The sequence below is a fragment of the Rutidosis leptorrhynchoides genome, chromosome 2 (genome assembly GCF_046630445.1).
Source record: "Rutidosis leptorrhynchoides isolate AG116_Rl617_1_P2 chromosome 2, CSIRO_AGI_Rlap_v1, whole genome shotgun sequence".
NCBI classification, from domain to species: domain Eukaryota; kingdom Viridiplantae; phylum Streptophyta; class Magnoliopsida; order Asterales; family Asteraceae; genus Rutidosis; species Rutidosis leptorrhynchoides.
In genome coordinates this window covers 447,697,166-447,769,254 of record NC_092334.1, presented here as the reverse complement: position 1 = coordinate 447,769,254, position 72,089 = coordinate 447,697,166, and the positions used below count along the sequence as shown (strand labels likewise).

Below are 72,089 nucleotides of genomic sequence, written 5' to 3'. Positions count from 1 at the left end.
TGTTTTAGAAATAAATTCACTAGCCGTTAGTGATTTTGGGAGTTTTTGGGACTTATGTCAAAATGGGTTGACTTTGATTGGGTCAAAATTGATGATGACACTAATTTGGATTAAATGGGTGTTAAATGCTTTTGTTAAATTATGTTTTTGGATGTAATTACTCGCGAGAAGTAATTTTGGGTTAAAATGATATTTTAACATAAGTCAAACGTGGTCAAAAGCAATATGGATCAATGTTGCACGTATTGGAGTTTTGGTGTACATGACGTTTGAAATGATTGCTACCTAAATAGTAACTTAGTGTTAAGACCTAGGTTGGTCTAATTGGTGTCAAGTATAATTTGGTTAAATTGTACTTTGTTGAGTGGGTTTAAATTACCACCCGAAGTGGTAGTTGGTTTGTGTCCATTAGGTGTTAAATGGGCGGGTTTTGGTGAGCAAGGTGTAATCCCTCGATTAAGGGATGTTTGTGTCGGGTCCTCTTTTAGAGAATGGCTATTTATGTGTATATTGTACCTATGTGTGATATAGGTGGTTACTTGCTCGGATTTGAGGACGGAGATCATGTTGTACATGACTTGTGCGGGCATTCCAAGGTGAGTGGAATAATTATACATGTGCGTATGTAATGTATTTACTTGTGCGAAATGCGATGTGGGTTTTAAGTTCGGGTATGCGATACCATAACGTATTGGCATGGGATGAGGGTTTAAAGTTCATGCGTTCGATACCTCATCTTCATGTGTGGCATGTGATATGGGTTAAAGTTCGGGCGTTCGATACCATATCATATGTATGTGTGCGGGCGTGAAGTGTGGGTTTAAAGTTTGGGCGTCGATACCACATTTCACGTGACGGGTGGGTTTAAAGTTCGGGCGTCGATACCACCCAAGGGACTAGTGATGTATACTAGTGGCATCTGCGTGGCTAACGGTTCATTCGCGAGAATCGTTCCCTTTGTGTTTTGGTTAACCATGGTTATGTGTTGTAGTGTAGCATATTATATTGTTCGAGTTATATGCTATTGTTTGTACTAGCTTGCGTATTGGAGATTTAGCGTTATACCTTGCGATGGTATGCTAATTATATTGCTAGCGTATATGCGATAATTGTGTAAGTGATTGCAAGTAAGTAGATTATATATGTATATGTGTAATTATTGCATTCACTAAGCTGTATGCTTACCCCTCTCGTTGTTTACCTTTTTACAGGTATTGTGTTATGAAGCTAGCTAGTTGTTAGACTAGACACGTAGGAGTGCTTGGGCTCGATGGGGTAGCTTTTGGATATTTGGACGCGGATGGGGGATTTGGTAGTCCCCGGGATTATGCTCTTGGTATTGGGTTGGGTTATTGAGTCTTAACCCGTATTTGTGGTGTAAACACTTTTATTTAACGTTTTGTCGATGTAAAACTTGATTGGGTTGTTACAAATCGTTTTGGTATTGATTCGAAGTGTTTAATGTATTTTGAAATGAAATGGGGGTGATCAGGTCTGCTGGACGCCGTCCAGATTTGGTTGGACGCCGTCCAGTATAACGTAGGTTGGGTAAGTTCAGTCACAGAACATTTTAGTGTTACTGGACACCGTCCTGAGTGTTGGACGCTGTCCTGTCCTTTGTTACTGGACGCCGTCCAGAGGTCTGGACGGCGTCCAGATGGTCTGTTTAAAAAAAAAAAAAAATCTAAGTCGGGTTTTTGGTAAAACGAAGTTGGGTCGTTACACTTTCCAACAAAAAATAAACCCGCCGGTAGATCAAACATGTGGATAACACCATCAAGGCATCCGTGTGAGAGTGCAATCACACCCTTGATCTTCCACATAACCGCCTTTTCTTACACCATTGGAACACCGACCACATACGTGCGCACGTCTTTTGACAAACCCGATTTTCCTTCCCGAGCCAACTCCCATTGTACGGATGTATCATCAACCATGACTCTTAAGAAAACCTCTTGTTCATCTTCCTCGGTCGACCACAACAAAGTTGCCATTGGAGAAGATCTATCCGAAGTACCGAAAGCTCTAGTGTACCCAATTCGACCCGAATTTTCACTAGCTTCAACTTCCTTTGAGCTCCCACTCAAACAAGTTCCCTCAATAATTTCGAAAAGCATTAGCATGCTAGGACTTTTAACATCCACAAAATCACCTAGTCATTCCTCCTTAGGAACTTCAACCATATACATGGTTCCCCTTTTAAACCCACGAGCAACCACATAATCTCCCTTAAACACTACCCACTTTTGATCTCCAAATAGGACATGACAATTATCGTCATCCAATTGCCCAACCGAAATCAACCGACTCTTGAGCTTTGGAACGAACCACACATTCCTCAAGATCCAAGCATAATTCAAGTGTCTAACCACGAGATCACCAATACCCTTAATTTCAAGTGTACTCCCATTCGCAACTCGAACCTTACCGGAGTATTCCTTGAAGTTCACCATCTCGTTCATGAATGGGGTAACATGATACGAGGCACCCGAATCTAAAACCCAAGATTCGTCAAGAACCACTTTTTGGCACATCAACGCATCTTCAATCACCACAGTCGATACGCTCCCACCCGACTTAAGACTCGGGTACTTTGACTTGTGACCAACTTGTTGACAATTTCAACACACCACGTTCTTGCTCCTTGACGGACTTCTTGACCTAGCTCTTCCCCGACCAACACTTAGAACCGAACCCGAACTTCCATTTGAATCTTTTCTACGAATACCTTCGCTAAGAATCAAATCCCGAATTCCTTCAAAAGTTAACTTAGTAGTTCCGGATGAACCATAACCACCGTAACCGTACCGGCCCAACTCTCGGGCAATGAAGATAGCAAAAACAACGCCTCAAGCTCATCATCGAATTTAATATTCACCGACTTCAAACGAGTTAAAATCGAATTAAATTCGTTAACATGATCCACCGCTGAGGAACCCTCCATCATCCTAGCGTTCACCAATTGCCGAATCAAGAAAACTTTATTCAAACCCTCCATCATACATGTTAGATAAAGCCACAAGTACACCCGCCATTGTGGATTCACCCACGATGTTGTAAGCAACGTTCTTGGCCATAGAAAGTCGAACAACCCCTAGGGCTTGCCTATCCAACAACTCCCACTCGCCATGAGTCATCTCTTTCTGTTTAACACCCTTCAACGGTTGGTAAAGCTTCTTTTAATAGAGCATATCTTCGATTTGCATCTTTCAAAAGCTAAAATCATTCCCATCAAACTTATCAATCTTCACATCACTCTTTTCCGCCATTGTTCTCGTGAAACCGAACTGAAGCTCTGATACCACTTGTTAGGAATGAAGTACGTGAGCCCTAACAAGACTTGATAACCCTAGGTTACCAAACCCACTTACAATAAACGAAAATAATTGATATATATGAAGAAACTAGCAAAAACGATAAAGACAAGAGAATTTAACGAGGTTATATGTAATCACGAATGATTACTTTAATCCCCGGCCACCAAAGAGAGTTCTTTTATTGATAGATTTCGTGGATACATGTATGGGTTACAATAAGATGCTTAAATAGGCAAAACTCAACAAGGAAATAGCTTTGGGCACAAGAAAACACGCTTTTGGAAACTTCCTCGTCGGGTCGAAGCCGCGCCGCGCCCAGAATGGGCCGCGCCGCGCCTCCGAGGCAAAATCGAAAACAACCTTTTTCTTCAACCTTGAACCTCGTCCATGTACTAGGCCGCGTCGCGCCAAGGCTAGACGTGGCGCACCTTATAGCTACAACGAATTCTTCATTTTCTTGTTTAACTCGATTCGCACTCCAACAAATTTTGGCTTCGTCTCTGCTTGGTAGACCGAATATTTTTTAACTTTGATGTATGCGGCTTATTCGGACATGGTGCGTCACCGTTTCCTAAACTTTTCCTCACTACCACAAGATTTGAACATGTGACTTCTCGCAATAAACTTTGACCCCAAGTATTGGACTATCTTGAGATTGTTATTTGACTTATAATATATTATATATTATATATTATACTTATTATAACTTATAAAGGGGTTAAACATGTTAAATTAAAGAAAGCTAACTTTTTTTTTTTTTTTTTTTTTTTTTTTTTTTTTGAAAGGCTAAAGAAAGCTAACTTAAGAAATAGGTTACTCGCTTGACCTTTATAAAGTTTAATCATTGCGTTTGCATCCTGATTATGGAGTATTTACTTTTAGAGATGATAAAGTTGGTCTATGAAGACTTCTATATTCAGCTACTAAACAACACCTATTATTATGATCCACCACCAAACTTGTGAAGTACTTCTTTGACAATTTATTAAAAGGCACAATTCTTGTTCAAATGAGGTTCTAATTACCAAGAATTTGTATTATTTTGGAAAGAAGATTCAGAAACATGTTTATTGCAATTATGGGCTACTCAGTGGTATTACTAGCTATGGGAATTGCTCCTTTTGTACTAATTCATGTATGTATAATTGGGAGGACATTTGGAATCATTAGTGGAAGAATTTTGCTGCAAGAAAATGATGACGTGGCGATAAGCAGAAACGGGAGCATGACACGAGAAGATATCAAGAAACTTCCAACTTACGATTTCAACTTGGAAGAACGTAATAAATCGTTTGAAATGAGGATAATTAAGTGTGTGGTGTGTTTAAAGAGGTTAAAAATAGGAGAAAGGTGCAAGCTTTTGCCAGATTGTAATCATAGTTTTCATGGTGAGTGCATAGATTCATGGTTGATCAAGACTCGTGTTTGTCCGATTTGTAGAACTTTTGTTAATGTGGGAAGAAGTAAAAGTTGAGATAAAAATTTGAAGGTTTTCATTTTATTAATCTGTGATGGTTCTTGTTATCATTCCTTAATTTCTTTATGCATAAATTGATAGTTTGGTGTTAACTAGTACGAACTGGCCCGCGCGATGCGGCAGCATCTTTCGGCTTGCGTATTCATATTTAACGTAGCGTTACAGCATTAAAACCACTTTGTTACGGGCGTGTTTGGATACACGTGGTTAATACCTAGTATACCTAATGGCCGCCACGTTTTTAACGCTGGGAATATTGCGTAAAAAAGGGGACGGAACCATCGATATGATGTGGTTAGATTGAGTTGTTTATCATGCGTGCATATATGTATGAAAGATAACCTGTTATATTTAACATTTTTTTAAAAAAACGTCTGTTTTGCGTATAGTTAGTTGCGTTATGTTCGTAAAATTATTTCGAGTTGAACGGTGACGTCGGAGAAATTTAACTCGTGGCGAGCGAGAAGATACGGGTCGTTAAAAATTTGGGTGGAGTTTGTTTTAGTTTTTTAGTAAACAATAATGTTACATGTTGTATCTCTTTTTTGGGGGTGGATGTGTATGTTTGATAGTTTTTGAAGGGGCTGATTTGTTTTTTTGTTTGGTGTCGTTTTAGATTAGTTGAAACGATTAAAATATGGAGCTCTTTTAGTATTATAGGTAAATAATTTAAGGTTCATGTATTAGATAATAACTAGAAAAGTAACCGATCGCGCGTTGCGGCGCTTATATTTGGTTAGACGTTGGTTCTTATTTGTAATGAAAAATGAGTATTACACAACATATATGAAAATGTCTATGTAGTTAACAAAAGTGCTATTACATAGAAGGTGGAAGCAAGCCTAATATGGTGGTGTTATGCATTAGTAGTTCCATTTAGATCAACTCCCCTTTTTTAGTCTTGGAATAGCGCCCTCTTCAAGAAGACCGAAGTCAGAGTCCATGTAAACACCAATTATCTAGGAAACAATTACACTCGATGGGACCTATATAACATACATATTACAATAGATTCCCAGAAATAACGAAAAACAAAAAAGATACCATATGTAAATTCAATATACAAAATGTGTAGGGCGAAGTACCTGTAATGTGAATGTTGCGACTAAATTGCTAGCGCAAACGATCCAGTTTCAAGAAGGCCGAAGTCAAGATCGATGTTAACACCAATTATACAGGAAACAATTGGCGTGATGGTCGTTGATGTTAGTTAACTGACAAAAAAAACTGCATTAGACATGTATATAACACTCATGGGACACACATATTTATTATTCAACAACAAATGAATAATTCAAAAGCAACCTACACAAAATATGTCAAATATTTTTGGAGTACGTATAGTCAAAACTGGATAAGATATAGTATATAAGTACACAAATATATAACTTCAAATAATCAAATGTCAATCATTCTTAGACTATCTACAAAAACTACACAAACACTGACAACATTAAACAACCACATAACAGCAACAAAACATATGTGTGAATATGGTTGAGTAATTTATGATAGGCATCAATTCCTAATCATCCCAGGTTTAAGTCCAGATGTCGTTTGCCGTTAAATAAATAAATAAAATAGCAAAAACAAAGTATTTGAACAACAAAAATAAAAATAGAAACGCGACAATACGTAATCCACATTAAGAAGCACAAAAAAGTAGAAGAAATTTGGAAGAACAAAAAACAAATACCTTATTATACCAGCTGCGGAGCGGAGAAACCTAATCAAAAACACGAAAAATTAGCAAAGTCGAGCACCCCAACTTAAAAAGGGTAAAATCTACTCTCTGAATCAAAAAAAAAAAAAAAAAAAAAAAAAAAAACACTCACACATGCGCCAATGTAATGGATTCAGAGATAGCAATTATTGTCATAAGCAATGTAACAACTAACATAACAACAAAATATTGTAGGAGGGTTTAGAAAGGAACACTTTTGATCACATAGATTGCAGATCATTAGAGTCAGCTTCATAACTGCGAAAACGATTTGCGAAATTAGAGTCATTTGCGATCTGTATTGCAGATCATTAGAGTCATCTCCATTGCAATCTGTTAGTAACTGCAACACAAATAATAATAATAATAATCATTTGCGAAATCGGGTCTTTCAAATTTAAAAATCTACAACAATCATAGTTTGTTAATATATTAACAAAACTTACCGAAGATCGATCCGTAACTACAACTATAAGATGAAAAATTGATTCGACTAAACTACAGTCTGATGATATAAGAAAAAACAAATAACACTAAGTTAACATTTATATATATATATATATATATATATATATATATATATATATATATATATATATATATATATATATATATATATATATATATATATATATATATACCTTAAAAAACAAATAACACTAAGTTAACTTTTATATATATATATATATATATATATATATATATATATATATATATATATATATAGTACGAAAATAGGGAGCTTTCATAACTCAAACCATTTGGATTTGTTGTGGTGGCGTTCACATTTGACATGTCATTTTAAGGTCTTTTAGCATAACAGATGGACCCCCTGTAAAAGCTTATTCTTTAGAATGAGATTTCAGCCGCTATTGAATTCACGAAACAACATTACAATCGGTACATCTACAATCCCTAATATAGCACTACAACTCCGAAATTTATGTTCTGCACAACAAACATCATAGAAAATGATACTTACAAAAATGTAAAACAATACCAGTACGGAAAAATTTAGTAAGGGAAAAAAGAAGAAATGAGGCTCAGATCCGTGTTTAAAATCAAGCAAGAGAACATGAATCGTCATTGCTGCAATATTTAGATTGCCCCGCCAATATACGAACTCATTTATTCTCGTTGATCGACCCAACTCCCACTTTTATATCATCACAGCCTATGTTATTAAACCTTTTTGAGTTGTGACTGCCAAAAGATGTTGTCGTTGTTGGAAATTCCAACTGAACAAAGGTGTTGCGAATGATGGTAAAGCAATTTTTTTGCTATACTCATTAAGCAAAAAAGACGCTACCACGTCCTAAGACGGCAACCAAACTCCGTGTAGTAGCTGGCATTTCTGAAAACAACAACGTAAGAAGAATACTGGCATCAGAAACATGTAATCAGTCACCATGGCTGCAACTAATAAGTTGCCTCGCCAACAGGTGACTGAGGGCACACATATTTCACCATCACAGATTTAGCTAGCTGCGAAAATGCAACAACAAATAAAATATCGTGAAAATTTACTTAAAGTCTAAAATTAGTGTTCTCACTAATAATTAATACAAAAATGAATAGTGAAGAGAAATAACTACATTTATCTCGAAGAGCAAACACATTAATCTCGAATAGTAACATCACCATCACTAATTGAAAAGAGATTAACTACATTTTCTTTTTCTTCTAAGACAATTAGATGTTTCAATACCACTAATACCATCAGAAGCAGAAATGATCAATCCATAATTAATAAGTTACTTAATTAAGGATTGAGTGCAATAAGATTGAGAGTGAGGATGGGATGTTTGATGATTATTTTGGGCCCTGATGATCGTCTTTCACTTTAACAATCAAGTGATCAACCACCCCGACCCGGTCTTGATTGTTAATTAGCATGATTCACCTCGACATGATGTAAAAGTTCCTTGGGCAAGATCACAAGAGAAAATTACAAAGGTCCTGGCAAATGGCAGAGAATCAACAACCTATAAATGAGAGGCCAATCTCCCTATTTATAATATTCGAAATATTCGCAGTCTGCGGATTGCTTAACTATCCGCGAAAACTTAGCGAAGTGACCCACAGTCTTTTGTTTGCGCGGAAACTGATCCGCTATCTTTATTTTCAGCGAATATTTCAAGCCTTTCGAATATACTTCGCGTTACTTCTGTTTTTAGCCTTTAGTAAATAAAATATACATATACAATGCTATGTATATGATCAAGTCCCCCCAGTTTATTATGATACATTTTGCAAAGCAAGTGTATCATGATAAACTCTAAAAAATAAAATATGTGACTTTAAAATATTTGCAACAAATTTTAAATAATTTCTCATTGCTAAATTATTACCGTTTATTTTCGCAATGGCAACGCGTAATAATAACAGCCACTCTGCAAAACCGTCAAATCAGAAACGCTGTAACGGCTAGTTAATTACCGTTGCAACGTTGCGGTAATTTTAACCGTTAAAAATTAATCATTGCCTTGATGACTTCCCCGCCCAGATTTCTATTATAAATAGCTTCACAATTTGCATTAACAACTTTACGCTTTTTTCTTCAATTTCTTAATCAATCAAACTTCCTTATTGAAACTCACACGCATCCTTTGCAATTTAGCGATTCAACTGTTAATATTCTTCAATTTATCATCAGATCTACTTATATTGTTAAAAATGGCATATTCGTCGTCTGCTAACACACCCAGCGCCTTCGTTTCATATATGACGGAGGCGAAAATCCAAACCCTACAACAATATTATCCGCTTCTTGCGCAATTCTCACCCACCGCACCATCAGCGGAGGATATGGCCAATGCCCCTCCCAAAGCCATGATTACGATTTATGAGGCCGCCATTTCACATGGCAATTTACGCCTGCCACTTACTCCCTTATTTCGTAGTGTATGTGAATATTACCAGGTTGCAGCTGCACAACTGCACCCAAACGCGATTAATAAGATTGTGCTTTTTGAGATGTACTGCAAAACACTCAATAAGCAACCATTACTTAACACCTTTCGCGCTTTTAACAGTCTTACACCTTATGATAAGGGATGGTATTCTTTCCGCGGTCGTCATGGCGTAATGATTTCTCCCATGGATTCTGATAATACTAAAAACGAACATATATTTCATAGCATTATCCCTCAAGAAAGACAAACTTTTGGTTGCAATTGTTCTATTTACAAGTGATATTCGTTTAAATAATGAAAGGTGAAGACAAAAGACAGATTCGATGAATTGAAGACGCAAACGACCAAAAAGCTCAAAAGTACAAAGTACAATCAAAGTGGTTCAAATTATTGATGAGAAACGTCTCAAAATTACAAGAGTACAAGACGCGAAACGCAAAGTACAAGATATTAAATTGTACGCAAGGACGTTCAAAAATCCGGAACCGGGACCAGAGTTAACTCTCAACGCTCGACGCAACGGACTAAAAATTACAAGTCAACTATGCACATAAATATAATATAATATATAAATAATTCTTAAAAATTATATATATATATATATATATATATATATATATATATATATATATATATATATATATATATTATATATTTATAAAACCGTCGGCAAGAAGCAAACAACAAAATGTGAGCTGGAAAAGCAGGCCATGCGATCGCATGGCCTGGAAGTGAAAATTTCATGCGATCGCATGGCCCCAATATGCTGGCCACATCTATAAATTTCGCAGTTTTGGTCGAACAAAAACACATCTTTTTCTTTCTCCATCTCTCACGTATACATACATACATATATATATATATATATATATATATATATATATATATATATATATATATATATATATATATATATATATATATATATATATATATATATATATATATATATTATAATTTTAATTTTAATTTTAATAATAATAAGGGTATGTTAGCGAATGTTGTAAGGGTGTAAGTCGAAATTCTGTCCGTGTAACGCTACGCTATTTTTAATCATTGTAAGTTATGTTCAACCTTTTTAAATTAATGTCTCGTAGCTATGTTATTATTATGCTTATTTAAGCTGAAGTAATCGTGATGTTGGGCTAAATATTAAAATTGGATAATTGGGCTTTGTACCATAATTGGGGTTTGGACAAAAGAACGACACTTGTGAAAATTAGACTATGGGCTATTAATGTGCTTTATATTTGTTTAATTGAATGATAGTTCGTTAATTTAATATAAAGATTTACAATTGGACGTACCTATAAATAACCACATACACTCGATCGGACACGATGGGCGGGATATTTATAAGTACTAATAATCGTTCATTTAACCGGACACGGGAATGGATTAATAGTTAATGGACTTATTAAAACAGGGGTGAATTATATACAAGGACACTTGGTGTAATTATAGTTTAAGTCCCCAATTAGTTGGAATATTTGACTTCGGATATAAGGATAATTTGACGAGGACACTCGCACTTTATATTTATGACTGATGGACTATTATGGACAAAAACCAGACGGACATATTGAATAATCCAGGACAAAGGACGATTAACCCATGGTAATAAAACTAAAATCAACACGTCAAACATCATGATTACGGAAGTTTAAATAAGCATAATTCCTTTATTTCATATTTAATTGCACTTTTAATTATCTCACTTTAATTTATTGTCATTTTATTTATCGTACTTTTTAATTATCGTAATTTTATTTATCGTCATTTTATTTATCGCACTTTTATTTATCGCAATTTCATTATCATTATTTACTTTACGCTTAAAATTAAGTTATATTTATTTTTAATATTTTACATTAGGTTTTAACTACGACTAAAGTTTTAAAATCGACAAACCGGTCATTAAACTGTAAAAAACCCCCCTTTTATAATAATAATACTACTTATATTTATATATATATTTATTTACAAATATAGTTTTAAAAATATAGCGTTAAACTTGGCGAGTTCCCTGTGGACGAACCGGACTTACTAAAAACTACACTACTGTACGATTAGGTACACTGCCTATAAGTGTTGTAGTAAGGTTTAGGTATATCCACTCTATAAATAAATAAATAACTTGTGTAAAATTGTATCGTATTTAATAGTATTTTGTAGTAAAAATATAACTATTTTGTACCCCTTCGCTTTAACATCAAGTATTTTTGGCGCCGCTGCCGGGGATTGCTTAAACGCCGGAAGCGAAACGCTATATATATATATATATATATATATATATATATATATATATATATATATATATATATATATATATATATATATATATATATATATATATAAAGATTCTTAGTTTACTTTTATAAAAATACGCTTTTGTAAAAATACGTTTTAGTTATTAAAAATATAAAAATATAAAAAAGAAAAAATATATATTTTTAAGAGTTTGTTAAATTATAAAGTGTCTTTATTTTTATTTTAGTTTTTAAAATATAAGTTTTTATTTATTTATATAAATATTTTATAAAAACATAAAATTAAAAAAAAAGTAAAAATTAAAAAAAAAAACCAATCGGGCCACTACACTGTAGCAGCCCAATATCAGGCCCGAATTCGCAAACCATGCGATCGCATGGTAAAACAACTAACACCTCATGCAATCGCATGAGGTGAGTTGACAGGTCTGAAACCTTTGACTGTCGATTAGGTTTAGGGTTATTTAATAATTATTATTAATTAATTAGTTAATTAGGGTTTAGTTATTTTAATAATTAATTTTTAGTTTATTTTGTATTTTTAGTTTTATTTAGTTTTATAAATATATAAAATTAATACTTTTATAAAATAAATAATATAAACATAATATTTTTATAAAAATTGTACATTTTACAACTTTAAGTTTATTTTTATATTTTGTATCTTTTTATTTGTTTTTGCGTAATATTTGTATTTTTCGCTCGTAATTAGTTTTAATATAGTATTTGCCGTAGTTATTTTTATTTCTAGACTCTTAGGCTTTGCCGTAAAATCCCTTAAGTACTTTTTCTATAGACTAAGATTTAAGTGCTTTAGAATTTTGCGACGCCGTTTTATAAATTTTAGTACCTTTTTAAGTAATTTCCGTTTTGGATATAGAATTCCTTTTAAGCTTTAATACCTTTAGACGCAACTTTTAATTCTTAGTTTTTAGACTTTTAAGTTTCGACGCGCTACGTTCTTTTTATTATTTTTTGACCTTTTATTTTTTAACGTTTTTCGACGCGCTCTTTTTCTTTCTTATTTCACGACGCTCTAGTTTTTAGGACATAGAATTTTCTATTTCTTCTCTAAAATTTCTTTAAATTTCAACGAAAAATTATTTTAAGTGGTTAAATTGATAGAAATCCAAAATTTTCTGGTTCGTAGTAATAGTTGGATTTGTTAGTGGCGAGTTGTGGGCTTCCGATTTAAAGGGTCCTGGCTACCTGCTGCATCTATTGGCTATTCGAAACGTGGGCAAAATCAGAAAAGTCTATTTAATTTGATAACTTATATAATTTTTATTTTTATAACTAATAGGATATTCAGTGAATGTACCGAGCAAAACGTTCACCACTTTTTATACGATCACCACCTGTAACTCGATCAAGACATCTAGCCAATATTGTCGTCGTTGATTTTTCTTTAGAATCGTCATCCAGTCAACCAAGTACTCCAATTCAAATTTCCGATAATCCATTTTTTGAAGCAGACCTCACAATTGAGAATCCGGAGGATATTCAGGGACAATTCAGAGATCCTGAACCATTAATCTTTCCTCCGGAATCACCAATCATTCAAACGGAGATTGTCGAGGAACAAACCATTAAATCAGAATCCTCTAGTGATTCAGATTCAACAAATTCAATCATGGAAAACCTGAAACCTCTAAGTATGGAAGACCGAATGAGAGCTAAACGCACTGGCCAAGGTCACGCAATTACTCAACCAGACATTAATGCGCCAGATTATGAAATCAAAGGACAAATCCTACACATGGTAACTAATCAATGCCAATTTAGTGGTGCGCCGAAGGAAGATCCAAATGAACATCTTCGAACCTTTAATAGGATTTGTACTTTATTCAAAATAAGAGAAGTGGAGGATGAACAGATATATCTCATGTTATTTCCCTAGACTTTAAAGGGAGAAGCCAAAGATTGGTGTGAATCGTTACCTGAAGGGGCGATTGATACATGGGACGTTTTAGTTGAAAAATTTCTTAAACAATTCTTTCCGACATCTAAAGCTGTGAGACTTCAAGGAGAAATAGTTACATTCATGCAAAAGCCAAATGAAACTCTGTATGAGGCGTGGACAAGATTTGGAAAATTGTTAAGAGGATATCCGCAACATGGTTTAGACACTTGTCAAATAGTACAAATATTCTACCAAGGATGCGTCATCACTATAAGAAAAGACATCGATATAACAGCTGGTGGTTCCATTATGAAGAAAATCGCAACAGACGCTTACAAAATTATTGATAACACTGCTTCCCACTCACATGAGTGGCATCAAGAAAAAGATATCGTTAGATCATCTAAAGCAGCTAGAGCCGATTCTAGCCATGACTTCGATTCCATTTTCGCAAAGATAGATGCTGTCGAGAGACGAATGGAAAAGATGACTAAAGATATTCACTCAATACGAATTAGTTGTGAGCAGTGTGGAGGACCACATTTAACAAAAGATTGTCTCAGTATTGAACAAACAATGGAACAAAGAGAGAATGTTTCATATATAAACCGGCCTGGAAATAATTATTAGAATAATTATCAACCGCCAAGACCAATCTACAATCAAAATCAGAATTATAACCGAAATGTTCCATACAACAACCAACAAGGTCCTAGCAATCAACAAGTATCCAACAATACTTACAATCAGCAAAGACCTATTTTTCAAAATAAACCACCACAAACCGATGATAAAAAGCCAAATTTAGAAGATATGATGTCGAAGCTAGTTAAATCTCAAACGCAGTTTTTCACATTTCAGAAACAAACCAATGAACAAAATGCTCAAGCATTTAGAAATCAACAAGCTTCTATTCAAAATTTGAAACAAGAAGTGAGCAACCTAGCAAGGTTAATAGGTGAAAGAAAATCGGAAAGTCTACCTAGCGATACAAATACTAACCCCCGAAATGAAACAGCAAAAGCCATTATCACAAGAAGTGGTATTACACTTAAACCACCTGAAATGCCTGTAATTTTTGATGACTCTATTCATACTCCACAAGAACCACAATCTGAGCAAGATAAGGAAACAGAACCGGTAGTTGAAAAGGTTAATGAAGATAACACAGTTAAGGCAAAACCTTATGTTAAACCATACCAACAACCACTTCCTTACCCGAGTAAAATGAGAAAAGAAAGACTTGAAGTCGAGCAATCCAAATTCTTGGATATGTTTAAACAAATAAATGTTAATCTTCCTTTCATTGATGTGATTTCAGGAATGCCTAGATATGCTAAATTTTTGAAAGATCTAATCACAAATAGAAAGAAAATGGAAGAACTCTCGGCTGTTACTATGAATGCTAATTGTTATGCAGTACTGTTGAATAAGATACCAGAAAAATTATCAGATCCAGGAAGTTTCACGATTCCATGTTTTCTGGGTAGTCTTAGTTCAATAGAAGCATTGGCAGACTTAGGTGCTAGTATAAATTTAATGCCATATTCACTATACACTAAACTAGACCTTGGAGAATTGAAACCAACACGAATAAGCATACAACTAGCCGATCGATCAGTAAAATATCCTAGAGGGATAATGGAGAACATGCTAGTTAAAGTTGGTACTTTAGTATTTCCAGTAGATTTTGTTATTCTGGACATGGAAGAAGATTCTCGAGTTCCTCTCATATTAGGAAGACCATTCTTAAACACAGCTAAAGCAATAATAGACGTGTTCGGTAAGAAACTGACCCTAAGTATAGAGGACGAGAGTGTTACCTTTTCAGTTGATAGAGCCATGCAACAACCGCAATCTGCAGATGATACAATTTATTATATTCAAACTATAGATTCACATGCAGAATTGTTAGAAGTATTTCCAGAATTACAAGGAACAGGATAATGTTCTTTAGGAGAAGGAACTGAACCAATTGATGAAACTGAAATGTTAGCTACACTTATGGCTAATGGATATGAATCAACAACAGAAGAAATTCAAATGCTAAAAGAAGAAGACAGATATCGGTACAAATCATCGATAGAAGAACCACCGACATTAGAGTTAAAGCCACTTCCAAACCATTTGGAATACGCTTATTTACATGGTGAATCTGAATTACCTGTAATAATATCGTCTTCTCTTACCGAAAATGAAAAATCTCAACTCATTTCTGTGTTAAAAGCTCATAAACCAGCTATTGCATGGAAGATTCATGACATTAAAGGCATAAGTCCTTCGTATTGCACACATAAAATCCTTATGGAAGAAGGTCATAAAACGTATGTGCAACGTCAACGAAGACTAAATCCTAATATGCAAGATGTTGTTAAGAAAGAAATCATTAAACTGCTTGATGCAGGTTTAATTTATCCAATTTCTGATAGTCCATGGATAAGCCCAGTTCAATGCGTACCTAAGAAGGGTGGCATGACTGTCATCACAAATGAGAAAAATGAGCTTATTCCTACTAGGACTGTAATAGGATGGCGTGTTTGCATTGATTATAGAAAATTAAATGACGCCACCAGAAAAGATCACTTTCCCTTACCTTTCATTGATCAAATGTTGGAAAGATTAGCCGGGAATAGTTACTATTGTTTTCTTGACGGTTTTTCCGGATATTTTCAAATTCCAATAGCACCCGAGGATCAAGAGAAAACCACGTTCACGTGCCCTTATGGTACTTTTGCTTACAAACGCATGCCATTTGGACTTTGCAACGCCCCTGCAACCTTTTAAAGGTGCATGATGGCAATTTTTCACGACATGATAGAAGAATGCATGGAAGTTTTCATGGATGACTTTTCAGTCTTCGGTGATACATTTGAATCATGTCTAGTTAATCTTGAACGAATGCTTATTAGATGCGAACAATCAAATCTAGTTCTTAATTGGGAGAAATGCCATTTCATGGTTAAAGAAGACATCGTTCTTGGTCATAAAATTTCAAAGGAAGGAATTGAAGTGGATAGAGCTAAAGTAGATGTAATTGCTAAACTTCCACATCCCACCAATGTTAGAGGAGTTAGGAGTTTTCTAGGGCATGCCGGTTTTTACCGATGTTTCATAAAAGATTTTTCTAAAATTGCCACTCCTATGAATAAACTCCTAGAAAAGGATGCTCCATTCATCTTTTCAGATGAATGCATCAAATCTTTTAATATTCTTAAAGAAAAACTCACTAATGCGCCGATCATGATAACTCCAAATTGGAATCTACCATTTGAACTAATGTGCGATGCAAGTGATTTTGCAATGGGAGCCGTTTTAGGACAAAGGATTGAAAAACGATTTCAACCTATTTATTATGCTAGTAAGACATTACAAGGAGCACAAACGAACTACACAACTACTGAAAAAGAACTCCTTGCTATTGTCTTTGCTTTTGACAAATTTCGTTCATATCTCGTTGTAGCTAAAACGGTGGTCTATACCGACCATTCTGCTCTTAGATACCTATTTTCAAAACAAGATGCCAAACCAAGATTAATCCGTTGGATCTTACTCTTACAAGAGTTCGATATTGAAATCCGAGATAAAAAGGGAGCAGAAAATCTCGCCGCTGATCATCTTTCTCGTCTTGAAAATCCTGAATTAGAAGTTCTAAATGAATCGGCCATACAAGATAACTTTCCTGATGAATATCTATTGAAGATAGATTATAATGAAATTCCATGGTTTGCTGACTATGCAAACTACTTAGTATGTGGATTCCTTGAAAAAGGGTTGTCGTACCAAAAATGAAAGAAATTCTTTAGTGATATAAAACACTATTTTTAGGAAGATCCACATTTGTTTAAAAATTGTCCCGATGGAATAATATGCCGATGTGTATTCGGAGATGAAGCCAGTCAAATCTTAAACTATTGTCACACAGGACTAACAGGAGAGCATTATGGGCCTCAACTCACAGCAAGAAAAGTTTACAATGCTGGATTCTATTGGCCTACAATTTTCAAAGACGCACACATTCTTTGCAAATCCTGTGATGCTTGTCAAAGGGCCAGAAAAATAAGTCAACGTGATGAAATGCCACAAAATGTCATTCAAGTATGTGAAGTATTTGACATTTGGGGTATTGACTTTATGGGTCCATTTCCAAAATCTCATAATAATCTCTACATTCTCGTTGCCATTGATTATGTATCTAAATGGGCGGAAGCACAAGCTCTCCCAACTAACGATGCACGAGTAATAGTCAACTTCTTAAAACATCTTTTTGCTAGGTTTGGAACACCGAAAGCTTTAATAAGTGATCGGGGTACTCATTTTTGTAATTATCAACTTGAGAAAGTTCTCAAAAGATATGGAGTAACTCATAAAATCTCAACTGCTTATCATCCACAAACAAATGGACAAGTTGAAAATACCAACCGAGCATTAAAACGTATTCTAGAGAAAACCGTAGGATCAAATCCGAAGGAATGGTCCATGAAATTGGAGGATGCACTCTGGGCTTTTAGAACAGCCTACAAAACTTCAATTGGAACCACACCTTTTAGACTCATTTATGAAAAAGCATGTCACCTTCCAGTAGAAATTGAACACAAAGCATTTTGGGCTTTGAAGACATGTAATCTTGATTTACATGAAGCCGGACGTCTACGGTTAAGCCAACTAAACGAATTATAAGAATTAAGACATGAAGCATACGAAAATTCGTTAATCTATAAGGAAAGAACGAAGAAATGGCATGATAAAAGAATCAGAAGTTCAAAAGAATTTAAAGAAGGAGACATAGTTCTTCTTTTCAATTCACGATTCAAGCCATTTCCTGGAAAATTGAAATCAAGATGGTCTGGACCATTCATAGTCAAAAGAGTTTTCCCATATGGAACAGTAGAGTTAATAAATTCAAATGGGATTGAATTTAAAGTTAATGGTCACAGAGTTAAACATTACATAGATAATCTAATGGAAGTTGAAGATGAAGTTAATCACAATTTCGACACCACAGCTAACTAAGTGTGGGAAGGTTCGAATCTTTTTAGGGTAATATATATTTCTGTTAGAGTTAGATATTCTGTTTTCGTGTAGTTTCCGAGAATGGAATCCGAATGGTCTTTCCCTAGCAGACCCTAAAGAACTAGTCTTCTCCCCCCATTCTGAATTTTTTTTTTAGGTTTTACGAGATGAAGAATTCCTTTGATCTGAACCATGGTCTAATGCTACACGCTATGATTACTAAACGTAATAATGACACACTTCCGAGTGAACTGGTATCATTCATAAGAGAAAAAATCGACGGAGTAAGAAAAGAACTCGGAAAAGATCATCATAAGATACATTTTGGTAAAGGAAAATCAAAATTCGCAACAAAAAGAAGAGCATGACACCTTGAAAGATGTTATAAATACGGAAAATGGTCACACGAAGGTAAATGTTCAAATAATCAAACATATTCAAATACCGAATTTGTTACTCTATGCAGAGAAGGACCATTCATATGTTTAGAAGAAAAGATATTGAAGAATCGAGGTTATGCTTACGTAGCTATGGAAAATCAAATCACTCGACTCTCCTATGAGTTGGCTAAAGCAGGTCTCTGAGAATTCTTTCTCATAGGTAAGTATGTACAGTTTTTATTTTTATTTTTATTGCTTTTAACCTTTTGATAATAAACGCTGAATCGTTCGCTATAAAGTATTAAATTGGTATTCAATAAAATTATGTATGCGTAACCGAAATTATTGATATCATACAAAAATTTATTACATCACTGCGAAATTTACCGTTTATTCTTAAGCTATAAATATCTTTAACCCAAAATATTTCAAAAATTCGTTAGGAGTAAAACTAGGTAATATAGCCGAAATTACTTTACCGAAAAGAGGGGCGTATATTTTTGATAATATTTGATTGATTAAAGTGGGATAAAAGACCAAAAAGATTTTTAATTTTATTTTTACTTTGTTTTTAAAATTAATATTAAATTATTATTGTAAACTTTTTAAAATCAATATATTTAAGTTTGTACCTATTTGAAAAATTAATATTTTTAATATAAGTTTGTATGTATAAAAATAAAAATATAATATAAGTTTGGTGTGAATTTTTAAAATATTAATAATATGAATTTTTAATTTTATGCATTTTAAATTAAAGTTTGGTGTAAATTTAAAAAACAAAAATTTACTTTATTTTACTAAGTTAAAAATATGATTTTTAAAATTCGAGGTGAGTTGAAAACTAGGTCGTTGAACCGAAATTGCTCTACTCAAGGGAGGGACGAGAACTTTTATTATCATTATTTTTAATATTATTGAATTAAAATATGCCAAAAACATTAAAAAAAAAAATACCAGGACCCCATGCGATCGCATGGGGCTTGGCCTTCAACCTCATGCGATCGCATGAGGACCAATTTCTGGTCAGGAACTTAAAACCCAGCGAGTCTGCTGCTGCATCACAAACACACACACATATACGAGCATACTCTCCAAAACACCCCTAAATTCTTCATTTTTTCACCAAAATTCACCAAATTTCATCCTACAATCCGCTCTAATCATGCCTAGGTTCGGATTTTTCAGCAAGAAGGTAAAAATTACTCCCCTAAACTCATTAATTTTCTAGTTTTTGTGATATTCACAATTATTTTACCTAATTTAATTTTGTTAAATTCTAGTGTAATTAGTGTTAAATTGTTAGTATATTATGCATGTATAACCTAGATTGATGCTATTTAACATGATTTGAAGCCAAAAACTTCAAAAATTTTAGGAATCTAGGGTTTGTATTCTTGAGCAATTTGGGGCTTTTTGATATAAACAGGTTATGGCCGATTTTTTTCATGAATTATTGCTAAATTAAGTAGTGTAACATGTTTAGGTATCTAAATGATCCAAACTTTGATCCTAAACATGATTTTTGAGAATTAAAGTAGAATTTTTAGGTCTAAAATTCATGAACTTGATTAAATTGATGTAAATGCCATTTGAAACTTGTTTAATTGCTAGTAATGATTGTTTTAACATGTTATTTGTGATGCCCCGTACAAAACCATCGTGTACGAATCATCAACAACAGGGTCATTACAAGGTTAAGTAATATATGCTGTAATAAAAGAAGTTGCATTCACGATAAAAAGATGACGTCATAACCGACGTCAATTGTTTTACACCAATAGTATGCTTCTACGAATAGCAAGCATGAATAAATGTATGTGACTCTTAGGTCGTTACAAAACATAGTTCAAAAGTATTAAAGTTTGAATGCAAGATAAACAGTTCATGCGGTGATAACACTAGAGCAGCGGGTGTCTACGGCAAGACTAGCACGACAGCGGAAGCAAATAACCTTAAGCACCTGAGAAAAACATGCTTAAAAACGTCAACACAAAGGTTGGTGAGCTATAGTTTAAGTATAACAGTATGTAAGGTAGGCCACGAGATTTCAGTGCTACAAAGAGCGTTTCAAAACAGTATGATAAAGTATATGTTAACCGTGGGCACTTGGTAACTAACTTAACGTTTATACCCCCTGAAAGTACACTTGGCAAGTGCGTATGTTTATGAAGTATTAAACACTCGTTAAATGCTAGCGCTACTAGCCCGAGTGGGGATGTCAAACCCTATGGATCCATATCTAAGATTCGCGTTCACCGGTTCAAAAACCAATGACTAAATGTTACCGAGCTAAAGGGAATGTTTCTGCCGTTATATAACCCACACATATATGAGTTTAAGTACTCGTGCCTAGTATGTAAAACATAAAATCCGCATGTATTCTCAGTTCCCAAAATAAGTTAAAGTAAAAAGGGAATGCTATAACTCACAATGACAAAGTAGCGGTAAAGTATGACTCGGAAAGTAAGTAAGTAATGAAGGTCATCCAAACGGGTCCTCAACCTAAGTAAAATAGTACTAAGTCAGTAAATTGTCCGATAAGGTTTAAAAGTATGTAAATAAGGTCTTAAAGGTCATCATCATTCATCATCAAACAAAAGGTGTAAAGTAGGTTTCGTTTATGAAAGTAGTTTAAAACAAAGGCTGACTTCGATCAGTCACCACGGCCTCTAAACTTACTGAATTAAGGTGAGACCAGTGGCCATGGCTCTGTATATGAGTCCTTTAGGTGTGGTAAAATTTACAGAAGCAAACTCATCTTCTTTTTACCATGGCGACGGTCTAAGTGCGAGTAGGTCATAAATTTCTGCACAACGTTAAAAGGACATAGTGACGATCGGAGGGCCATAAATCCTAAACCGTAACTCGGATTAAGAAGATTCCTATATGAAAAGTTATCTACTCAAAAATATCTATTTGAAAATCATAATCACAACAGCCCAGGTCTTACTGATCAGACCCAGAATACAGAAAACAGACAGGTCAGTAGGTTCCGGTGGTTCTTGGTGTTCGATGCTTATCACGGTTCTAATCCTTGATGCATGTAGCTTCAAGTGTACAACTCGTTGATGTGTTTGCATCATCTTAACCAAGGTTTCACCATCATAACACTTGTGCAAGTCCAAGACATGTAGCACAACTCACTTAAGAGTTGTATGAAGTTTGATGAACCAAAGTTACATCAAGGTCTTAGATCTAACACTTACATGAACTTTAAAACTAATAATAAGTTACAAATTTGAAAGTAAACTCATGAAATCAAGATCTTAAGTTGTAGAACATAGTTCTTAGTTTGATCTTGAAGATCCAAGACTCAAAAGTCTAGATCTAACATAAGTGTACCAAGTTATAATAATAGAATGTTTACTTACATGTTCTTGAACTTTTAAAGTTAATCTTAGTTCAAGAAAGTATGAGATCAAGACTAACTTGTAATACTTGACCATTTAAACTAACAAACATGAAATTAAAGTGCAAGTAAATGAAATAACAAACTAATTTAAACAAGTTAATAAGTTCATGGGTTGCATACTTTAAAGATTCAAGCCTAAGCTTGATCTTTAAGGAAAGTAAACTTTAAAGTTTACTTCATGAATCACAAGTATGCTTTCAACACATGAACTTTGATCTTTTAAATCTTTAAATGTAGAACATAAACTATAAAGTTTAATCCTTGTATGTTCTTGTTATGAACAAGATAAAGTGAAGAATCAAACTAGAAAGTTTGCTTCTTAGTAATTAGTAAGTAACCAAACAACAACTAGTAATTACAAGTAAGTAAATAATAATCAAAGATTAGTAACATTAAACAAAAGAATGATGATGATGTTCATGTAGAAATCGGTTTTAGAAGGAAAGAAAAGAAGAAAATGTTCAAGATACTTACTAAGTTTAGAGAGAAAAAGAGAGTAAAAGAGTTGCAAGTATGAGAGTGTTTTTGGAATGAGAGAAAATGCAAGTAAATGTAGTGGTAAAAAAATTAAAACTCCTTCTAATGGCCACAAAAGGCCACGGCCAGTACAAGGTAAAGGGGAAGGGATTTGTTTGTTGGTCACTTGCATGAAAAGCTTGAAAAAGTTGGATACTTAGAGGTGCATGCATGGGGAGAAGTTGTAACAAGATTCCTACAAGTATTAACTAACTAGTTCATCTCTAAATAATACTTACATAAGTAAATGGGCTAACCAATCCTTGTAAGATGTAGGGTGGGCTTATAAGCCCACATTCATGAGTCCATTACACTAATCATGCCCAAGTTCAAGTATTAACAATTTAAGTCCAACAAAAGCCCAAGTAATTAACTAATAACCATAGTTAATTAAAATGATTAATAAAACTAATCATGAATGTAAATAATACTTGAAAATATTATTCGTGTAAGTTTCGCGTGTCACAAAGACGTTTCGGGCAATTAAAGTCAAGTTCGGGCAATCATGGCAACATGTAAATGTAATAACATACATTCGTTTTATCACAAGTATTAATAATAACAATTATTAATAAATAAACGTTGGAAAATCCAGGGTCGTTACATTACCCACCTGTTAAATAAAATTTCGTCCAGAAATTTTAAGCTGAGGTAGATGGAGGAGTCGGGAAAAGGTGAGGATACTTCCGCATCATTTGATCCTCTCGCTCCCAAGTAAACTCAGGTCCTTGTTTGGAATTCCATCGCACTCGAACGATCGGAATCTTGTTGCATTTCAAAGTTTTGATCTCACGATCCATAATTTCAACAGGCTCTTCCACAAAGTGGAGTTTGTCATCAATTGTAAGTTCTTCCAGTGGTATGATAAGTTCGGGTGCAGCAAGACACTTCTTCAGGTTTGACACGTGGAAGGTGGGATGAACTGAGCTCAATTGTGCTGGTAGATCCAAACGGTAAGCAACGGGTCCAACACGTTCCAAGATTTCAAAAGGACTGATGTACCGCGGGTTTAACTTCCCGCGTTTTCCAAAACGAATCACACCTTTCCAAGGTGCCACCTTCAACATAACACGACCACTTACGTTGAATTCAAAGTCTTTACATTTAAGATCGGCATAACTCTTTTGGCAATCACGGGCAGTCTTAAGTCTAGCTTGAATCTGAGCAATCTTCTCCGTTGTTTCATGGACTACCTCGGGTCCGGTGATTTGCTTTTCGCCTACCTCGGCCCAACAAATAGGAGATCGGCACTTGCGGCCATACAATGCTTCAAAAGGTGCAGCATTAATGCTCGAGTGATAACTGTTGTTGTACGAGAATTCGGCAAGTGGCAAATGCCTTTCCCAAGCCTTTCCAAAATCAATGACACATGAACGCAACATGTCTTCCAAGGTCTGAATCGTTCGTTCACTTTGTCCGTCAGTCTGAGGGTGATAAGCAGTACTCATGTCAAGACGAGTTCCCATGGCTTCTTGCAAAGAACGCCAAAATCTAGAAGCAAAACGGGGATCGCGATCTGAGATGATCGATAAAGGTACACCATGACGAGATACAACCTCTTTGATGTATAGTTGAGTAAGTCTTTCCATTGTATCAGTTTCCTTCATCGCTAGGAAGTGTGCAGATTTGGTGAGGCGGTCAACAATACCCAAATAGTATTGTATCCGCCCACCGTCTTTGGTAGCTTGGTGATGAAATCCATTGTTATCCGTTCCTACTTCCATTGTGGGATTTCTGGCTGTTGAAGTAATCCAGAGGGTCTCTGATGCTCGGCTTTAACCTTCGAGCAAGTCAAACACTTCCCAACATAAGTTGCAACGTCTTTCTTAAGATTCGGCCACCAATACTGTTCTTTAAGGTCGTGGTACATTTTGCCCGCACCGGGGTGAATCGAATATCTTGACTTGTGGGCTTCATCAAGTATAAGGTTCCGTAGATCTCCATAAAGAGGTACCTAAATTCTTCCGGCATAACATCGGAGTCCAGACTCCCTAACCTCGAATCGAGAGACAAGTATGCTCAAATGTTCATGAGTTATATTCTCCTCCTTGAGAGCCTCATCTTGGGCTACTCTGATCTGCTTGTTGAGGTTCGAATGGATGGTGATGTTCAGAGCCCTAACACGAAGAGGTGCCGTCCTCTCCTTTCGGCTTAAAGCGTCAGCTACAACATTGGCCTTGCCGGGATGGTAACGGAGTTCACAATCGTAGTCGTTGAGCGTCTCGATCCATCGACGCTGTCTCATATTCAGTTGCTTCTGATCAAAGATATGCTGGAGACTCTTGTGATCAGTGAAGATAGTATTCTTACTTCCATACAAATAGTGTCTCCACAATTTAAGCGCAAAGGCAACGGCTCCAAGTTTAAGATCGTGAGTAGTGTAGTTCCATTCGTGAATCTTCAATTGGAGGGAGGCATAGGCAATAAATTTTGATCGTTGCATCAGTACACAACCAAAACCACTCTTCGAAGCATCGCAATAAACAACGAAATCGTCACTTCCTTCAGGAAGCGATAGGATAGGTGCGGAGGTTAACTTCTTCTTCAAAGTTTAGAATGTTGATTCGTGTGCGGGTTCCAAAATGAACTTCTTACCCTTGTGAGTCAGTGCGGTCAAAGGACGCGCAATCAGAGAAAATCCTTCAATGAACCTTCGGTAGTAACCGGCGAGACCTAGGAATTGGCAAATATGCGTCGGAGTAGTGGGGGTTTCCCACTTGCTGATGGCTTCAATCTTGGCGGGGTCAACTTTGATACCCTGGTCGCTCACAACATGACCCAGAAATTGTACTTCCTTCAACCAAAATTCACACTTGGAGAATTTGGCGTAAAGTTGCTCTTGTCTCAAGAGTTCAAGTACTAGTTGAAGGTGTTGCTCATGCTCTTCTTCGCTCTTAGAGTAGATGAGGATATCATCTATGAAGACGATAATAAACTTATCCAAGTACGACTTGCAGATACGATTCATGAGGTCCATGAACACGGCAGGTGCATTTGTCAAACCGAATGGCATCACGAGAAACTCATAATGACCATAACGGGTCCTGAATGCAGTTTTCATCACGTCACTTTCCTTCACCCTCAACTGGTGATAACCGGATGGCAAATCGATCTTTGAGTAGACACTCTATCCTTGTAGTTGATCAAAAAGATCATCAATTCGTGGAAGAGGATACCGATTCTTGATTGTCAATTTGTTGAGTTCACGGTAGTCGATACACATACGGAAGGATCCATCCTTCTTCTTCACAAACAACACAGGTGCGCCCCAAGGCGAGAAACTTGGTTGGATAAATCCTCGGTCAAGTAGTTCTTGTAGTTGACTCTGTAATTCTTGCATCTCGGAAGGTGCGAGTCTATAAGGTGCGCGAGCTACAGGTGCAGCTCCTGGCACTAAATCAATCTAAAACTCTACTGCTCTCTGCAGCGGTAATCCAGGCAATTCCTCTGGGAAGACATCGGAAAATTCGTTCACAATTCGAACGTCGTTCACGCTCTTCACCTCAGTTTCTACCGCTTTCACATGTGCTAGGACAGCAAGACGTCCCTTCTTCATAATCTTTTGCGCTTTCACGCAAATAATGAGGTTCAACTTCGAGGTACATCTCTCTCCGTAGATAACCAGTGGTTCGCCATCTCCTTGTGGTATGCGAAGTGCTTTATCTCCACAGATAATATCGGCCCTTATCTTGCTCAACTAATCCATACCGACGATCACGTCAAAACTTCCCAATTTGATGGGTATCAAATCGATTTCGAAATCTGCACCAGCTATGTTGATAATAGCTCCACGACTAATATGGTCAACCTTTTCAAGTTTTCCATTGGCGACCTCGACAAGTATACTCTCTTTTAACGGGACTAATGACCAATTAATCTTATCGCAAAAATGTCTACATACATAACTTCTATCCGCACCAGTATCAAACAAGACAGAAGCTAAAAGATTGTTGATTTTGAATATACCTGTCACCAAGTCGGGTTTTTCGCGTGCGTCCCTTGCATTAACATTGAAAGCTCTAACGCGCGGTGGTCCGCCATCTTTTCGCTTGTTTGGACACGCATTCCTGAAATGGCCCGTCTGCCCGCATTCGTAACACTTCCTTGGCCCTGTGGGGTTCGGCTTCCCATTCAAAGTGGTGACCTTGCAGTCTTTTCCAACATACCCAGACCGTTGGCACTTCTCGCAGACAATATTGCAATACCCAGTGTGGTGTTTGTAACACCTCTTGCATTGAGGTAGGGTTCCCTTGTAGTTCAGGTTGGAGTTGGTATTGTTGTTGGGGTTGGGGTTTCCACCGTTGTTGTTTCCTCTGAAACCCTCATGTCGTTTCGCCGGGTTCTGTTCATAGTTTCTTCCCCTGTTGTTGTTGTTGTTGTTGTTGTGGTTATCCCATTTGCGCTTCTCACTAGTACCCGCTTCAGACTTAGTTTTCTCCAGTTCATCAATGGTTATTTGATTCATCAAAGTATGCGCCATGCGCATCGCTTCGGGAACATTTGGTGGTTTGGACGAGGTGACGTTTCCCTTAATGCTCTTAGGGAGTCCCCAGAAGTATCTCTCCATTCGCTTGAATTCTGGGGTGACCATTTTCGGACACATCAGGGTTAGCTCCAAAAATCTCCTATTGTACCCATCAAGGTCATTCCCAACGGCCTTTAACTGCATGAATTTCTTTTCCATCTTTTGGATTTCGGTTCTCGGACAATACTCCTCAATCATGGCACACTTAAATTCCTCCCATGGCGTAGCATACGCCTCATCAATGCCTTGTGCCTGTGCCATTGTGTTCCACCATGTGAGCGCGCCGTCAGATAGCGTGCAAGAAGCAAATTTGGTTTTGTTGTCCTCCGAACAGTTGCTAACTCGGAATACTGATTCAAGTTTCTCGAACCATCTGGTGAGACCAACCGGTCCCTCAGTGCCGCTGAAGTTATGTGGTTTACAGCTCTGGAATTCCTTGTAAGTACACCCATTTCGAACGGGTTGAATAACCAGTGGTGGTGGCGGTGGCGTTGGAGCTTGGGGTTGCATTTCCGCAATGGCTGCGGCTACACGTTCTTGGATCATCTCTTCAATTTGAGCAGCAGTAGGTGTGGATCGACCGTTAGCCATGGTGTTCTATACAAACATTTTGACTCAAGTCAAAATCCAGCATTCAATATATAATAATATAGTATATAATAACCAACATGTAAACAGCACAACACATGTTAATTAAGTAACGCAAGTTGATACAAGTACCGCAAAACACCATACAGTAACGTAAATAGAACACTTGTGCAAAAAGTCACAAAGCTTCCATTCATTAATAATAAGTTTCATACATCATGATAGATTCGTACAATACATAAGTGAAATATGAAACTACAACTAGATTACATCATGAAATCTAATACAAACGGTCCTACGGTGAAGGTGGGTGTAGGATGTCTAAAACCTGAGCCAACTGCTCCTCGAGCTCAGTAACCCGAGCTCGGAGGATTCCCACCTCCCTTGTCAATTCCTCAACAGTGGGAGATGGTGGGGCAGGTGGTGCTGGTGGTGCAGGTTATGCGGGTGGTGCCGGTGGTGCGGGTGGTGCAGACCGCACGAAACGGGGTGCAGACGTTCCGGCTCCAGAAATAGTCAGTACGTAATGGGGTGTCTTACGTACTTGTGGGTCGGCAGGGTACGGCACAAGCCGCTTACGAGCAGTAACCCTACGACGTCGACCAAACGCGTCAGTGAAGGTACGGCCTTCGTTGATCCCCAGAATGAAGGTACCTTCGAAGCGATACCGCTTCTTCGGCGGGGTGGAGTGTGGCTGAATAGGTATATCAGCAGGGTCCTCATCATCACTGGAGTCGTCTGAGGAAGAGTCATCTGATGAAGAATCGGTGGATGATGAGTCATCCGAATCATGTGGTGGCTGTACGGGTGGCTGTACGGGTGGCTGAACTGGCCGTCCGTGGGCAGCCATCATCTTTCTGTATCTGCCTGGCGGAATCGGCACCAAACGTCCATTAGGAGCGCGTCGGCACGGCATGCGCATATGGTTACGAAATGGCCCTTTCCAAAACTCCGCGGGAATCACAACACCACCGATGCGGGGCTGTGGCTCCGAGGGTCCGGGAGTAGACGGAGCTGGAATCTCCGTAGGGTCCACGTGTCCGTCAATAGTAGCCACTGGTGCCGGCGCACTACTACTAGCTCCGGAAGACGAAGCGCCGGGGTCACTGGTGCGTATCGGGATCGGTGTGTCGGTAGCAGCAGCAGGTGGGGTGGCTGACGAGTCTAAACTGCCCAAAACGATAGCAGGTGGAACATCCGACATCTGAACAAGGAAAAATAAATTTTCCATGTCAGTAAGTCATAAAGCAAGCACGTATTAGGCCAACAGTTTAAATCATGTATAACAATAAGTAGCATGGCAATAATAACGAATCGTACAGAAGTAGCATGTAATCGAAAGCAAGTGATATTATACAGTAGTGAATCATGTAGTAGCATACGGCATATAGCAGTAAAAGTAAGCAGCAGCATGCAGCAAGTTCAGCAGAAACACGTAAACTAGCAAGTTGTATATTAGTCCTATTAGTGAATCCTACTCGGGTCGGTCTTAGACTCACTAATGCAACCTAATTCCCTACAACCAATGCTCTGATACCAAATGTGATGCCCCGTACAAAACCATCGTGTACGAATCATCAACAACAGGATCATTACAAGGTTAAGTACTATATGATGTAATAAAAGAAGTTGCATTCACGATAAAAAGATGACGTCATAACCGACGTCAATTGTTTTTCACCAACAGTATGCTTCTACGAATAGCAAGCATGAATAAATGTATGTGACCCTTAGGTCGTTACAAAACATAGTTCAAAAGTATTAAAGTTTGAATGCAAGATAAACAGTTCATGCGGTGATAACACTAGAGCAGCGGGTGTCTACGGCAAGACTAGCACGACAACGGAAGCAAATAACCTTAAGCACCTGAGAAAAACATGCTTAAAAACATCAACACAAAGGTTGGTGAGCTATAGTTTAAGTATAACAGTATGTAAGGTAGGCCACGAGATTTCAGTGCTACAAAGAGCGTTTCAAAACAGTATGATAAAGTATATGTTAACCGTGGGCACTTGGTAACTAACTTAACGTTTATATCCCCTAAAAGTACACTTGGCAAGTGCGTATGTTTGCAAAGTATTAAACACTCGTTAAATGCTAGCACTACTAGCCCGAGTGGGGATGTCAAACCCTATGGATCCATATCTAAGATTCGCGTTCACCGGTTCAAAAACCAATGACTAAACGTTACCGAGCTAAAGGGAATGTTTCTGCCGTTATATAACCCACACATATATAAGTTTAAGTACTCGTGCCTAGTATGTAAAATATAAAATCTGCATGTATTCTCAGTTCCCAAAATAAGTTAAAGTAAAAAAGGGAATGCTATAACTCACAATGATAAAGTAGCGGTAAAGTATGACTCGGAAAGTAAGCAAGTAATGAAGGTCATCCAAACGGGTCCTCAACCTAAGTCAAATAGTACTAAGTCAGTAAATCATCCGATAAGGTTTAAAAGTATGTAAATAAGGTCTTAAATGTCATCATCATTCATCATCAAACAAAAGGTGTAAAGTAGGTTTCGTTTATGAAAGTAGTTTAAAACAAAGGCTGACTTCGATCAGTCACCACGGCCTCTAACCTTACTGAATTAAGGTGAGACCAGTGGCCATGGCTCTATATATGAGTCCTTTAGGTGTGGTAAAATTTACAGAATCAAACTCGTCTTCGTTTGACCATGGCAACGGCCTAAGTGCGAGTAGGTCAGAAATTTCTGCACAACGTTAAAAGGACATAGTGACGATCGGAGGGCCATAAATCCTAAACCGTAACTCGGATTAAGACGAGTCCTATATGAAAATTTATCTAATCGAAAAGATCTATTTGAAAATCGTAATCACAACAGCCCAGATCTTACTGATCAGACCCAGAATACAGAAAACAGACGGGTAAGTAGGTTCCGGTGGTTCTTGGTGTTCGATGCTTATCACGGTTCTCATCCTTGATGCATGTAGCTTCAAGTGTACAACTCGTTGATGTGTTTGCATCATATTAACCAAGGTTTAACCATCATAACACTTGTGCAAGTCCAAGACATGTAGCACAACTCACTTAAGAGTTGTATGAAGTTTGATGAACCAAAGTTACATCAAGGTCTTAGATCTAACACTTACATGAACTTTAAAACTAATAATAAGTTACAAACTTGAAAGTAAACTCATGAAATCAAGATATTAAGTTGTAGAAAATAGTTCTTAGTTTGATTTTGAAGATCTAAGACTCAAAAGTCTAGATCTAACATAAGTGTACCAAGTTATAATAATAGAAAGTTTACTTACATGTTCTTGAACTTTTAAAGTTAATCTTAGTTCAAGAAAGTATGAGATCAAGACTAACTTGTAATATTTGACCATTTAAACTAACAAACATGAAATTAAAGTGCAAGTAAATGAAATAACAAACTAATTTAAACAAGTTAATAAGTTCATGGGTTGCATACTTTAAAGATTCAAGCCTAAGCTTGATCTTTAAGGAAAGTAAACTTTAAAGTTTACTTCATGAATCACAAGTATGCTTTCAACACATGAACTTTGATCTTTTAAATCTTTAAATGTAGAACATAAACTATAAAGTTTAATCCTTGTATGTTCTTGTTATGAACAAGATAAAGTGAAGAATCAAACTAGAAAGTTTGCTTCTTAGTAATTAGTAAGTAACCAAACAACAACTAGTAATTACAAGTAAGTAAATAATAATCAAAGATAAGTAACATTAAACAAAAGAATGATGATGATGTTCATGTAGAAATCGGTTTTAGAAGGAAAGAAAAGAAGAAAATGTTCAAGATACTTACTAAGTTTAGAGAGAAAAAGAGAGTAAAAGAGTTGCAAGTATGAGAGTGTTTTTGGAATGAGAGAAAATGCAAGTAAATGTAGTGGTAAAAAAAATTAAAACTCCTTCTAATGGACACAAAAGGCCACGGCCAGCACAAGGTAAAGGGGAAGGGATTTGTTTGTTGGTCACTTGCATGAAAAGCTTGAAAAAGTTGGATACTTAGAGGTGCATGCATGGGGAGAAGTTGTAACAAGATTCCTACAAGTATTAACTAACTAGTTCATCTCTAAATAATACTTACATAAGTAAATGGGCTAACCAATCCTTGTAAGATGTAGGGTGGGCTTATAAGCCCACATTCATTAGTCCATTACACTAATCATGCCCAAGTTCAAGTATTAACAATTTAAGTCCAACAAAAGCCCAAGTAATTAACTAACAACCATAGTTAATTAAAATGATTAATAAAACTAATCATGAATGTAAATAATACTTGAAAATATTATTCGTGTAAGTTTCGCGTGTCACAAAGACGTTTTGGGCAATTAAAGTCAAGTTCGGGCAATCATGGCAACATGTAAATGTAATAACATATATTCGTTTTATCACAAGTATTAATAATAACAATTATTAATAAATAAACGTTGGAAAATCCAGGGTCGTTACATTATTTGAGTTGAATGCTTATGAACTTTGTAAACATTTTCATATATGCTTATTTGAAAAAGTGTAAAATTGTTAAAATTGTGCAAATGTGTATAAGTTTAATTTTGATTAAACATGTTATTGTAATTGTTTCAAGTTGTTATTTTGCTAACACTAATGCATATTTGGATGCACAAATTTTGTGTTTAATGTGTTTTGCAGAGACATACCGATACTGATGGTGCATCATCATCATCATCTAGACAACCTGCTCCAGAACCTGAACCAGAAATACAATATGAGCCACAATATGAACCACAATATGAACCGGAGCAACAACAGGAACAACAACAACAACCTGATCAACACGTACCTTATTATGATCCGCAACAAGAATATGTTGATGCCTACGTAGTATTTTCGATGCATCCAATAGTACAACACCCAACGATTCATGAACAACAGTTGCATCCTAATCTGAGATTTGATCGAAGCTGGAAAGATTACCCAACATACCAAAGTAACAAATTCAAACTGGTACCGAAAAATGTAGAAGTGCCAAGGGTAATCGATTGGGAGCCTTTGGAAAGGGTCCAACTAGCTAACTGTGTTAGACTGCTACTGATCTAAAGGTATGGCAGCTCTTCTTTTCCCGATTGGGAACGTTTATTCACCATTCGTAGGCCTGTATATAAAGAATGGTGCATTGAGCTTATGAGTACTATAGCGTTAAATGCGGATGTAGATAGGTTAGATGATAGAAGTTTTCTTAGATTTATACTTGGCCGTAGGATGTCCATGCTGGACATGGCCAGGGCTTTACAGATATATACGCCCGCTGAATTACTATTACCCGATTGTACAAACTTGATTTATCATGGTGAAAGGGTAGATAGGAATTTTGATGCTAACGCCGTCTGGAGGCGTATGTCAGATTATAATGTTTTTGGGCGGGCAAGAACACACTCCTACTTACATATTAACAGAGCCGAGCTTCGTATAATTCATAGATTTCTGGCTAACTCGATTACACAGAGAGGTCACAACAAGGAGAAAATGACCTTACATGATTTATTTTACCTTAAGTGTATTCGAGACCCAAGAGGCTTTGTTAATATCCCTTACTGTGTTGGTTTTTATTTGTCTAAGATGGTGGAAGGAATACAGGAAGGGGGAGTAATAGGAGGAGGTTTTTTTTGTTACTCTCATTGGAGAGTATTTGGGTGTAGATAGGGATCAAGGGGGTCTACTTTTGGTATGTAGGGAACAGGTTGAGCCTTTAGGATTGAGGGTCTATCATGGTGCTAAGGTATTAAAGAGCAGACGCAACCAGGCAGTACCCTATGATGGTAATCATCCACAGGTAGAGAGAGGTTCAGATGAGGAAATAGAGGAAGCGGATGACATTAGGGATGTCATTAGGGAGGCTATGACTGATGTCTACCAGCGTATATATGAGGTAGAAATGACAAACGAGGATAGATTTAGTCGGTTAGAGCAGTGGCAAGCCCGGAATGAGTACGAGCATTCTAGACAACGACATCATGATAGATGGGACTATCATCAGCGTCAGATCATGAGTCGGCTATCACCTCAGGATCACTAAGATCATGAGTCGGCTATCACCTCAGGATCACTACATACCGACCCGACCCGCTTACTATAATCCACACCAGCCCGAGATGAGACCACCATTTACTCTCTACGACCCTAACCAGGCCTATCAGTACACCTATCACCAACCATGGAACCCGACCGACGACATGAACTGGAACCCCTATCCAGATTGATATAGTTCCCGTTGGTGATTTCTATGATTTTTATTTTTTTTATTATTTCTATTTATTTATGTCTAAACCTATGATATTGTGATACTTTTATTGTAATGTTTAATATTTTTATTATATTGTACTAATATTTCATATTTGATTTGAAAGTGGAATGTTAACTCCCATTTTAAATTACCATGCATGTTATTATTTGTATGTATGTATATTGTCAATTGTACACAACAGGGTAAAACAGCGCATTTTCAAAGACTGGCATTAAGTTCAGCAAAAGCTACTAATTTTGACGACAAAACGAAAAACAAATGTGATGTAACAACAAGACGGAATGAACAAATGATGTGCACCATTTATCATTCAGCAAATAAACGCCAATACGTTTGAAAACTTTGGTAAAATTTAATCATTTTTCTACGCTAATCACCCTCAATAATTTAAATTGTTACTAATTTCTTGCAAATGAGGGCATTGCAAGATCTTAAGTGTGGGAAGGGATTAAATTCTTTAAGATTTTTAAAATTTTAACTTATACACTTGGTTACCATTAAAAATACTAGTAACGCAGTAGTTGTATTAGAATCTAGTGCTCTCTGATAATAAAGAACAGCCCTAGTCTTATATACCGACTACCTAATTCTAGTAAAAATTTTCAAAATTTTCAAATAAATGAATTCAAAATCATGTTTATACATATTTATGAACGGTAAAACTAGGTGTTAACACCGAAATTATTGTTACCTCGGAAAGGACATAAATTGAGAAACAACCCAAAATGTTAGAATTCATTTAAAATAGAATAGAGGACAATAAAAAGGCAAAGAAAAGAAAATAAAAGCCAAGTGTGGGAAAAATTTACCAAGTTATTTAAAACATATATCACATATTTTTGTACAAATAACTGAAGATACTTTTGTTTTGGACAATTTTATCAGTTTTACCCAATTTCTTATAATATATTTGAAAGAAAGATGGATCTACACGATGAATCAATTCCATCATTAAAAGGAAGTAAAGTCTTCCGAAAAAGAAACGCGCTTCTTGATTTAGGTCAGGAAGTTATCGTCCAAACTAGTTGTAGAGTCTACGAAAAACCTTGAAAAGTTTTCTCAAAAATCAGCTGGAAATCCATGGACCTCAGCATCAAACAGGGTCGCCAAGTGGTCAGACTTATCCTAACCATGAGAGGATCTGTCTCATAAAATGGGAAGGGCGCCGTGCAAATTAGCTTGATAAGACTAATGAATCAGACCCCCAGAAAGGATAATCTCCTTAAAGATTAAAAATCAGCTTTTAAGACTGATATTACTCAATCCTTGAGATTGACCTTAAAGATTGAGAATTCAAACTCATGGAATTCAATGATATCTAAACTCGAGCTTGAACGAGAAAATATTTTGATCAAATTATAAACCGATTTGTTTTCTGAAAACCCTATTTTCAATGCATTCATTACCATTGAACGTAAAATCCTAGGAATTCACCTGAAATTCATTAGGTCACTTGAACCAAATCGGGTGTCAACCGTAAGAACGGTGGTTGCATAGCATGGTCGAAAACAGGACCTTGTGCTAGACCGAAAAACTATAGGGTGATCTTTACTATTGCTCCTACAAAGGATAGTAATTGCATCTGACACGATATAGACCATAATTAAAAGCATGTCAGGGGACATTGCCTTAACAGTTACTTGTTCAATGCTTTCCTTTACAACCGGACGGTAGTTTACCGAAAAGGTAATATACGGAGCAAGTATACTGGACGTGCTGCTTTCCTAATACAAGGTTAGCAAGTGGGTGGCACAAAACCTCAAGTTTTGAGCTAAAATTTTCAAATCTGAAACCCACCAAACCCACAAAAACAATTTGCAAACACCGGTGAAGGGTTATTCTGGAAAACTTATCTAGGGTAAAAGCTAGATTTAATTTTCAAAAGATCAAATGTTTTCATAAATATCCAATTTCCTTAAGGATCTAAATTTTCATAGTCATGTGGGACTGTAAACCACAACGTTACTACCATTGTTCATACCGCCGTATAGAAATCACTGATGTACAAAGTGTGAAGAATAAAGAAGTGATTCTAGTATTTGTATTTCAAGACTATATTGCTTGAGGACAAGCAACGCTCAAGGGTGAGAATATTTGATAATGCTAAAAACGAACATATATTTCATAGCATTATCCCTCAAGAAAGACAAGCTTTTGGTTGCAATTGTTCTATTTACAAGTGATATTCGTTTAAATAATAAAAGGTGAAGACAAAAGACAGATTCGACGAATTGAAGACGCAAACGACCAAAAAGCTCAAAAGTACAAAGTACAATCAAAGTGGTTCAAATTATTGATGAGAAACGTCTCAAAATTACAAGAGTAAAAGAAGCGAAACGCAAAGTACAAGATATTAAATTGTACGCAAGGACGTTCGAAAATCCGGAACCGGGACCAGAGTCAACTCTCAACGCTCGACGCAACGGACTAAAAATTACAAGTCAACTATGCACATAAATATAATATAATATATAAATAATTCTTAAAAATTATATATATATTATATATATTTATAAAACCGTCGGCAAGAAGCAAACAACAAAATGTGAGCTGGAAAAGCAGGCCATGCGATCGCATGGCCTGGAAGTGAAAATTCCATGCGATCGCATGGCCCCAATATGCTGGCCACATCTATAAATTTCGCAATTTTGGTCGAACAAAAACACATCTTTTTCTTTCTCCATCTCTCACGTATACACACATATATATATATATATATTATAATTTTAATTTTAATTTTAATTTTAATAATAATAAGGGTATGTTAGCGAATGTTGTAAGGGTGTAAGTCGAAATTATGTCCGTGTAACGCTACGCTATTTTTAATCATTGTAAGTTATGTTCAACCTTTTTAAATTAATGTCTCGTAGCTAAGTTATTATTATGCTTATTTAAGCCGAAGTAATCGTGATGTTGGGCTAAATATTAAAATTGGGTAATTGGGCTTTGTACCATAATTGGGGTTTGGACAAAAGAACGACACTTGTGGAAATTAGACTATGGGCTATTAATGGGCTTTATATTTGTTTAATTGAATGATAGTTCGTTAATTTAATATAAATATTTACAATTGGACGTACCTATAAATAACCACATACACTCGATCGGACTCGATGGGCGGGATATTTATAAGTACTAATAATCGTTCATTTAACCGGACACGGGAATGGATTAATAGTTAATGGAGTTATTAAAACAGGGGTGAATTATATACAAGGACACTTGGTGTAATTATAGTTTAAGTCCCCAATTAGTTGGAATATTTGACTTCGGATATAAGGATAATTTGACGAGGACACTCGCACTTTATATTTATGACTGATGGACTGTTATGGACAAAAACCAGATGGACATATTGAATAATTCAGGACAAAGGACGATTAACCCATGGTAATAAAACTAAAATCAACACGTCAAACATCATGATTACGGAAGTTTAAATAAGCATAATTCCTTTATTTCATATTTAATTGCACTTTTAATTATCGCACTTTAATTTATTGTAATTTTATTTATCGTACTTTTTAATTATCGTAATTTTATTTATCGTCAGTTTATTTATCGCACTTTTATTTATCGCAATTTCATTATCGTTATTTACTTTACGCTTAAAATTAAGTTATATTTATTTTTAATATTTTACATTAGGTTTTAACTGCGACTAAAGTTTTAAAATCGACAAACCGGTCATTAAACGGTAAAAACCCCCTTTTATAATAATAATACTACTTATATTTATATATATATATTTATTTACAAATATAGTTTTAAAAATATAGCGTTAAACTTGGCGAGTTCCCTGTGGACGAACCAGACTTACTAAAAACTACACTACTGTACGATTAGGTACACTGCCTATAAGTGTTGTAGCAAGGTTTAGGTATATCCACTCTATAAATAAATAAATAACTTGTGTAAAATTGTATCGTATTTAATAGTATTTTGTAGTAAAAATATAACTATTTTGTACCCCTTCGCTTTAACATCAGATTCTATTGGGAACTGGCGTAGCTCATTCTTTTCTATTAACAATATCGTCCACGTCGATAGTAACATACCCAAAGCTTGGTGTACCGAGATGGACGCCACTGTTAATGACAAGATCACCCCAGATGACCTTGAACAAGATATTCTGAAAATAATCAAGAATGCGGGCTTGATTATGCGGGCGTACTCCAATGTGCCACGTTACATTGGCGGAGTATCTATGTATTGGCTACGGGGCGATTGCGACTCACTTTTGATCGATACATCGAACAACGGTAAATTTCTGATACGTTTCTTTGATACAAAAACGCATTATATACCATTCTTATATTTATTTAACTTTGTTGTGGTACCATTTTGCAGAGATTGACCTTGAATTGATGATGAGGTCAGCGGACGTCGGTAAGATTAGACCGGCGCGTCGCTTAAAAGACGGTGACAAAGAAATCATACCTATTGATGAACCGATTCTCAACACGCTTTCCATCTCTGGTGGCGAAGACCGCGGAAAGCGTAAAGCAATAGCAGAGGGAGCTACCACGCCTCGCAAAAGACGCATTCGCTGTTTATTCGAACAAGAAACGAGTAAGTAAATTTCAATCCGCATTATTGTTTATACTGTGCTGATATTCTTGTCACATTAATTTGCTATATTTGCATACTTCATTTTAGTTGTGCTTTCAGACTCTACAGGGGAGCCAGAGCAGCTATACAAAATCGGTGGTGAGATCCCGGATGATATTTTTGAAGAGCCCGGCAATGAAAATTTAAGCCTCCCTACTGACGCCGAAGCATCAAACCACGAAGAAGATGTGGATGAGGCTGCAGAAGAAGAACAAGCCAACTGACTCTACCGCAAACTTTGCAAATTTGTACCCAGTAATGTTCAACGACGATACCGCGAACTCACATTCGCTCAAGCGGAAAGACAGCGAATTCACAATTGCTTCAACGTCATTTGCTTAACCGTCGACAATGTTGAGCGTTTCAACGAGATGTCATACGAATATGAAAACCAAGTGAAAATTGCTAACGCTCAGCACAGGAAAGCGCAAAAACTTGAGATACAACTGAAAAAAGTTGTGGATGAAAATGCGGCACTCAAAAAGAGAGCGGAACACGCAGAAAAACAATTCTCTCAACTTGTCAAATATCTGCCTGAGTTTAGGTAATGGATTCAGCGCCAGTTACCGAAAAAATGTCAGGCTTATGCCCAAGCTGCCAAACTCGCTACCCGTTGTGAATGGAATGATTTACTCTGCAAGCTCAGCTATCTTACTCAACCACTTCCCGCAGACATTGCCAGTGAAATATGCCCAACCGATGATGCACAAGAAGCGCTGACAATAGCGAAAAAAGAGGTTTAAAAGATCGCTATCCCGGCACTGGAGGAGCTTAGCCGGCGTGAAGGTGTTACTTTTGAAGATATTAAAGCGCTTAAGCTTTAAAATATCTTGTTTGAGTTGTAAATCTATAATCCGCAATTACATATTGTGTTTTTGTAATTTTACGCATCTCACTTAGCGCGTTTATTAATGAAATATTTTTATTCCGCAGTTGCAACTTGACTTATTTATATAGCGCTTAATATATATTCATAATGCAGACTTGTCCTTTGCAATTTCCATATTCGTTATTGTGCACATAACAAACACGTACTTATGCGAAACAATCTTGTATATATTATGAATCTTCTAAGTCCGACAAAACGATCCTTAGGTAATTTATTAGCATTGCGAAGCATCTAAGCATAGCAAAATCAAATACTTAGGAAATTTTATCCTTTCGCAACATTCATTATGTAACACAAGTGGGCAATTTCATCACTTTGTTATTATAATTATTATTTTGCAATATACATCCGCATTAGTATAGCATAAGCAGACTGCATCATCACTTAGCAAAACAATGACGTTTGTTTTAATATTTCTGCGAGCCCTTAGTCACATTTGCACAAACATTAATTCAGTGTTTTGAAAAAGTAAGCAATTGTATTCTGCAAAATAATTACTATGCGTGGCCACACGCAGTGTTTTTGCTTTGTATAGAAACAATCACTAACACCCAAACTAATTTTGTCTTATTCATTATTTTCTTGCAATAACAACTCAAAAAATAAAAATAACATATTGATCATGATTAAACATGATTAAACTCTTCTATTATAAATGCGCGCATTATTCAGAGTGGACTGCATGCCCCTCAACACCTACACTTTCTCGCACCACAATCATCGCATAAAATGGCTCAACTACCGCAGAAGTTAGCGTGCCAATACCCTTATTAGCAGAAAACTTAACCATTCCATGTAGCGTAAATGGTATTGCACCAAACAAGCGCAAAGCAGTGCGCCCAAGAATCATATTAAATCGCGATTGATTTCGCATTATATAAAGATTCAACAAAGGTTGGCGCCTTAGCGATTCATCGCGGTCATCTACTAGTTCAACTTGCAATTCCAACTGACCAGTATTCGCAATACCAGTGTCAACATGCACCTTCATAATCACAATACCAGTATTCGCAATGCGGCATAAAACCACCACTGGCTTATCAGTATTCGCAGTCAGGCTTGCAGGAGGAAAAGTAATAGAGGGACATTTCCAGCTCGCGATTTGTTCAGATATTTGGAATACTGATATTTCGCCTTGTACCTCTACCACATTAATGACCTGAATTCCGCGCAAATTCTCTTTCTTACTAACCATTTTCACTCCAAGACTCTTCACCGCGGGAGCTTTTTGATCAGCGGCATTTGGCCCTTGCGGAGCATTAGATTTTGCAGGCAAGATGATCACATTCGTAGTGCTTGCAGAACCTTGCGTAATTAGATGGTCTAGCTTGCCTTGCTCATATGCTTCCGCAATCAACTCTGCCAAATCTCTACAATGATTGGTATCATGACCATAATCATCATGGAAAATACAAAACTTAGATTTGTCTCGCCTACTGTTCTCCGCTAAAGGTTGAGGATCAGGAAAAGATCTCGCAACCCTTTCTTGTAAAAGAATTTCTTTGGGGGTTTTTGTTAACATCTGGATGATATTAAAAGACTCGTTGTTCCATTTTCGCGTAGAATAGTGATCCCGACGGCCATATCCATGATTATCATTTTGACCTTGATGTCTATCATTGTGCGGGTAGCCACTGCCGCCATTTCACCGTAGATATCCTGAACCACGGTAATTATCGCCATTTCTATCACGAAAAGAATCATTATCATCTCGCCAACTTTTATCCTTAACCCACCCGCAAGCGGGTGTTATAGTACTATCTTCTCCACCTCTAAGATAATCATACATTTCTTGTTGCACCTTAGCGAAAGTTGACGGAACATCTCTTCGCAGTCGTCGCACAAGCGTTGGGTGTTGTTGCGGATTAATAGCATGCAAAAACCCAGAGATTTTTTGATCTTCATTCAAACTAGGTATCTTTTGGCACTCATAAATGTACCGCGTAAGTAATGCGCTTAAAGTTTCCTTGTTGCCTTGTTTGATATCATGACATTCTATATGCGTCTTCTTCTGCGGCAAAAGATTCTGAAACTGCAGCAAAAATTTATCGCGAATATCGATAAAGCCGATAGTACTGCGAGCTTGCAAGCTATGGAACCACTCCCTTGCTGATCCTTGTAAAACCATAGGGAATACTCTACACGCGACCGGCTCATCCCAGTTGTAGGTGCTTACCACCCCTTCAAACCGCTGCAAAAAATCCAAGGGATCAGTTAAACCCGAGTAAACTCCCAATGTGGCCGGAACAATAGGCGGTGCAACGATTGGATAATCAGAGATGTGCTGAACAAACTTGTCTGCAGTAGTAGTAATCTCAGTCGCCTTTTTTGTGCGAGTATCAGTATTCTCTGCACAAAATTTGGCTATCATATCTTTCTAAAAATTCGATTGTTCAAACTTATGCTGCATTGACTTAGGCGCAATGCTTTTAAAAGCATTCGCTAAAAAATGTTGAGCATTCTCTTTGTTGACAGCATCAGATGCTTCACCTTCTTCCCCATGACGAGGAAAAGGTATTGGTGGTCGCCTTCGCTTGACATGTGAATTTTTTACAAATTCTTCCACACTATCTGAATCATCAGAAAATTCGTTTTCTTCTCTTGGCGCTTTTGCAATCTTTGAGTTAGAAGCAGAGTTCAAAGCAAGGCGTTCCTCTGCATTATCACTATCACTATCATGATGTTCCACAACTAAGCGATCAACTTGTGATCCTCAATCATTCAACGGCCATAAGTAAGTACGCGGTATACGAGGTTCGTGACTATACTTGGTGTCTTTCTTAGCTTGCCCAATAGTAGTACCAACAACTTTGTCTGTTCGCAGACTCACTTTTCCAGCCAAAACCGTTAACCGCTTGCCTTCAGCAATGGTTTCATCGCGGTTCTGTTGCAGATTTATGCGCACAACCATTTTTTCTGCGACAACATCTAGTTGCGAATCATTATTAGCGGTGTTAACATTAGACATTTTATCGAGCGGTTCTTGAACTGACTTGCTTGTAGTAGTATCAACATTTGTTTGTGAATTAAATGGCAAGGTATTCTGCGAATCACCAGCCATCACATCAGCATTCACAGAAACACTTACTTGCTTTGCATTTGCTGTCATGGCCAATAATCAAATCAGCCGATACGCCTTAGAAAGTACCTGCAAATCATCATAACAAAATACGATTGAAATTAAACAAGCCAATTAGTTGTTTGATAGCATGAAACAAAAAATTTCAAGTTTAATTTTAAAAACGTGTCCCACGGATGGCGCCAATTGATCAATCCAGAATTAATGAGTTACTTAATTAAGGATTGAGTGCAATAAGATTGAGAGTGAGGATGGGATGTTTGATGATTATTTTGAGCCCTGATGATCGTCTTTCACTTTAACAATCAAGTGATCAACTACCTCGACCCGGTCTTGATTGTTAAGTAGCATGATTCACCTCGACACGATGTAAAAGTTCCTTGGGCAAGATCACAAGAGAAAATTACAAAGGTCCGGGCAAATGGCAGAGAATCAACAACCTATAAATGAGAGGCCAAGCTACATATTTATAGTATTCGAAATATTCGCGGTCTGCGGATTGCTTAACTATCCGCGAAAACTTAGCGAAGTGACCTGCAGTCTTTTATTAGCGCGGAAACTGATCCGCTATCTTTATTTTCAGCGAATATTCCAAGCCTTTTGAATATACTTTGCGTTACTTCTGTTTTTAGCCTTTAGTAAATAAAATATACAGATACAATGCTATGTATATGATCAGAAAGCATAAAAGCATTTACAGAATTATAAATCATTTTTTAGAAAGCATTATCAATATCTTTTCATACCTAAACCTAAACAGCAAATGTATGACATACAGTACAAAAAATAGCCCATAAAACAACAAAATAGACATAAAAAATATTCATGCATAATATTGGAAAATATAAGAACAAAGAGCAGCGACAAACATAGATAATTCCATTAACCATTAACAATTTGTAAAAGTTATTTGGGAAATATACCTGTTACCGACAGATACGTTGCGAAATCCAAAGGTATCTAACAACAATCGGACCACCAAGTAAACAAATGTCGTCATGGACCTTTTTTGTGAAGGAAACAACCACAAATCAGATAGCTAACAGGATTAAAGATCAGTCGCTACCAGGGAATGAAAGCTACGAAGGTTAGATGATAATTTTTGAGACAAAAAGCCACAAAATGCGAAACCCTAGGGTTCAATCGGAACCATCGCCGCCAAACCATCAGAGAAAATAACTGTTCTCCCACGAATCGAAGCAGCGAAGGATTAATTAGCATGATTTGGAACTGAATAAAGAAACCCTAGATTTAGAAAAGAGGCCTATACAGAATAGGGTAGTATATAAGGTATATAAGGTACTTATATATATATATATATATATATATATATATATATATATATATATATATATATATATATATATATATATATATATATATATATATATATATATATATATATATATATAAGTACGAAAATATGGAGCTTTCATAACTCAAACCATTTGGATTTGTTGTGGTGGCGTTCTCATTTAACATGTCATTCTAAGGTCTTTTAGCATAACAGATGGACCCCCTGTAAAAGCTTATTCTTTAGAATGAGATTTCAACCGCTATTGAAATCACGAAACAACATTACAGTCGGTACATCTACAATCCCTAATATAGCACTACAACTCCGAAACTTATGTTCTGCACAACAAACATCATAGAAAATGATACTTACAAAAATGTAAAACCATACCAGTACGGAAAAAATTTAGTAAGGGAAAAAAGAAGAAATGAGGCTCAGATCCGTATTTAAAATCAAGCAAGAGAACATGAATCGCCATTGCTGCAATATTTAGATTGCCCCGCCAAGATACGAACTCATTTATTCTCATTGCTCGACCCAACTCCCACTTTTCTATCATCACAACCTATGTTATTAAACCTTTTTGAGTTGTGAGTGCCAAAAGATGTTGTCGTTGTTGGAAATTCCAACTGAACAAAGGTGTTGCGAATGATGGTAAAGCAATTTTTTGCTATACTCATTAAGCAACAAAGAGGCTACCACGTCCTAAGACGACAACCAAACTCCGTGTAGTAGCTCGCATTTCTGAAAACAACAACGTAAGAAGAATACTGGCATCAGAAACATGTAATCAGTCACCATGGCTGCAACTAATAAGTTGCCTCGCCAACAGGTGAGTGAGGGCACACATATTTCACCATCACAGATTTAGCTAGCTGCTAAAATGCAACAACAAATAAAATATTGTGAAAAATTACTTAAAGTCTAAAATTAGTGTTCTCACTAATAATGAATACAAAAATGAATAGTGAAGAGTTATAACTACATTTATCTTGAAGAGGAAACACTTTAAATTCGAATAGTAACACCACCATCACTAATTGAAAAGAGATTAACTATATTTTCTTTTTCTTCTAAGACAATTAGATGTTTCAATACCACTAATACCATCAGAAGCAGAAAGCATAAAAGCATTTACAGAATTATAAAATCATTTTTTAGAAAGCATTATCAATATCTTTTCATACCTAAACCTAAACAGAAAATATATGACATACAGTACAACAAATAGCCCATAAAACAACAAAATAGACATAAAAAAAATTCATGCATAATATTCGAAAATATAAGAACAAAGAGCAACGGCAAACATAGATAATTCCATTAACCATTAACAATTTGTAAAAATTATTTGGGAAATATACCTGTTGCCGACAGATACGTTGCGAAATCCAAAGGTATCTAACAACAATCGGACCACCAAGTAAACAAATGTCGTCATGGGCCTTTAACAGGATTAAAGATCAGTCGCTACCAGGAAATGAAAGCTACGAAGGTTAGATGATAATTTTTGAGACAAAAAGCCACAAAATGTGAAACCTTAGGGTTCAATCGGAACCGTCGCCTCCAAACCATCGAAAAAAAAACGGTTCTCCCACGAAATTGAAGCTGCGAAGGATTAATTAGCATGATTTGGAACTGAATAAAGAAACCCTAGATTTAGAAAAGAGGCGTATACAGAATAGGGTAGAGAGGAGAAGAACGTACGGTTTTTTTTATATATAGGAGAGTTGAGATGTCGTTTTGGGGTAAAGCTGTATCACAGCTTGAATACTCTCGAGCAATTGGATGTTTGATGTATGCTATGACAAGCACACGCCCCGATATTGCTTTCATATTGGGAAAAATGATTAGGTTTACTAGTAATCCAAATGCTACTCATTGGCATGCTGTGGTTAGAGTATTCGAGTACTTATAAGGTACTATGGATTATGGTATTACTTATACTGGGTTCCCTTCAGTTTTGGAAGGATATTCGGATGCAAGTTGGATAACCAACGTCGAAGATCATTCATCTACGACTGGTTGGATATTCCTATGTGGAGGAGGTGCTATATCATGGGCTTCTAAGAAGCAAACATGCATTACAAATTCAACCATGGAGTCTGAATTTGTAGCTTTAGCTGCGGCTGGTAAGGAAGCTGATTGGTTGAGGAATCTGATTCATGAAATTCCTTTGTGGCCAAAGCCAATATCTCCTATTTCCATCCGTTGTGACAGTGAAGCTACTTTGGCTAAGGCTTAAGCCAAATGTACAATGGAAAGTCTAGACACTTAGGTGTTAGACACATTATGGTTCGCGAGCTGATTTCACATGGAGTGATATCCGTAAGTTTCGTTAGATCACAACAAAACTTAGCGGATCACTTGACAAAAGCGTTAGCCCGAGACTTAGTGCACAAGTCGGCTATTGGAGTGGGATTGAAGTCCACATAAATCTTTCAAAGTGAGACGCCCAATTCCCTTCTAGTACAAAGCTAGAAGCTGAATTCAATGAGGTAAGCTTACTTTCTGAAGATTGAAACACATAAAATTTCGATCCCAAAGTATGTGTTTAGACCTGCAAGTTGAGTTAGGTTGAAGTTATTCTTCTTAATAGTTCTTTTGAAAAATTGCATATGCAGGTGCAAGATGTAAAAGGACTACCTATGTGAGCATGAAGTTTTGCCGCTTCAATGGAGCTTTGGACTTAGCTGCCAATATGTTCACTGAAGGATTGAGACACATGGCTTATAATAGTGTCAAGATTGTTTTAGAGATATGTAAGAAACTGATGTGTATAATATTTTATAGTTTTCATACGAGTGGAAGGGTTCAATTTCTGAAACACCCTGATACTCGAATTCTCGTAAATATTATACTAAGTGAAAATTCAATTTCTGAAACATTTTCATTTATGCATTAGTTTGTTCTGTTTGTTTGGTTATTTTAGTAAATCAAGGATTACACTAAAATGGGGGGGGGGGGGGATTTGTTGGTGATTTTAGTGTCATCCAACATGCATTTTAGTTAGTTGCGATTTACTTAAATGCAGGTGTTAGCTAGTTATACTTAACAACGGGTTCGGAGAGTGTGGAGTACAGGCCCGTAAGAGTTTGCTGCTAACTGTCGCGCAAAATGCGGGGGTCAAGGGGGCTGCGCCCCCTTGCGGGGTCCAAGGGGCAGCGATTTTCCAATGAAAAGGTGCATTCAAACAGTTATACCTTTTCGGTATAATCGATTTTCCAATAGTTATACACCCTTTCGTTTTAACTGTTTCATATAACAGTTTGATGGACGTTTTTTCCATCTTATCTGCATTCAATCAACAAACAGAAACACACACATATTCTTTAGCAATTTGATCAGTGATTTCGTTGCCAAAAACACTGATTGCGTTCTTGTCTTATCCCTGTAAAGATTTCGTGCAACCAAGGCAATCGTAGGGTCGAAATACTTTATAGAGACAGTGATTACACGATTCAAGAACGGATCCTGCAGTCAATTCATACCCGATTTCTAACAGAAACGACCAAAGTCTTGGTGGCTATTAGTATATAAGGGTAATAACAGGCTACTGACATGCACCACCATAAAAAACGATCAAAAATTTGGTTGCAACTAGTATGTAAGGAAATAACTATTGTGTATAAAACAAGATTTGTTGAATATTAGTATTAAAAAAGTGAAGCTCAACAGTCAACAGTTCAACACCATGTGATCTTTATGATGATTTAAATATTTACTCCGTAATACTGTAGTAATCAACCTAAGAAAATCAATTATAAAGGCTTATCAATTGGCCATTGGCCAACATATAATACAACAAACCAGAAACCAAGAATTACAACCAAGCCGGATTTGTAAACACTGTAACAAAAACCTTCACTCGTAAATAGCTATCAAGACTTTATATAGAGCAATCTAAATATGAGATTGAATAGGTATTTATTTACATACTGTTTTAAATTATACTATATGTCTATACTGTATGTCGATTGCAAACAAGTATATATAACTAACTTGAGGCTTGATTTACAAACAAAAACAGCAAAACTGATCTGAGACTTGAAGACATGATAACTTGTTGGAGAAGGTAGAGACGATAATTTTTTATTTTATTTTATTTATTTATTTTTACAACGGCAAACACAGACCAAATTACAAATAGTTCATCACGGAACTCGAACTCAGAACCTCAAGGTTGATGAGCTATCTTGATACTGCTAGTATAACTACCTAGTAGCGTACTAGCTCACGTACATTTCCCTTCCAAAGGACAAGCAAATATTGTCAACTTAAATTATTAAAAGTTTGATTGTGTTTAAAGACTTTGATTATTTACGTACTATTAAATTTCACCACCCAAAACATGGTGTAAAGCCTCTTTCACATCTCATTTAAGGGTATCTTTCTTTTTAAAATGAGGTTCTGCATTTCAAGAAAATTGCTTCATTGTTAAAAGAACATTCAAAACATGATAATTGAAACTGTGTCCTGTTTAGTTGTACTATTAGTTGTGGGAACTGCTCCTTTTGTCCTATTTCATGTTTGTAGAATAGGAAGAACATTTGAGAGCTTCAATAGAAGAATTTTGTTGCTAACAAATGATACCATGTCAAAAGAAGATATCAAGAAACTTCCATCTTATGATTTCAATTTGGAGGATAAAAAATCAATGCAAATGAACATAATTGAGTGTGTGGTGTGCTTAGAAAGGTTTAAAACAGGGGAAAGGTGTAAACTTTTACCAAATTGTAATCATAGTTTTCATGGTGAGTGTATAGACTCACGGTTGATCAAGACCCGTGCTTGTCCGATTTGTAGAACTTTTGTTGATACGCGAAGATGCAAGATTTGACGTAAAGATATGATTGTTTTCGTGTTACGGGTGCATAATGGTCCATGTAACTTATTGATCAAAAACAAGGTTTGTGAATACTTACAACTTTACTAGCTACTTTCTGGCATACTATTTGTAATTATGATATCAATAACAAAACCGATTCTGTTATCTTCATAAACAAACATAATCATATAATCAATCATATCATATTCATAAAAGATAAGATAACAAACCAGCAATCGAAATATATTATTCTTAATTTCTTATTGTTTTCGTCACACCATTAAAAGGGGTACCACAACAGACGATTACAACCAAGCCGGATTTTTCAATGCGGTAACAACAGCCTTCACTTGTAAATAGTTGTTAAGGCTGTAAATACCCTTTTCCCGTCCAATACCACTCATTTTATAACCTCCAAAAGGTATTGCAGCATCAAAAACATCGAAACAGTTCACCCAAACAGTCCCCGCCTTCAATCCGCGAGACAACATGTTTGCGGTATCGATGTTTTGCGTGAACACACCAGCTGCAAGTCCATATCGTGTCGCATTTGCCCTTTTTATCACGTCATCAACCTCCCTGGCATAAGTATAAATAATCCAAAATATGAGATAAAAAAATCAAATATTCACTTTAAAGTTTTAACACATAATCAATGATGTTATGATGATGATGAAATGAGATTTACTTGAACTTCAGGATGGTTTGAACAGGACCAAAGATTTCATCTTGAGCTATCAGCATATCATCCTGTTTAACCATATAAATATAATTGTATTGCTAAGTTAATTCGACAGTTTTTAAACGTGTAAACAGAAAAACAGAGTTTTTAAGGTACCTTAACATTTGAAAAAACGGTTGGTTGGATATAGTAACCCTTGGAGCCAAATCTGTCACCTCCACATTCGAGGGTAGCGTTGCTGTCAACTCCAGATCTTATGTAACGTAAGATCTTCTCAAATTGCTCAGAATCAATCTAAAAGTTTTCATAAGTTTCTTTATAATCGAACATATAGATTAGAATATAGAAGTGGCAACTACAGTTTAAATTGTAACAGATCAAATTGGTTAACCTAAAACATGTAACTTAAAGAAAATAGTCAAATAGTTCGAGCATGTGAAACAGGTTACAGTTTTATTTATCCGTACTAAAATTTATCTGCTTTGACATAACCCGCCCAATTTGCCACTCTGTATACCTGTGGGCCTTGCTCAATGCCCTTTCGGAAAGGATCACCAACGGACCGTCTTTGAGCACGTGCTCTAGCTTTCTCCAAAAACTCGTCATGTACACTCTCGTGAACAAACGTGCGAGATCCCGCACAACAACATTGACCCTATATAGAGTTAAGCCAATCAATATAGCTCTGGGTTGTACAGTTTATTTAAGAGCAGACTATATGTATAATCTATATAATAATACTCACTTGATTAAAAAAGAGAGCAAAGTGTGCTAGCTCTACAGCCTTATCAACGTCAGCATCCTTACACACGATAAAAGGCGATTTTCCTCCGAGTTCTAAAGTCACTGGCTTTAGATTACTTTTTGCAGCCAATTCTTGCACAATTTTACCCGTTTCAGTTGATCCTGTAAACGCAATCTGAAAATGCACAAACTTTAATATTCAGAATTAATCCTAGTAAGCCACAAACCAAGTGAGTCGGATAACGAGTCAAAAATGGGTCGAGTAGACCCCGAATCACTTGTTGTCCAGAACTTTTAATCAAACATATCGAGTACAGAAATTTAAGAGTTTTTAGTTATTAAAATTGCACTGGCCCATCTAAAAAACCATTTGACTTATTTCCTTATAATTAGACTAATTAAAGACGAAACATAACCCATAATGATCCACACGTAAGTAAACGGGTCAAAATTAGTTACCTTATCAACATCCATATGGCTAGCAAGAGCTGCACCAGCAGTTGGACCATAGCCCGAAACTATATTAAGAACACCAGGAGGAAGACCAGCCTACCCCACAAAACACGTACAAATTTAATCGTTAATCTTCATACTAAACAAAAACAGGATTAGCAAATTAATTTTCCCATAAACAGATGTTTCAGTTACCTCAAGGAACAACTTTGCAACATAAAGAGCGGTTAATGGAGTTTGTTCAGCTGTTTTAAGAACTATAGTGTTACCACAAGCAAGGGCGGGCCCCACCTTCCAAGCAAACATAAGAAGCGGAAAATTCCATGGTATGATTTGACCCGCAACCCCAATTGGTTCATGTAAAGTTTGCACATGGTATGGTCCATCTGCTGGAACCGTTAACCCATGGATCTTATCGGCCCAACCTGCGATGTAATATTTACCTTATTAACCATAGGTTGTCCAACTTTAACAAACTTTTTAACTGAATTTGATACAATTACATGATATATACATATACATTATATACCTGCATAATAACGAAACAAACGTGCCAAGGTAGGTACTTCAGCTTTAGCAGACTGTTCGTACGGTTTCCCGCTGTTCCAGGATTCAAGAGACGCAATATCATCATTGTGCTTTTCAACTAAATCAGCGAATCGTAGCAATATACATGACCTCTCCTGTAATGTAACAAAAAAAAAGTTACAAAAAAATGAAGTTTATTAGTAATTTACATGTCATGAAATTATTAATCAATGGTGAGATAAGTTAATTTACGTAAGCAGTCATTTTAGGCCATGGGCCTTCATCAAATGCTTTGCGAGCAGCCGAAACTGCACGATTGATATCCTCTGCATCACCTTCAGCCACGTCAGCAATAACTTCCCCTGTACGCGGATCCAAGGTTGGAAATGTCTTTCCTGTAATTATTATACATAAAGTTTCCAACTTTTGGTCAAATATTGACTATACTTTTCTATTAGATTCTATACTAAAGAATTAAATATAATTTAAATGAAAAACTTTTAGAACCAAACATTACCAGATGCTGAATCAACAAACTTTCCATCAATTAGATTCTGAGTGTAATCAATTTTAACAGATGGAGTAATTGGTTGTTCAAGTACTGCTGCAGTACTAAATCTTTGCACTTCACTTATCAAACTGGATTTTTGTCCTGAAAAATATAAATAATTGAAAATCATACAAAAATAATTAAAAATCTAATCACTGTTCAAGAAAGTGCCACCAAAGATACCCATCTCAGATTCTACAAGAACTTCATTTAATGTTCCAAATCATATCCAGTATTCAATCTCAACATTGAAACTTATGTATTTCTGTCAGTACTAGTTTTACATCTGATTACAGCATAACATTGTCAGAATTCAGAACCATAAATCACAAAAGAAAATAACATAATTATCATCAAGTTTACATCTTTTATAAAACCCAAGAAATATAACACAAAACCCATGATCAATACTCTCGTTCTCCATAAATCTTTCAATCTTTACATTAACTTTCATAACATATATTTATATATTTTACATAAAAAAAGATAATCCACTTCCAGATTCCATTATCTAAAAGGAAAACTTTTTAATTCAATAGTTACTTAAAAACTAAAAACAAAAAATTTAAGAACTTTTTCAAGTTTTAATTAAAAAGATCAAGTCAGCATGTTAATAACCATCAAAAAACAACTACGCATACGTACAGTCTATCTTCTCTGAGTAATTTCATCGAACACATAGTATACTAACTTAATTAATTGAAAAGATAGCTAACAAATTAACACCCAGATGATTAGTCTTTCATCAAACGACAACGTTTTGGTTGATCAGACCTCGATAACCAATTGAAGATGAAGAAGAACGGAGAGATATTGAACGGGAGATAACGCCGGAGAGTCTTCGGGCAGCCATTTTTGTCAATAACTAAACTGGTCAGTTTTGTTTGTATAATAAAAAAGTATAAATATACAACAAGTGTTGTATGTATATAGACAATAAAGGCAAAGAAATTAGTAACATGTGATCATGTGTTATTGGTTGAAATTATTTTCATGTATTTTATATGCACAAAATGGATGAAAGTTAGAAAATGTTATCTTAATCATCTACTTTAGGTGTGTCACACTTTAATGAGTCCACTCTTTGGTACTACGTATTTGTGTTTATATTGTATTTTTAATATGGAGTTATTATAATATAAATGCAGATGTAGTTAAGAAAACGATATAGAATGGTTGATATTTTTTGTGTATTATATTATATTTATTTATTTACAACAACAACAACAACATTACCCAATTTCACTAAAGTGGAGTATGGGGAGGTTAGATGTAGACAGTCCTTTCTTCTACTCTAAAGTAAACGGGAAGTCATTCTTCTACCCAGGATACCTATATTATATTTATTTATTTATTATTATTATTATTATTATTTTTTTTTTTTGAAAATCAAAGATGTATATTTATATTATTTATACTTGAGAAATATTCAAATGAGACCAACTTTTAAGTTGAGATCCAAGGAACCAATCAGAGTGCGACACGTGGCGCGATAATCACATGTGATTGAAAAAAAATTAAAAAAAAAAATATTTTTTTTTCGAAATTTTTTTTTTCGAAATTTTTTTTTTCGCACATTTTTTTTTTCAATCACATGTGATTGAATTGGACATGAAATAAATCACATGTGATTCTGAATGCCAATCACATGTGATTGTAAACCCCAATCACATATGATTCTGCATGTGAAATTCAATCACATATGATTGAATTTTTTTTTTAGTAAAATGACAAATTTCAGTAAATTTGTGTTAAAACCTTTAAACACCAAGTTTTTGATCAAACCTTGATCAAATCACCGAATTAAAGTCTGAAATTTTGAATATATGATCACGAAACGCTAACAAACTTGATCAAATCACTCAATTAAAGTCTGTTTTCGGTTGAAATTATTTTTTTGAAAAAAAAAATTTGAATTTTTTTTTCAATCACATTTGATTGGATTTGACATGCAGAATCACATGTGATTGGGTTTTACAATCACATGTGATTGGGTTTTACAATCACATGTGATTGAAATTGAAATGCTAAATTTAAAAAAAAAAATTAAATTTTTTTTTCAAAAATAAAATTAATTTTTTTTAAAAAAAATTAAATTTTTTTTAAAAAAAATTAAATTTTTTTTTTAAAAATTCTTTAAAAAAAAAATTTTTGAAATTTTTTTTTTTGAATTTTTTTCAATCACATGTGATTGTCGGCCCACATGTCTCGCTCTGATTGGTCCGTTGATTTTCAAGCAAATTATTGGATGCAAGTGATTACATCTCTATTTATACTTATAATTTTATATTTATCGAGTTTAAAATATAATACTCGTCGCTTAGATTTGTATTTCACATACTTAGTTTCGGGGCTGAACTAATAGCCGGCTGATTTGCAGCATGTAATATACTCCTTGTACATTTGGTTTTATATAACAGGTGATGATATATCCACTTCAATATTTGATTAATCCACTCATTTCTATGCATTATCAGTTTGTATAGTACAATCACAGAATGCACGGGTTTAGTGGATTTATCAAATATTGAAGTGGAAATATCATCACCCATAATCGTAGTACTCTTCTTGCTTTTCAAAATAATAATATTTATATAATTATGTTATGTTATGTTATTTTATTTTGTATTATTATAGAATTTATATAATTATTTAATTATGTTATAATAATAATAATAATAATAATAATAATAATAATAATAATAATAATAATACTGGAAGTGAATGAATAGGACGACATCGTTGACGTCATACTGACGTCATCCGTTTTGTCCCTTTTATATGTTTTTTATTATTCTTTTATAAAAATTTCGTTCAAAAAAAAATTTTCCCAATAAAATGGACCACTTCTGACATCCATCTATCTAGTTATATAATATCGAGGTAGTAAATCATGTGAGGTTGGGAAGTGAATTCATCAAAATAACTTTCTTAATTATAATTTGTTAAGAATATAGATCTAGTGAAATCGGGGTGTTCCACTGAATTTAAGTTCATTGGTTTAAATATCGGTTTTGATATCTATCTATCTATAATATCTATTAAAATTTTAAAATGGTGATGTCATAAATAAGGTTTGCTAAAGTTTTAAAAAAAATTAAAAAGAAAAAATCTAGCCTACCATAATGATGTTATTATTAAAAAATTAAAAAAAAATTAACAATTAAAATGAATCAATTGCACTTGCAATTAAGATAATGACTAAAAGAAATTAAACGCCAAAAAGATAGAATTTAAATCCAGCTCATTATTCTCATTAATGAAGTAATTCATGAAGCGATTCTTGATTCGGGAGATCATAAAAGTGGAGTTAGTTGCGGCCATTAATTAGTTTCATGAAAATGGGTCATTTTCGAAAGGTTGCAATGCCTCCTTCATCACATTAGTCTCGAAGAAAAAAGAAGCTACGGTTTTAAATGATTTTCGTCCCATAAGCCTCATTGGTAGTTATTATAAAATAATTGCAAAAATTCTCTCTAACCGTCTTTGGAGAGTCATCCCATCACTTATTGGTCGGAAACAAAGTGCTTTTCTAAAGGATCGTTACATTCTGGATGGTGTTCTAATTATAAATGAAAGTATCGATTTCTTGAAAAAATCTCGAAAAAGAGGGTTACTTTTTAAGGTTGATTTCGAGAAGGCATTTGATTGTCTAAATTGGGATTTTCTCATGGAAGTTATGAAGTCAATGGGTTTCGGGAACAAATGGTGTAAATGGATTTTTTCGTGTCTTAGTTCGGCCTCCATCTCCATTCTAGTCAACGGGTCACCAACAAAAGAATTCTCATTGGAACGGGGAGTTAGACAAGGTCATCCACTTTCACCGTTTCTCTTTATTCTTGCAACGGAAGATTTAAACATTATGACGAAAGCGGCAATCGATCGGGGGTTATTTAAAGGAGTGAAAATTGGTAATGATAAAGTCCCACTTTCTCATTTGCAATATGCGGATGACACACTTTTTATTGGTGAATGGAGTCGTGCAAATATCCTTAGTCTTCAAAATTTACTTAAATGTTTTGAACTAGCATTCGGGTTGAAGATTAATTTCCAAAAAAGTTGTTTGTATGGAATCGGGGTTAGTGCGGATGAGCTCACAAATGTTGTAAGTGCAATCGGTTGTGTAGTGGGGCAATTCCCATTTACTTATCTTGGATTACCTATCAGGTCAAACATGAAGAAATCAAAGGATTGGTGTGTGGTGATTGATAAATTTAAAAATAAACTCTCTAGTTGGCGAATGCGTTCGATGTCCTTTGGTGGTCGATTAACTCTAATTAAAGCGGTTGTACTACTTCTCACTCTTCTGTGCCCCGCCTTGTGTGTTAAAAATTCTCGAGAGTGTGAGACGTTCTTTCTTTTGGGGCGTGTCGGGTTCGGGCTCAAAAATCAATTGGGTTAAATGGGATAATGTGATTACATCTTACGGGAATGGGGGTTAAACATTGGTTCTTTAAAAAGTAAAAATCTCGCTTTACTCGGAAAGTGGTGATGGAGGTTTAAAACCGAAACCAAGTCACTTTGGGTAAAAATCATTAGTAGTATTCATGGTTCGAATGGCGGCTTATTGATGGGGAGCGATGAAATGTCCCGTTCATATTGATTATAAACGTTCCATATTAATTGATTTCGTCGCGAGGTTTTGACCTCTATATGAGACGTTTTTCAAAGACTGCATTCATTTTTAAAACAACCATAACCTTTATTTTATTGATAAAGGTTTAAAAAGCATTACGTAGATTATCAAGTAATGATAATCTAAAATATATCGTTTACACACGACCATTACATAATGGTTTACAATAAGAATATATTACATCAAAAATAAGTTTCTTGAATGCAGTTTTTACATAATATCATACAAGCGTGGACTCCAAATCTTGTCCTTATTTTAGTATGCAACAGCGGAAGCTCTTAATAATCACCGGAGAATAAACATGCTTAAAACGTCAACAAAAATGTTGGTGAGTTATAGGTTTAACCTATATATTATCAAATCATAATAATAGACCACAAGATTTCATATTTCAATATACATCCCATACATAGAGATAAAATTCATTAATATGGTGAACACCTGGTAACCGACATTAACAAGATGCATATAAGAATATCCCCTATCATTTCGGGAAATCCTTCGGACATGATAAAAACGAATTCGAAGTACTAAAGCATCCGGTACTTTGGATGGGGTTCGTTAGGCCCAATAGATCTATCTTTAGGATTCGCGTCAATTAGTAGACCGGTTTACTAATTCTTAGGTTATCAAGCAAAAGGGGCATATTCGGCTTCGATCATTCACCCATATAATGTAGTTTCAATTACTCGTGTCTATTTCGTAAAACATTTATAAAACTGCATGTATTCTCATTCTAAAATATTAGATTTTAAAAGTGGGACTATAACTCACTTTCACGGATTTTTACTTCGTCGGGAAGTAAGACTTGGCCACTGGTCGATTCACGAACCTATAACAAATATGTACATATATATCAAAGTATATTCAAAATATATTTACAACACTTTTAATACATTTTGATGTTTTAAGTTTATTAAGTCAGCTGTCCTCGTTAGTAACCTACAACTAGTTGTCCAAAGTTAGATGTACAGAAAAAAATTGATATATATTATCTTGAATCAATCCACGACCCAGTGTATACACGTCTCAGGCTAGATCACAACTCAATGTATATATATTTTTGGAATCAACCTCAACCCTGTATAACTAACTCCCACATTACTGCATATAGAGTGTCTATGGTTGTTCCAAATAATATATACACATGGGTCGATATGATATGTCAAAACATTTGCATACGTGTCTATGGTATCCCAAGATTACATAATATATTAGAATACATGTATAATACAATATAAGTTAGCTAGGATATGATTAATATAGATTTGTTACCAATTTTCACGTAGTTACAACAAGAAAAATTATCCAATCTTGTTTTACCCATAACTTCTTCGTTTTAAATCCGTTTTGAGTGAATCAAATTGCTATGATTTCATATTGAACTCTATTTTATGAATCTAAGCAGAAAAAGTATAGGTTTATAGTCGAAAATATAAGTTACAAGTCATTTTTATAAGAGGTAGTCGTTTTAGTCGAAAGAACGACGTCTTGATGACCATTTTGAAAAATATACCTCCACTTTGAGTTTAATCATGATTTTTAGATATAGTTTCATGTTCATAAGAAAAATCATTTTCCCAGAAGAACAACTTTTAAATCAAAGTTTATCATAGTTTTTAATTATCAAACCCAAAACAGCCCGCGGTGTTACTACGACGGCGTATGTCCGGTTTTACGGTGTTTTTCGTGTTTCTAGGTTTTAAATCATTAAGTTAGCATATCATATAGATATAGAACATGTGTTTATTTGATTTTAAAAGTCAAGTTAGAAGGATTAACTTTTGTTTGCGAACAAGTTTAGAATTAACTAAACTATGTTCTAGTGATTTCAAGTTTAAACCTTCGAATAAGGTAGTTTTATATATATGAATGGAATGATGTTATGAACATCATTACTACCTCAGGTTTTGTGTATAAACCTACTGGAAATGAGAAAAATAGATCTAGCTTCAAAGGATCCTTGGATGGCTTGAAAGTTCTTGAAGCAAAATCATGACACGAAAACAAGTTCAAGTAAGATTTCCACTCGAAATAAGATTGTTATAGTTATAGAAATTGAATCAAAGTTTGAATATGAGTATTAACTTGTATTAGAAATATATATTACTGTAAATAAGAAAGATTTCTTGAGGTTGGATGATCACTTTACAAGATTGGAAGTAAGCTAGCAAACTTGGAAGTATTCTTGATTTTATGATACTAGAACTTATAGAATTTATGAAGAACACTTAGAACTTGAAGATAGAACTTGAGAGAGATCAATTAGATGAAGAAAATTGAAGAATGAAAGTGTTTGTATGTGTTTTTGGTCGTTGGTATATGGATTAGATATAAAGGATGTGTAATTTTGTTTACATGTAAATAAGTCATGAATGATTACTAATATTTTTGTAATTTTATGAGATATTTCATGCTAGTTGCCAAATGATGGTTCCCACATGTGTTAGGTGACTCACATGGGCTGCTAAGAGATGATCATTGGAGTGTATATACCAATATTACATACATCTAAAAGCTGTGTATTGTACGAGTACGAATACGGGTGCATACGAGTAGAATTGTTGATGAAACTGAACGAGGATGTAATTGTAAGCATTTTTGTTAAGTAGAAGTATTTTGATAAGTGTCTTGAAGTCTTTCAAAAGTGTAAGAATACATATTAAAACACTACATGTATGTACATTTTAACTGAGTCGTTAAGTCATCGTTAGTCGTTACATGTAAATGTTGATTTGAAACCTTTAAGTTAACGATCTTGTTAAATGTTGTTAACCCAATGTTTATTATATCTAATGAGATGTTAAATAATTATATTATCATGATATTATGATATATTAATATATCTTAATATGATATATATATATATATATATATATATATATATATATATATATATATATATATATATATATATATATATATATATATATATATATATATATATATATACATTTAAATGTCGTTACAACGATAATCGTTACATATATGTCTCGTTTCGAAATCCTTAAGTTAGTAGTCTTATTTTTACATATGTAGTTCATTGTTAATATACATAATGACATGTTTACTTATCATTTATCATGATTAAACATAGTGTAACAATATCTTAATATGATTCATATATAATTAGTAAGACGTTGTTATAACGAATATCGTTATATATATCGTTTCGTGTTTCTTAATTCAATAAAGTCAATTTTATGTATATAACTCATTGTTAAAATACCTAATGAGATACTTCCTTATCATAATATCATGTTAACTATATATATACTCATATATATGTCATCATATAGTTTTTACAAGTTTTAACGTTCGTGAATCACCGGTCAACTTGGGTGGTCAATTGTCTATATGAAACCTATTTCAATTAATCAAGTCTTAACAAGTTTGATTTCTTAACATGTTGGAAACACTTAATCATGTAAATAACAATTTAATTTAATATATATAAACATAGAAAAGTTCGGGTCACTACAGTACCTACCCGTTAAATAAATTTCGTCCCGAAATTTTAAGCAGTTGGAGGTGTTGACTTATCTTCTGGAAATAAGTGCGGGTATTTCTTCTTCATCTGATCTTCTCGTTCCCAGGTGAACTCAGGTCCTCTAGGAGCATTCCATCGAACCTTAACAATTGGTATCTTATTTTGTTTAAGTCTTTTAACCTCACGATCCATTATTTCGACGGGTTCTTCGATGAATTGAAGTTTTTCGTTGATTTGGATTTCGTCTAACGGAATAGTGAGATCTTCTTTAGCAAAACATTTCTTCAAATTCGAGATGTGGAAAGTGTTATGTACAGCCGCGAGTTGTTGAGGTAACTCAAGTCGGTAAGCTACTGGTCCGACACGATCAATAATCTTGAATGGTCCAATATACCTTGGATTTAATTTCCCTCGTTTACCAAATCGAACAACACCTTTCCAAGGTGCAACCTTAAGCATGACCATCTCTCCAATTTCAAATTCTATATCTTTTCTTTTAATGTCGGCGTAGCTCTTTTGTCGACTTTGGGCGGTTTTCAACCGTTGTTGAATTTGGATGATCTTCTCGGTAGTTTCTTGTATTATCTCTGGACCCGTAATCTGTCTATCCCCCACTTCACTCCAACAAATTGGAGACCTACACTTTCTACCATAAAGTGCTTCAAACGGCGCCATCTCAATGCTTGAATGGTAGCTGTTGTTGTAGGAAAATTCTGCTAACGGTAGATGTCGATCCCAACTGTTTCTGAATCAATAACACATGCTCGAAGCATTTCTTCAAGCGTTTGTATCGTCCTTTCGCTCTGCCCATCAGTTTGTGGATGATAGGCAGTACTCATGTCTAGACGAGTTCCTAATGCTTGCTGTAATGTCTGCCAAAATCGTGAAATAAATCTTCCATCCCTACCAGAGATAATAGAGATTGGTATTCCATGTCTAGAGATGACTTCCTTCAAATACAGTCGTGCTAACTTCTCCATCTTGTCATCTTCTCTTATTGCAGGAAATGTGCTGATTTGGTGAGACGATCAACTATTACCCAAATAGTATCAAAATCACTTGCAGTCCTTGGCAATTTAGTGATGAAATCTGAAATGTCCCGTTCTTATTGATTAAAAACGTTCCATATTAATTGATTTCGTTGCGAGGTTTTGACCTCTATATGAGACATTTTTCAAAGACTGCATTCATTTTTAAAACAAACCATAACCTTTATTTCATAGATAAAGGTTTTAAAAAGCTTTACGTAGATTATCAAATAATGATAATCTAAAATATCCTGTTTACACACGACCATTACATAATGGTTTACAATACAAATATGTTACAACAAAATAAGTTTCTTGAATGCAGTTTTTACACAATATCATACAAGCATGGACTCCAAATCTCGTCCTTATTTAAGTATGCGACAGCGGAAGCTCTTAATAATCACCTGAGAATAAACATGCTTAAAACGTCAACAAAAATGTTGGTGAGTTATAGGTTTAACCTATATATATCAAATCATAATAATAGACCACAAGATTTCATATTTCAATACACATCCCATACATAGAGATAAAAATCATTCATATGGTGAACACCTGGTAACCGACATTAACAAGATGCATATATAAGAATATCCCCATCATTCCGGGACACCCTTCGGATATGATATAAATTTCGAAGTACTAAAGCATCCGGTACTTTGGATGGGGTTTGTAAGGCCCAATAGATCTATCTTTAGGATTCGCGTCAATTAGGGTGTCTGTTCCCTAATTCTTAGATTACCAGACTTAATAAAAAGGGGCATATTCGATTTCGATAATTCAACCATAGAATGTAGTTTCACGTACTTGTGTCTATTTTGTAAATCATTTATAAAACCTGCATGTATTCTCATCCCAAAAATATTAGATTTTAAAAGTGGGACTATAACTCACTTTCACAGATTTTTACTTCGTCGGGAAGTAAGACTTGGCCACTGGTTGATTCACGAACCTATAACAATATATACATATATATCAAAGTATGTTCAAAATATATTTACAACACTTTTAATATATTTTGATGTTTTAAGTTTATTAAGTCAGCTGTCCTCGTTAGTAACCTACAACTAGTTGTCCACAGTTAGATGTACAGAAATAAATCGATAAATATTATCTTGAATCAATCCACGACCCAGTGTATACGTATCTCAGTATTGATCACAACTCAAACTATATATATTTTGGAATCAACCTCAACCCTGTATAGCTAACTCCAACATTCACATATAGAGTGTCTATGGTTGTTCCGAAATATATATAGATGTGTCGACATGATAGGTCGAAACATTGTATACGTGTCTATGGTATCTCAAGATTACATAATATACAATACAAGTTGATTAAGTTATGGTTGGAATAGATTTGTTACCAATTTTCACGTAGCTAAAATGAGAAAAATTATCCAATCTTGTTTTACCCATAACTTCTTCATTTTAAATCCGTTTTGAGTGAATCAAATTGCTATGGTTTCATATTGAACTCTATTTTATGAATCTAAACAGAAAAGTATAGGTTTATAGTCGGAAAAATAAGTTACAAGTCGTTTTTGTAAAGGTAGTCATTTCAGTCGAAAGAACGACGTCTAGATGACCATTTTAGAAAACATACTTCCACTTTGAGTTTAATCATAATTTTTGGATATAGTTTCATGTTCATAATAAAAATCATTTTCTCAGAATAACAACTTTTAAATCAAAGTTTATCATAGTTTTTAATTAACTAACCCAAAACAGCCCGCGGTGTTACTACGACGGCGTAAATCCGGTTTTACGGTGTTTTTCGTGTTTCCAGGTTTTAAATCATTAAGTTAGCATATCATATAGATATAGAACATGTGTTTAGTTGATTTTAAAAGTCAAGTTAGAAGGATTAACTTTTGTTTGCGAACAAGTTTAGAATTAACTAAACTATGTTCTAGTGATTACAAGTTTGAACCTTCGAATAAGATAGCTTTATATGTATGAATCGAATGATGTTATGAACATCATTACTACCTTAATTTCCTTGGATAAACCTACTGGAAAAGAGAAAAATGGATCTATCTTCAATGGATCCTTGGATGGCTCGAAGTTCTTGAAGCAGAATCATGACACGAAAACAAGTTCAAGTAAGATCATCACTTGAAATAAGATTGTTATAGTTATAGAAATTGAACCAAAGTTTGAATATGATTATTACCTTGTATTAGAATGATAACCTACTGTAAGAAACAAAGATTTCTTGAGGTTGGATGATCACCTTACAAGATTGGAAGTGAGCTAGCAAACTTGAAAGTATTCTTGATTTTATGAAACTAGAACTTTTGGAATTTATGAAGAACACTTAGAACTTGAAGATAGAACTTGAGAGAGATCAATTAGATGAAGAAAATTGAAGAATGAAAGTGTTTGTAGGTGTTTTTGGTCGTTGGTGTATGGATTAGATATAAAGGATATGTAATTTTGTTTTCATGTAAATAAGTCATGAATGATTACTCATATTTTTGTAATTTTATGAGATATTTCATTCTAGTTGCCAAATGATGGTTCCCACATGTGTTAGGTGACTCACATGGGCTGCTAAGAGCTGATCATTGGAGTGTATATACCAATAGTACATACATCTAAAAGCTGTGTATTGTACGAGTACGAATACGGGTGCATACGAGTAGAATTGTTGATGAAACTGAACGAGGATGTAATTGTAAGCATTTTTGTTAAGTAGAAGTATTTTGATAAGTGTATTGAAGTCTTTCAAAAGTGTATAAATACATATTAAAACACTACATGTATATACATTTTAACTGAGTCGTTAAGTCATCGTTAGTCGTTACATGTAAGTGTTGTTTTGAAACCTTTAGGTTAACGATCTTGTTAAATGTTGTTAACCCAATGTTTATAATATCAAATGAAATTTTAAATTATTATATTATCATGATATTATCATGTATGAATATCTCTTAATATGATATATATACATTAAATGTCTTTACAACGATAATCGTTACATATATGTCTCGTTTAAAAATCATTAAGTTAGTAGTCTTGTTTTTACATATGTAGTTCATTGTTAATATACTTTATGATATGTTTTCTTATCATAGTATCATGTTAACTATATATATATATCCATTTATATGTCATCATATAGTTTTTTTACAAGTTTTAACGTTCGTGAATCACCGATCAACTTGGGTGGTCAATTGTCTATATGAAACATATTTCAATTAATCAAGTCTTAACAAGTTTGATTGCTTAACATGTTGGAAACATTTAATCATGTAAATATCAATCTCAATTAATATATATAAATATGGAAAAGTTCGGGTCACTACAGTACCTACCCGTTAAATAAATTTCGTCCCGAAATTTTAAGCTGTTGAAGGTGTTGACGAATCTTCTGGAAATAGATGCGGGTATTTCTTCTTCATCTGATCTTCACGCTCCCAGGTGAACTCGGGTCCTCTACGAGCATTCCATCGAACCTTAACAATTGGTATCTTGTTTTGCTTAAGTCTTTTAACCTCACGATCCATTATTTCGACGGGTTCTTCGATGAATTGAAGTTTTTCGTTGATTTGGATTTCATCTAACGGAATAGTGAGATCTTCTTTAGCAAAACATTTCTTTAAATTCGAGACGTGGAAAGTGTTATGTACAGCCGCGAGTTGTCGAGGTAACTCTAGTCGGTAAGCTACTGGTCCGACACGATCAATAATCTTGAATGGTCCAATATACCTTGGATTTAATTTCCCTCGTTTACCAAATCGAACAACGCCTTTCCAAGGTGCAACTTTAAGCATGACCATCTCTCCAATTTCAAATTCTATATCTTTTCTTTTAATGTCAGCGTAGCTCTTTTGTCGACTTTGGGCGGTTTTCAACCGTTGTTGAATTTGGATGATCTTCTCGGTAGTTTCTTGTATAATCTCCGGACCCGTAATCTGTCTATCCCCCACTTCACTCCAACAAATCGGAGACCTGCACTTTCTACCATAAAGTGCTTCAAACGGCGCCATCTCAATGCTTGAATGGTAGCTGTTGTTGTAGGAAAATTCTGCTAACGGTAGATGTCGATCCCAACTGTTTCCGAAATCAATAACACATGCTCGTAGCATGTCTTTAAGCGTTTGTATCGTCCTTTCGCTCTGCCCATCAGTTTGTGGATGATAGGCAGTACTCATGTCTAGACGAGTTCCTAATGCTTGCTGTAATGTCTGCCAGAATCTTGAAATAAATCTGCCATCCCTATCAGAGATAATAGAGATTGGTATTCCATGTCTGGAGATGACTTCCTTCAAATACAGTCGTGCTAACTTCTCCATCTTGTCATCTTCTCTTATTGGCAAGAAGTGTGCTGATTTGGTGAGACGGTCAACTATTACCCAAATAGTATCAAAACCACTTGCAGTCCTTGGCAATTTAGTGATGAAATCCATGGTAATGTTTTCCCATTTCCATTCCGGGATTTCGGGTTGTTGAAGTAGACCTGATGGTTTCTGATGCTCAGCTTTGACCTTAGAACACGTCAAACATTCTCCTACGTATTTAGCAACATCGGCTTTCATACCCGGCCACCAAAAATGTTTCTTGAGATCCTTGTACATCTTCCCCGTTCCAGGATGTATTGAGTATCTGGTTTTATGAGCTTCTCTAAGTACCATTTCTCTCATATCTCCAAATTTTGGTACCCAAATCCTTTCAGCCCTATACCGGGTTCCGTCTTCCCGAATATTAAGATGCTTCTCCGATCCTTTGGGTATTTCATCCTTTAAATTTCCCTCTTTTAAAACTCTTTGTTGCGCCTCCTTTATTTGAGTAGTAATGTTATTATGAATCATTATATTCATAGATTTTACTCGAATGGGTTCTCTGTCCTTCCTGCTCAAGGCATCGGCTACCACATTTGCCTTCCCCGGGTGGTAACGAATCTCAAAGTCATAATCATTCAATAATTCAATCCACCTACGCCGCCTCATATTCAGTTGTTTCTGATTAAATATGTGTTGAAGACTTTTGTGGTCGGTATATATAATACTTTTGACCCCATATAAGTAGTGCCTCCAAGTCTTTAATGCAAAAACAACCGCGCCTAATTCCAAATCATGCGTCGTATAATTTTGTTCGTGAATCTTCAATTGTCTAGACGCATAAGCAATCACCTTCGTTCGTTGCATTAATACACAACCGAGACCTTGCTTTGATGCATCACAATAAATCACAAAATCATCATTCCCTTTAGGCAATGACAATATAGGTGCCGTAGTTAGCTTTTTCTTCAATAACTGAAACGCTTTCTCTTGTTCATCATTCCATTCAAATTTCTTCCCTTTATGCGTTAATGCAGTCAAGGGTTTTGCTATTCTGGAAAAGTCTTGGATGAACCTTCTGTAGTAACCAGCTAGTCCTAAAAACTGGCGTATGTGTTTCGGAGTTTTCGGGGTTTCCCACTTTTCAACAGTTTCTATCTTTGCCGGATCCACCTTAATACCTTCTTTGTTCACTATGTGACCGAGGAATTGAACTTCTTCCAACCAAAATGCACACTTTGAAAACTTAGCGTACAATTCTTCCTTCCTCAATACTTCTAACACCTTTCTCAAATGTTCACCGTGTTCTTGGTCATTCTTTGAGTAAATAAGTATGTCATCAATGAAAACAATGACAAACTTGTCAAGGTATGGTCCACACACTCGGTTCATAAGGTCCATGAACACAGCTGGTGCATTAGTTAAACCAAACGGCATGACCATAAACTCGTAATGACCGTAACGTGTTCTGAAAGCAGTCTTTGGAATATCATCTTCTTTCACCCGCATTTGATGATACCCGGAACGTAAGTCAATCTTTGAATAAACAGACGAGCCTTGTAGTTGATCAAATAAGTCATCGATTCTCGGTAGTGGGTAGCGGTTCTTGATGGTAAGTTTGTTCAACTCTCGGTAGTCGATACACAACCTGAATGTACCATCTTTCTTCTTGACAAACAAAACAGGAGCTCCCCACGGTGAAGTGCTTGGTCGAATGAAACCACGCTCTAAAAGTTCTTGTAATTGGCTTTGTAGTTCTTTCATCTCGCTGGGTGCGAGTCTGTAAGGAGCACGAGCTATTGGTGCAGCTCCTGGTACAAGATCTATTTGAAATTCAACGGATCGATGTGGGGGTAATCCCGGTAATTCTTTCGGAAATACATCAGGAAATTCTTTTGCGACGGGAACATCATTGATGCTCTTTTCTTCAGTTTGTACTTTCTCGACGTGTGCTAGAACTGCATAGCAACCTTTTCTTATTAGTTTTTGTGCCTTCAAATTACTAATAAGATGTAGCTTCGTGTTGCCCTTTTCTCCGTACACCATTAAGGGTTTTCCTTTTTCTCGTATAATGCGAATTGCATTTTTGTAACAAACGATCTCCGCTTTCACTTCTTTCAACCAGTCCATACCGATTATCACATCAAAACTCCCTAACTCTACTGGTATCAAATCAATCTTAAATGTTTCGCTAACCAGTTTAATTTCTCGATTCCAACATATATTATCTGCTGAAATTAATTTACCATTTGCTAATTCGAGTAAAAATTTACTATCCAAAGGCGTCAATGGACAACTTAATTTAGCACAAAAATCTCTACTCATATAGCTTCTATCCGCACCCGAATCAAATAAAACGTAAGCAGATTTATTGTCAATAAGAAACGTACCCGTAACAAGCTCCGGGTCTTCCTGTGCCTCTGCCGCATTAATATTGAAAACTCTTCCACGGCCTTGTCCATTCGTGTTCTCCTGGTTCGGGCAATTTCTAATAATGTGGCCTGGTTTTCCACATTTATAACAAACTACATTGGCATAACTTGCTCCGACACTACTTGCTCCGCCATTACTCGTTCCGACACCATTTGTTCCTTTCGTTCTATTAACCCCTGGTCCGTAGACCTCACACTTCGCCGCGCTATGACCATTTCTTTTACACTTGTTGCAAAATTTGGTGCAGAACCCCGAGTGATTCTTTTCACACCTTTGGCATAGCTGCTTCTGATTGTTGTTGTTGTTGCGGTTATTATTGTTGTTGGGATGATTGTTGTAGTTACTGTTGTTGTTGTTGTTGTTGTTGTTGGGCCGTTTGTTGTGGTTGCGATTGATGTTGCGATTGTTGGGATAATTGTTGCGATTATTGTTGTAATTGTTGTTGTTGTTGTTGTATTGGTGATTCTTATCACCGTTTTCCTCCCACTTTCTTTTGACTTGCTTCACATTGGCCTCTTCAGCAGTCTGTTCTTTAATTCTTTCTTCAATTTGGTTCACGAGTTTGTGAGCCATTCTACATGCCTGTTGTATGGAGGCGGGCTCGTGTGAACTTATATCTTCTTGGATTCTTTCCGGTAATCCTTTCACAAACGCGTCGATCTTCTCTTCCTCATCTTCGAATGCTCCCGGACACAATAGGCATAATTCTGTGAATCGTCTTTCGTACGTGGTAATATCAAATCCTTGGGTTCGTAACCCTCTAAGTTCTGTCTTGAGCTTATTGACCTCAGTTCTGGGACGGTACTTCTCGTTCATTAAGTGCTTGAATGCTGACCACGGTAGTGCGTAAGCATCATCTTGTCCCACTTGCTCTAGATAGGTATTCCACCATGTTAACGCAGAACCTGTGAAGGTATGCGTAGCGTACTTCACTTTGTCCTCTTCAGTACACTTACTTATGGCAAACACCGATTCGACCTTCTCGGTCCACCGTTTCAATCCGATCGGTCCTTCGGTTCCATCAAATTCCAAAGGTTTGCAGGCAGTGAATTCTTTGTAGGTGCATCCTACACGATTTCCTGTACTGCTAGATCCAAGGTTATTGTTGGTATGTAGCACAGCCTGTACTGCGGCTATGTTTGAAGCTAGAAAAGTACGGAATTCCTCTTCATTCATATTCACGGTGTGTCGAGTAGTCGGTGCCATTTCCTTCAAAATAGTTAAATGGAACAAGTTAATCATACAGAATATTAAGAGTAGTTAATAGTATTTCGTAGCATAATATGAACTCATTTATAAAAGCTTTTTCTTCATATTAGCGTTTTATAAGTTTAAATTCGGGTAGTACCTACCCGTTAAGTTCATACTTAGTAGCTAATATACAATTCAACTACTACAATTCTATATGAAAAACTGATTATAATAATATTTCGCGTTCAAACTTTTATACAATATTTTACAAACTTACAATACCGCTTATTTTACATAAAGCATGAAATATAGCACACAATAACTTTGATACAAGATAGTTGTGAAGACAATTCTAGTTAGTACACAAGTCGTTCAGCAAAGGCAATAAAGACACGTAATTCATACGTCCAGAAACAAGTCATGCATTCTGGTTTTACTAGGACTACTTCCCATCCTTGGTCTTGTGCAACATAACCATTATGGCCGTTGATAAGACAGCGTGTTGTAACGTCATCAAAGGGACGAGGGTTACGTAATGTCCAACAGTCCCGTAATAATCTAAAAACCTCATTTCTTACCCCAATTACCGACTCCGTCACTTGTGGAAACGTTTTGTTTAATAGTTGTAGCCCGATGTTCTTGTTCTCACTTTGGTGAGAAGCGAACATTACTAATCCGTAAGCATAACATGCTTCTTTATGTTGCATGTTAGCCGCTTTTTCTAAATCACGAAGTCCAATATTCGGATATATTGAGTCAAAATAATTTCTTAACCCGTTGCGTAAAATAGCATTTGGGTTCCCCGCAATATATGCGTCAAAGTAAACACATCGTAACTTATGGGTTTCCCAATGTGATATCCCCCATCTTTCAAACGAAAGTCTCTTATAAACCAAGACATTCTTGGAACGTTCTTCGAATGTCTTACAAACTGATCTCGCCTTAAATAGTTGTGCCGAATAATTCTGGCTGACTCTAGACAAGATTTCATCAATCATGTCTCCGGGTAGGTCTCTTAAAATATTGGGTTGTCTATCCATTTTGTGTTTTTAAACTGTAAAATAGACAAGAGTTAGATTCATAAAAAAATACTTATTAATACAAGCAATTTTTACATATATCATAAAGCATAAGAACACTATATTACATATATTACACCACACGAATACAACTATCTTATTCCGACTAGCTCGTTTCTTCTTCTTCGGTTTTGGTTCGTTTTGCCAAGTTTCTAGGGATATATGATGTTCCCCTAATACGAGCCGTCGTTGTCCACATTGGTTTAGAAAAACCTGGTGGTTTAGAGGTTCCCGGGTCATTGTTACAACTTAAGGACTTCGGGCGTTGACGATACATATAAAGTTCATCGGGGTTGGAATTAGATTTCTCTATTTTTATGCCCTTTCCCTTATTATTTTCTTTTGCCTTTTTAAATTCAGTTGGGGTAATTTCTATAACATCATCGGAATTCTCGTCGGAATCCGATTCATCGGAGAATTGGTAATCCTCCCAATATTTTGCTTCCTTGGCGGAAACACCATTGACCATAATTAACCTTGGTCGGTTGGTTGAGGATTTTCTTTTACTTAACCGTTTTATTATTTCCCCCACCGGTTCTATTTCTTCATCCGGTTCCGATTCATCTTCCGGTTCCGATTCTTCTTCCGGTTCCGACTCTTCTTCCGGTTCCACTTCGGGAACTTGTGAATCAGTCCACGAATCATTCCAATTTACATTTGACTCTTCATTATTATTAGGTGAGTCAATGGGACTTGTTCTAGAGGTAGACATCTATCACATAATATCAAACGCGTTAAGAGATTAATATATCACATAATATTCACATGTTAAAAATATATAGTTTCCAACAAAATTTGTTAAGCAATCATTTTTCAAATAAACACGGTCGAAGTCCAGACTCACTAATGCATCCTAACAAACTCGATAAGACACACTAATGCAAAATTCTGGTTCTCTAAGACCAACGCTCGGATACCAACTGAAATGTCCCGTTCTTATTGATTAAAAACGTTCCATATTAATTGATTTCGTTGCGAGGTTTTGACCTCTATATGAGACATTTTTCAAAGACTGCATTCATTTTTAAAACAAACCATAACCTTTATTTCATAGATAAAGGTTTTAAAAAGCTTTACGTAGATTATCAAATAATGATAATCTAAAATATCCTGTTTACACACGACCATTACATAATGGTTTACAATACAAATATGTTACAACAAAATAAGTTTCTTGAATGCAGTTTTTACACAATATCATACAAGCATGGACTCCAAATCTCGTCCTTATTTAAGTATGCGACAGCGGAAGCTCTTAATAATCACCTGAGAATAAACATGCTTAAAACGTCAACAAAAATGTTGGTGAGTTATAGGTTTAACCTATATATATCAAATCATAATAATAGACCACAAGATTTCATATTTCAATACACATCCCATACATAGAGATAAAAATCATTCATATGGTGAATACCTGGTAACCGACATTAACAAGATGCATATATAAGAATATCCCCATCATTCCGGGACACCCTTCGGATATGATATAAATTTCGAAGTACTAAAGCATCCGGTACTTTGGATGGGGTTTGTAAGGCCCAATAGATCTATCTTTAGGATTCGCGTCAATTAGGGTGTCTGTTCCCTAATTCTTAGATTACCAGACTTAATAAAAAGGGGCATATTCGATTTCGATAATTCAACCATAGAATGTAGTTTCACGTACTTGTGTCTATTTTGTAAATCATTTATAAAACCTGCATGTATTCTCATCCCAAAAATATTAGATTTTAAAAGTGGGACTATAACTCACTTTCACAGATTTTTACTTCGTCGGGAAGTAAGACTTGGCCACTGGTTGATTCACGAACCTATAACAATATATACATATATATCAAAGTATGTTCAAAATATATTTACAACACTTTTAATATATTTTGATGTTTTAAGTTTATTAAGTCAGCTGTCCTCGTTAGTAACCTACAACTAGTTGTCCACAGTTAGATATACAGAAATAAATCGATAAATATTATCTTGAATCAATC

At 35.5% G+C, this 72,089-nt stretch overlaps 2 protein-coding genes across 2 annotated transcripts; one reads left to right on the top strand and one right to left on the bottom strand.

Annotated features, from left to right (window-relative positions):
- Positions 1-4,395: 4,395 nt before the first annotated feature.
- Positions 4,396-4,791, top strand: LOC139889272 (putative RING-H2 finger protein ATL61). The gene has a single exon (XM_071872232.1). It carries the CDS (start codon positions 4,396-4,398, stop codon positions 4,789-4,791), a length of 396 nt encoding a protein of 131 aa, XP_071728333.1.
- Positions 4,792-49,177: 44,386 nt separating this feature from the next.
- Positions 49,178-53,008, bottom strand: LOC139894495 (aldehyde dehydrogenase family 2 member B4, mitochondrial-like). Its single transcript, XM_071877821.1, has 11 exons — positions 52,728-53,008; positions 51,921-52,055; positions 51,656-51,798; positions 51,405-51,558; positions 51,071-51,300; positions 50,882-50,971; positions 50,424-50,597; positions 50,196-50,333; positions 49,835-49,972; positions 49,685-49,746; positions 49,178-49,575 (listed from the first exon to the last, which is right to left on the bottom strand). The coding sequence occupies exons 1-11, from the start codon at positions 52,804-52,806 to the stop codon at positions 49,302-49,304; spliced, it is 1,617 nt and encodes a 538-aa protein (XP_071733922.1). The 5' UTR covers positions 52,807-53,008; the 3' UTR covers positions 49,178-49,301.
- Positions 53,009-72,089: the final 19,081 nt, after the last annotated feature.

Coding starts and splice junctions, on each gene's coding strand:
- LOC139889272 (XM_071872232.1), top strand. CDS start 4,396: ATGGGCTACTCAGTGGTATTACTAGCTATGGGAATTGCTCCTTTTGTA.
- LOC139894495 (XM_071877821.1), bottom strand. CDS start 52,806: ATGGCTGCCCGAAGACTCTCCGGCGTTATCTCCCGTTCAATATCTCTC. Junction 52,056..52,727: donor ATCTTCAATTGGTTATCGAG/GTCTGATCAACC, acceptor TATATTTTTCAG/GACAAAAATCCAGTTTGATA. Junction 49,576..49,684: donor CAAACCATCCTGAAGTTCAA/GTAAATCTCATT, acceptor TACTTATGCCAG/GGAGGTTGATGACGTGATAA.